The following is a 72,089-nucleotide window of genomic DNA, read 5'->3' on the forward strand; positions in this document are numbered from 1 at the left end:
AAATTTTCTGGTGCAAGCAAGCAACTACAAAAGAAATTTCAAAGCTTTAATACATGAAATAATGCTGTTGAACAAAAAATAACTCTTTTATTTGTTTGCCAATGATTTTAGTGCACATGAAAATAAAAGTATTTTACCAAGACATGAAAGATCACATAATGCATCAATTTAAAAAACTTGAGTTGAAGTGATTAAACTGAGACTGAAAGATCACCTATCATTTCAAACATAGCAGTTGTCATTTTATGGTATAAATATGATTTCTAGATACGAATTATATTGTTTGTCTTGTATTTTTGGAGCCTTAAAATACCAAGTTTGAAATTAAAGTTATGACACTAAGGCAAACGAATATATGACAAAAACGAATTTCTGGATGCTTTTCCAAAATAATGATATTATCGAGAAAATATTCCATGCTTATAAATGGCAAATAAAACACTCATCTCCATTCAGTTAATATTCATGCGTTACCACTTTATATCATACATGTATCCGATTTTTCTGATTATGTTTAGTTTTGATCAATTTAAAAAAATACCTTTATTCAAATTTCGAAGCAAAAAACTAAATAATCAGTGGGAAATATTTATTAATTTAAAAAAAAATAATGTCAAAGTTTCTTTAAGAATATTCCATTAACGAATGATAATTTAGTTACTATAATATTAGCTTCAAAATTATATCCCTCATATAAAGTTTTCGTTAATTTTTTTTTATAAAAAACTGCTCTTTCAACAAGCCAAAAAACATTTTTAATTAAGTTTTAGTTTTTATATTAAACAAAATTAAACATTTTTTTTGTTTTAATCGGTTAAATATTCAAATAATAATCTTAAAGGAATTCTACATTCAATTAAATCTTTAATTTCAACTCATAATTTCACATTCAGCAATCAAGACTCTATGCAACATTGTTTCACTGTCAAATAAATTCACTACAATTTCAAAAATTTCAGAAATTACTAAAAAGTATGCTGGGTTTCAATTCTCTTCGCCTTCTCTCATATCCGGAATCTAAAGAAAAACCTCAATCCGATTGAGAATGTTAGAGAGAAGTCCCCGGGCAACGAAAAAATGACTTTTTATGTAGGTCACAAAAGAAATCAAAAAAGCATTTGTATTCCCTCATAAGAATTGACATTGGCTCGAGATTGATCTATGTCTCTCTTCAAATAGCCATGATACGTGTTAGAAAGTTTAGTAGATAAACGAATAATGTTTGGATCATTCAATCAGAAGTTATGATGGAATGGAATCCACCTTTGACTCCAATTGGCGGAAGCAATGCTGAGTGATATATTTCTGGTCCGATATATGATAAATTTGGCGTTTTGATATAAATTAGATTTTTAAAAAATCGCCAAATTTTGAAATGGAAGAATTACATGTGCAATAGGTCAATGTTGGTTCTTATATTATATCTAAACATCTGCCACAATTTTGCTGAAAATATTTACCTCAATGATTTTAGTTTTTAATAAAACTAAAAGAAATTTATTAATGTCTGAGATAGAACTTTTGTTAACTAATGACACTTTTCTTTATTTATCTTAAAACGTAAGACTGTGTTTTTATTTTTAAAAAAAGTTTTCTTTTTATCTTCTTGGATTTTTTTTCTAGTATTTGTTAAAATTCTATGTAACTTTATTGTATTTGAAATGGGAAAAAAGATTGTGGTATGATAAAATTTCAAATTTTCTTCTATTTCTTAATTTTATAGAGTAATGATGACTGACCACAAAGATAAATCGTATACTTCTCATCCGGCAAATACTACAAATTAAAAAAAAATCATGTTGATAAAAATACTCCCCTATGTGATATCATATTTTTATAGCTGTTTACACGTAGCATCACTATTCAAAGATAATAAATAGCATGGGCTAAGCTGAAGAAATAAAACAGAAATACAAAAAACCCAACACTTAATGTATGGCTTTTGAAAATTCTAGAATGCCTTGACTTATTCCTATACACTAAAATGTGTAGGATAGACAAATGTATAATCTGAATCAACATTATAAATTAAAATGATACAAGCAATTTAAATCCGAAATTAAAAATTTATACATTTTGCTTCATTTTATCTAGAAGCTAATCAAAATCTATAAATAAATTTCCCGTTTGAAGTTTTTGAGAATAAATTTAACGAGAATATTCAGATTAGATTAGAAGTGAAAACAAACAATAATAATATATTTAAAAGGCATGAAACGTTAGCATTTTTTCTTGTAAAACATGCCTACAAGAACAAACGGACATAAAATGGGCATTTCTAATGTGGAATATAAGGAGATAAAGATATTTCTACAATCAATATGAAAATCTTCTAGACAAAAGCAGCAATAGAATGCTTCATATTTGAAGATGCCTTTCTTTATTATAAAGTTTTCTACGTGAGCTATATATTCCTAATAAAAAGTCAGTGTTAATCTTTCATTATTTAAATGGCAAATGATGAAACAGAATTATTATTTATCTCTAGTTTAATAACTTTGAATATTTTGGAAAAAAATTAAAAATTACAGATATGCTGATGAAATTAGACCAATTCATCAGCACATAATTAAAATGATATAAGGATAAAATTACACTACAATGCATACTTATATTTCTGTTTATATTTAATTTATGTAAATCTAATTAATTTCATAATTTATATACAGTGGTGACTAAAATTGTTGGCACTTTTGAAAATTTCTATGTTTTCTAACTTTCCACGCTTATAGAAAATGTTATGCTTCACAAAATGCAAAGTCTTGCATATCATTTTAAAGAGGATTTAATACCGATTTAAATACAAAAACAAAATTCAAATATTTGCAATACAAAAATGTTAAGCGGCAATAATTATTTAGATACATTATATGCTGATGACTGCAGTGAGTTATCAGTACTTTATAGAGTAGCCTTTATTTTTTATTACAGCTTCTTTTTTATTACAGCTTCTTACATGATTCTTTCATTGAGCTGACGATATTTTTAAGATCTTCCTTCGTTATTACACGATGACAGGAAACAATTATAGCCTCAATTAGTTATCTTTTATGTGATGGGCGCCTCATTCGCACAAGAGTTTTTAAACAGTGACATAAGATCTCAATAGGATTGAGGTCAGAACAATTACTTGGCCCTGATAACAATTAAATGTTGTTTGTACTGAGCCAGTCTTTCGATATTTTTGCTATGGGCAAGGAGCTCAATCCTGCTGAAAAATAAATTATGAGTTGTTGGGAAAGAGAACAGTGATGGAAAATATACGTTTTGGTTCTAGGATAGTGTGAATGTATTTTCTTGCACTTAGTGTCCGATCGATAACATGATGGCGACCAATACCTCATTCTGACATGCATGACCAAATCATAACACTAAGTGAATTCTTCAAAGTTGCCTGAATGCAGTTAGGATGTAGCTCTTTGCTTATTATTTTTTCGCATTATTTGCCTAATTTTTGCTGTCAATTATTCACATTTGATTGCTTCCCGAAACAAGAACAGTGATTTGTTAGAAAATCTAGAAATTATAATCCATTTCATCACTGTGTTTATTTTTCGAATTAAAGTAAATGTAACTTTTTTGTATTAAAAATATTTTAATTTTGCATTTTGTATTGAAATCAGCATTAAATTATCCTTAAAATGATAAAGTGTCCACAATTTTGGCGGCCACTGTAATTAAATAAATAGCAATCAAGTTATTTATATATAAATTATTTATAAAATGTGCAAATAGAAAAGATATGTTTTCTAGTTGCCTATTTCCAAAACTCATTTCTGATAATGTGATGCTATACTTATGGGGATAATTTTTAAGAAAATATATTCAGTAGAATATATTCAATATAATATACAAATGTGTGAGAAAGAAGTTTATTTGAATTTTAATTAAAAAAATTAAAATTGCAATTTTTTTTTTCAAAATAATTAATATTGTTTTAAAAAACGAATATCTATTAACCTACTTTTTCTTAGTGAATTAATTGTTCTGAGCATTATTTAGAATCAGTTTAAAATATTTATTGTAGTCTTCAGTTTGATATAAATTCCTTATTTCAAGAGTGAAATTGCACTTTTTGTTTGGATGATATTTTATGTTAGCGAATATCGTTTGACTCATAAAATTTTATGAATTAGGTTCAAAAACGTTAATGAATTGTGAGCATTGTTTAAAGCCATTTAAAAATATTTATTGCACTGAACATTTCGTTTATATATATATATATATATATATATATATATATATATATATATATATATATATATATATATATATATATATATATATATATATATATATATATATATATATATATATTGCATTCAAAATATTTTATTCCTCAAAAGTACATAGAAAAGGGTAAAAGGATAACACCGAACCCTATATTATGACACAAGCGAAAACTATTAACATTTTCACTAGATTCAAATCTAAAATATTTGACACTGAAATTCCAATACCAGGCCTATGCCATTCATAGTCTGCAGTTCTTTAGTCTATACATAGTAATAAATTGGTCCTGCATCATATTCAAGGAAAAAAAACATCATATGTATCAGACATAGTATTATGACGAGATTTGCAGTTAAATTGGAAGTTAAGATTAGTCAGTTCGAGAATGTCACCTCCGCACAACCATGAAGGTATCAAAATTATTATTTTACCCCCAATTTGGCATCCATCCTTTTGTCGAAAGGCATATCCACTGCATACACTTTCGATTCATTGCAATATGCAAGTTATTACAGGGCAGACGTTCGAAGCATTTGCCTTGTCTAATAGACTTAGGCGAGTGTGAAGTGATTTGAAGCCCTGAGGTCAGAATGTAATAACTTGACTCAGTCCACGGATATATCTTCACTCCAGGCGTGGTCAATGCAATCCGTTGCTCACAGGAAATGCTTTAGGAGATTGTTATGTGGCGAGATTTCTCGAGATCATTGGCGACATTGGTGAAACTCAGAAGTGGAACATTCCTTTGCAAATTATTTTATTCATAGTGTGACGAAGGTAAAAATTTTTTAACGATAATATCTATGAATATAATTCAACAAATTATATATAGAAAATCAAATTGCATATCCATAATTCAATTGATCTACTGTTGTTGAAAACTGATGCAAAATAATTTTTTTTTCTTCTTAATTTCGGAGTTTCATTTTTTTTTTTTTTTGTAAGATCAAAAAGTTGTAGTATTGTAAAATATTTAACATTTAAATTTTGTTTTAGGAAGTAATTTTAAATATTTAAATAATCACAGAAGAAAAATAATATATATCATAACTTTGCATTTGCAATTCCAAAAATAATTACATTTTTCAAAAACATTTAAGAAAAATACATCAAAACATTTTCAGACAATAAAAATTAAACAAATTATTTAGTTTAAAATGATATTCAAGTTTCTTAATCTTTTTTTACATAAAATTTATGAATACTATACATTATATCATTGAAAATTTCGTATCCAGTGACATATTGAACATATTTTATAAAATTCATGTATTTAAAAAATAAGGTTGCTAAGAAAGTGAATTCCATTTGATTTCAATGTCCAACTAGCTTTAAATTTCCACATAAATAAAGGCACTTCGATGACAAACAACGATGAATGAAAGACTAACAATAAGCGTATAATTAAGGCAAAAAGATCATTTTGTATATTTATGTGGATATGGTCATGTACAGATTTATAGACGAACTCAGCATAAAAATCAATATATATATATATATATATATATATATATATATATATATATATATATATATATATATATATATATATATATATATATATATATATATATATATATATATATATATATATAAACTTTTTTATCATTGTTTTAATTTATCTACATTGCTTATTTTGAAGTATAGGAAAAATTCTGTAATGAATTTATATAAAAGAAAAAAAAAGATTTACATTCTTTTAAGATACGAATCCTTATAATTTATATCGTTGAAAGTGGTGAAACTAGTAATTATTTAAATTATTTTATTAAATGTTCGCATAAAATACGTTTCTGATAAGGCTGAGTGCCTATCAGAACATTCAAGAGATAGGGAAAAAACAAAGTAATGCAAGATAAGTGAATAATGTTTGATTTAAACAGCCTATCTCTTTTAATTTTTAAATGATAATTTATATGAAAAAACTGGAGAGAAGACATTTATACGATAATCGAGTTAAAAGACAATTAATGATAGAGTAACATTAATTATACAAGCTTGAGAAGATAAGACGATTAATTATTTTGCAATAGGGAAAAGGAAATTAAGACATTACAATCGATAAGCTTGCAATACACGAATATAATTATATTGTTATTATATGAAATTAAATTTCTATTCCAGCACTGAGTTACATATATAAAATGAATTTCCAGAATATAGTATCGTCCAATTTAAAATTTTCTTGATCGTAATCCAATAATTTAATAGGAATTCGATCATGATATGGAAAAGTAAATTTCTTAGTTTCTAATTACTAATGATCTGTTTCATAAACTTCAGATAACATTGATGACTACTCATATTATTAATCATTTACCCCCATTCATTCATTCATTGCATTCACAACTTATTAAAAGTTTCAGAGCTTTTGAATGTAGATGCCAATTTTTACAGTTTTCATGAAATCCTATGGAATAACTTGCTGCTATACAAAATGGACTATACTTACAATGAATTATTTTATATAGTTTATAAATTATTATTAATAAATACTATAAATTTACAAGATAATACTCTTCAAGATTATGGGTTGTTATGACGTGATTTGATCATAATCATGATTTAAGAAGTACATAATTTCTAATTACTAATTATCTGTTTCATAAGAACCAGGCAACATTTTTGACTACAAAAATTGATAATTCATTCAACTCACATTTTATTAAAAATTTCACGGCTTTTCAATACATCTGACTATTCTTAAAGTTTTCATAAAATCCTATGACGTAATTTGCTGCTATAGAAAATAAACTGCAAATGTAATTAATTATTTAATATTGCTTTTAATTCTTTTATTTAAATGTTCACAGAAAAAAAAACCGTCTAGATGATTCAAATTACAATAAGTTGAAAAAATGGCATACTCAAGTATGTCAATTTGTTACAACTTGATTTGATTTTATATAATAAGGTATAAGAGAATTAAAATCCTACTTGACCATGTATATATAAAAAGAAAAGTTCACTTTCTGCCATCTTTGTACCCAGTAACGTATATACATACGATTAAGTTTAAGAGAAACTGGAGAAGAAAAACCGATGCAAATTGCATTGTAAAGTTAGCTATGCTCCTTCTTTGTTGAATCCACCAATGATTGGGGAAGGGATGCTTATAAAGGGATATACATACATGCCATCCTTCAGAGGTATTTACGACGAGGTATCTCATCAAATATAAATTTAATCAATCATTTAATACTTTTTTTATATTTGATATTCATGAAATGGGAGAAATTACATGAGAAACAAAATATAAAGAACATGTGAGTTTCGCATTCAACTATAGCAAAAATGTGCCATAAGTACATGAATTGTTCTATAATCTAGGTCAGGGATGGCGAACCAGTGGCACGCGTGCCATCGATTTTTTTTGTTTACATTTTACGATTTGTAAAACGGCTTCCATGTGACTTCATTTGATTGACTGAATTTGTCCCAATTCGATTAGTTGGAAATTGGAGAATTTGAAATGCAACTGATTGATTTCCAGTCTAGCTCAATGTAGATTCCAAAATTTATTGAAACCAGCAAAAAAAAAAAAAAATGGAATTTATTAAAAGAGAAACGTTAACAAGCAACACAAGTAAAAATGCCAGTAACGATATTTTGGAAACATGGAATTCTATTCAAACATTTAACTGTTTAAAGAAGCTGGCTCATTTTATTTTAAGCATATTTCCATCTATGCCTGCGAGTCATTTTCAGAGAGGAATAACATTAAAGACTCTCTTAGAAACCGTTTAGCAGATGACCCCAATTGAGCGTGCATTCTGAACATCTTACAATCCTAATATAAATTATTGGTCATCTAATCTGCAACAACAGAAGTCACGTGAATGCTACTTTAATTTGAATTACACGTATAACTAAAACATTTACTACTATACAGAACAAAATGTATTGTTTCGTAGTAAATAAAGAGTTTTGAATTGTTAGTATTTAGTTTTATTATCTTCCCAAAAATCACAGGCCAAAATTATTTGACCGCATGTCTATACCTCATTAGACATTTCTTTAGAAAAAATGTCACGCTGATCCATAAAGGTTCTCCACCCCTGATCTAGGCTTTATAACATCATGGCCTCCATAAAAACACCAGCGGATAAGTAACATTTTCTGGAATAGGTGTTGAACGCTGTGTGAGTTAATATTAGAATTCAAGGCTTGAAGTTTTGTTAGAATTCACACCAGAACTGCTGTAAGAGCTGATAGATCACTTTTGAGAGTTCCGCGACAGAAAAATTTCTATTGTGGCCGAACCGACAACACTTAGGGAGAATGATTAATGACCAAATACAAATATGTTGGCAGACAACACCAAGGATGAATGTTTGATGGCTAAATACAAATATTTGACCAAGAACACAGGAAGTGAATAATTGGTGACTAAATACAAATAGTTTGACCGACAAAAAAGAGGATAATAATTGATCACCAAATACAAATATTTTGATCAGCAACACTAGCATTGAATAATTGATGACCGAATACAGATATTTTGACCGATAACACCGAAGCTGAATAATTAATGAATAATACAATAACACTAGCGGTGAATAATTGATGACCGAATACAAATATTTGACTGAGAACGCAGGAGGTGAATAATTGGGGACTGAATGCAAATAATAATTGATTATTGCATTCAGTCCCAATAACAGTCATTATTGATTCAGTGGATAATAATTGATCACCAAATACAAATATTTTGATTGACAACACTAGCGGTGAATAATTAATGACCGAATACAAATATTTTAACCGACAACACCGAAGCTGAATAATTAATGAATAAATACCAATATTTTCACAGAAAACACAGAGGTTGAATAATCGTTGACTGAATACAAATATTTGACCGATAACACTGGAAAGTGAGTAATTGATGACTAAATACAAATATTATAGCTTGACAAGAGGCGTTTCCAACTACATTGGGAGGATGGGAGAATTCGAGCATATAACACATACATGGGGATCCCACTTCCTTTTAGTTTGTAATGGTTATAAAACCTTTCAATTGGAAACGATACCAATCATTAGAATGTCTTCAATACGTTATGACTAGTCAATGATATTGTTTATGTTATGTAAATTCTCTCATATAGTGGATTCTTGTTGGGGAAGGGGATGTTTCCAATAAAACATTGGGCCTTCAAGCAAGTGAAAGAGTTTCAATATATGCACGAGAATTCAATTCATAAATTTGCCCCTCCCTTCTAAAGTACTCAGATTTGAAAGTGATCAAACATAATTGAAATACCATATAATGAGCAATCGAGTTTAGAAATTCAAAATCTCGAAGTACATTGGAATAGCCTAATTATCAACAAATATAAGTTCATTGTTTATGAATATTTCCAAAAGCACATGGAATCTATGGTCTGATGTATTTTTGCAGGAGCTTTGATCACATGGAAGTTCGGTAGTAAAAGTCTCGCAATCAGTATAATAGTAAATATTTTTTAGCAATAATTTCTTTTCCATTTCCATCATTCATCCTTACTTAGATGCCATTCATCCAATAAAATTTAATCAACAAATGCCCTTAATCATTTAAAATAAACAAATTCAATAAAGTTTTAAATAACAAACATCCTTAAGCATTTAAAACAAACTAATTCAATAAATTTCAATAATAAATGTCCTTAACGATTTAAAATAAATTAATTCAATAAAACTTTAATCAGAAAATGACCTTAATCATTTAAAATAAACTTAGGAAGATGATTGTAGATATTTTTCAAATAATCTACAGTTCTATAATCTCTTTTTATTTCTCTAATAATTTTTTTTCATTTTGAAAGCACAAATTAAAAATTAATTAAGAATTAATTACCTATTCTTAAGAAACATGAATTGGCCTTTGAGAATATTTTATCTTTTAATTAGAACAAATGACTTGATGAAGATAATATGCAGAAGAATAACATGAAGATAAATTTTACGAGAAATTAACTTCAATTCAATACACGCCAAAGTTTCAAAAATTTTTACATCGTCACATATTTGATATTAAACATTTATGTACAAAAAAAACTGCCAAATTTCCAAAAAAAAATTACATTTTTTTTTTTTGAACTTTTGCAGATTTCAATCTCTCAAGCTAGAAATGTGTATTTTATGATTCAAAGCGTTGCTAACAGAAAATATTTGTATTTGTTAAAAACTATTTATGTTACGTGCTTTTCCTTTTTTTCTCCGTTCTGCAACAACATTCAATGAAAAAAGTATTGAAACAGAAAAAAAAATCCTAAACGAAAAAAAAAATCTTCTATTTCACAGAATTTGCATGTCTTTTAAAACTAAACACTAACAATAACTCCAAAAAATAAATATGAAGAAAAAATAAACAAGAAAGCACACATCTTACGTAAAAAAAAAAAAAAAAAAAAAAAAAAAAAAAAAAAAAAAAATTACTCACCCAAATTGCAAATCCTCAAAATGCATAAATACCTTGTCTAAATCACCATCATGAAGGCGTTGATAAAAATCATCATCATACATAAAAAGAAAAAAATCTAAATATATCCAAATGCATTTTTTTTGCATTCAACGACGACTAAAGAAATCTAAAATTTCACCGCATCTTCCGAGGCTTAGGCAGTCGTTTCAATACGAATATTCAACCCTATAACTGAAAAGAGCAAAATGGATGCATAGGACTTTCAACGTATTTACACCTTTAAAAATATTCCTCGGAAAAATGCTATTATGTTTTTGCTGTTTGGATTTCTTTTACAAAAACATTTTGTTGAAGTAAAGGGGAAAATATTAAAATATTTTTAAATTTTTTTTCTTGAAATTGAAAATGCAAATAAACGAGATTTGAAGTGAATTACAAAATGTGCACACCTTTCGTGCCATAGACGAAATGTATCAGCAGCTTCAATTCCAAATTTCCGTGTGCTTCATGGTAACTATTAAACATTTCATCTATGGAAGATATATCTTTATGTAATTATTTGTAAAATTATCCAAGAAAGACTATTGATATAGATATAAACCTTTCATTGCTTTTGCTTTCGATATCAAAAATCTAGATTTATTATTTCTGTTTTATAACATACTGCAATTCTAAAATTTTTAATTTCTAAAATTAAAATTAATCTATTACAAACAGTTGTATTAGAATGCTTCAAATGTATAGAATGCTTATGGCCCTTTAATTTAGATTAGTAATTAATAGACTCTTTTTTTATGATGATTAAGCCTTAAATTGCTGTATCTGAATTATTAAACTAAGTTTCAATTTTTGTCTAAACTGAATTAGAATATTTTTAAAAACATGAAGTAGGTTAGTTTTCCAAAATCATGATCTATCGTAAAAATATTGTCGTTGCTACTTAATGGTTTCTCTTTTATATAATACTTTGTTTTAGATCAAGACATTTGGAATATCTCTTAAGCTGGAGATTCCACGTTCTTCTAATTTTAATTTTACACTTATTATCGTTATACAACGTATACGAGAAAGTAAAAAAATCTAGAGTTCATCAGAATAGATATCTGTTTTCTATTGATGATAATCCAATACTGACTTGACGATGTTTCATAGCCAAGTCCCAAGCCATATAGTATAAACATAGCTTAATGAATCTCCTTCATAACAAGTAGAAAAGATCAAAACATACTACCAAACTAGGTTTGTAAGAAATTCTCACGTCATCATGAACAAGGACGGTTATTTCTCATATAAGGTTTCAGACATCTTCCTTGTCTATGTCTAGAAGAATTAGGAGAATTTCGTTGCTATTAAAGTTAGAAAGAGTTCAGCATGACTAGTATGCTTATAATATTTTGATCACTAAAGGTATTTTTTTTCGTGTGACTATTTAAGCCAAATTTCGCACAGCAGCTTCTGATTGTAAAGACCCCTGAGGGTAGAAGTCTGACTTCTAGCTCAAATGAGGATAGCACACACACACTCGTTTGCACAACCCCCTTTTACAGGGACGGGGGGCTCATTCACGCACCTCACAGAGAGAACAACAACGCCCGAACCGAACCCAGGACGCCCAGGTCAAGAGAAGACGAGCTACCCCTATGCCAGAACGCCGGCTACTAAGGGTATGTCTATAGTATAAATAAAAAAAAATCGAATAATTTGTAAAACTAATATTTAAAATCGGAAAAAATTTCATGGCAATATTTTGTATAAGAGTCAAAATAATAATTAGTTTTTTTCTTAATTTCATTAAAAAAATCTAATAAATATATAATTTCCATAGTAAATATTTCAGCAAAACAAATTATTATCATTTAAGAATTTCTTTTAAAAGACATTTACAATGATATTTTGTACAGTTTTATTTAATTTAATCGATTTCATATTTCTAAAAATTGAATTGTTATTTAACACTTTTTTAATATAATAGAATTTTGAAATTTTGTGCACGTATTTGTTCTCGATGAAAATACACTATATTAATATTTTAAGAGATCAAATATTACTTTGCCAATAAAGATAATCAAAAATTTATTTCATACCAGTAACGCAAGTTCACGTAGTAATGAATTTGAGGAAAAGCTGTGTTTATAAAATTTAAGATGAAGTTATTAATGTAATGAAATGCTTAAATGTAAAATACCGAAAAGGATTAAAATTTTTTAAAAAATGAATAAATTAAAAACTACTCTAATATTCTAAATCAATTTACTATCATATATTTTATTTTCTGATTCAATTCAACGATTTTCTCTAATAACCAAATGACATGTCAAGTTTTGATGACATTGAAATCAAAATGTCATCTGAACCGATAAATGGTGATGGCTGAATATTTGCGCTTAGGAACGGAAATTCAGATATTGCGTTTTTGACTGGCATTAAAATATTTCATGTACTTCTTTTTAATATATTTTTAAAAATATAAGTTTAGTAATTGAATAAAGTTATAAAATTCAGGCTAAATTTCAAAGGATGCAAAGATTTAACTTAAATTTTACAGCAGTATACCATATTTTTTTTATATAATCTATTAGTTACATTTAGAAATAATATGTTAGGAAACGATACATTTTATTCAAGTTGCATAGATTTGAAATGCTCATTATTTATTAATCATTTCTTAAAAGCAACGAAATTTCATATCTATTTGAATCAAATTCAAAGAAAATTTGAATATATAAATACCGCTGGATGATAAAGATTGAAAAAATTAAGTTTGATCGAATTTTAATAAAAATATATTTCCTTAATTGATAAATAAGTTGCATGAATTTTTCAAAGGCCCTAAAAATTGCCTAGAAAATGTTCTAAAATAAAATCAGAATCATAATTTAAGTTACAGCAAGATATGAATTTTTTTTTTCATCGAAATATCTACCATAAGTATGATGAGGTTTTTCAGAATGAATAGTTAAAGTAATTACATTAATAAGAACAAATTTCCCATAATTATATATTTAATTTTATTCACACATTTTTATTTATTGAATAAATAATATTTAATTAAAAGATTTAAATAAAGACTTATGTATCAAATAAAAAAGAAATATAAATTTGTGAATAAAATTATTTTCATTAACGAGCTTTACCTTCTAGTGAAATTAAGGTTCATTATGAGAATTTAAAGAATAATTTTCCAAGTATTCACCTAAATTCATATTTTAATAAATGTTAAATAATATGTTGGCTCATGCATTTTGATATTTCCCTATGAATTTCCTCGATCCATGGGTGAAATCATGAAATGGTGAAATCATGATGGGTGAAATCATGAGATAATTTTTTTAAATATTTTTTTAACTTTTATTTTTGATAAAAAAATCAATTTTATTCAATTTTTTTATATATATTATATAATTTTTTTTAAAATATATAAATCAATTTCTCTTCAAAAGTATATGAATCCATGAGTCAAAAATGTGCAAATCCTTACATTTTTTATAATTTTATTAATAACAACAAAGCTTTAAATTTCACATTATTAATCTTTCATAGCAATAAAATTTCATATTTTTTTTTTCAGAACAGTTATTTTCACTATGATGAAACATTTGCAAAAATTTCTTTAAATTAAAGATATAATAAAACGGCATCACTTACAAATGAAAAAAATATCGAAGGCTATAAGATATACAGATAGGAATAAGAGTAACTCATCCACAAATATATGAAGGCATAGTCCAAACCTGCATCTTCAAATTTAAGGACGAACAATGTAAAAATAAAAGAAGTGAAGAAATAAAGTAGAATAAACACTGAAGTTGCTTTCCTTTACGAATAATAGAAATCTATAAATTCGTCGCACCTTTAAAGTTTCCAGATTTACTTCGGCCCGAATATTCACATTGGTGCTTGAAAGCACTAACAAAAAATAACCAAAAATAGTACTTTAAAACGTCTGATGGGTCCAAGACTTTCCTCGAAACTACCCCCAGCGCCCTGTATTGTTATCGCCTAAGAATGTAATACTTACTTTCTGAAACGCAAAGAAAAAATGATAGTCTTTCAACTTCTTTTAAGGAAAAAAATGACAAACATTAAGAGCAAACTGATATAAAATGCACATTTGTTGTCTGATGAAGTAAAATGTTCTTCAATGAAAAAAATGAAAATTTCTTACATACTGAAAATGATAAATAATATCATGTACGAGGAAGATACTGGTAAATAATATTATGACGTTTTTTTAAGAGAAAACCGTTCTTTGAAAGATTGATATATAATTATAAGCATTTGGATTTTTCTTTTATTGGTTAAATTGCGATTGAAAAAAAATTTTTATAGATTCTGATTTACAGCACTGACTACATTCCCTCGAGATTGATCTATGTCTCTCTTCAAATAGCCATGATACGTGTTAGAAAGTTTAGTAGATAAACGAATAATGTTTGGATCATTCAATCAGAAGTTATGATGGAATGGAATCCACTTTTGACTCCAATTGGCGGAAGCAATGCTGAGTGATATATTTCTTGTCCGATATATGATAAAATTGGCTTTTTGATATAAATTAGATTTTAAAAAAATCGCCAAATTTTGAAATGGAAGAATTACATGTGCAATAGAATTTGTTTAGAGGTCAATGTTGGTACTTATATTATATATAAACATCTGTCATAGTTTTGATGAAATATTTACCTCAATGATTTTAGTTTTTAATAAAATTAAAAGAAATTTATTAATGTCTGAGATAGAGCTCATTTATCTTAAGATGTAAGACTGTTTTTATAAAATAAATGTTTTTTCTTTTCCTTCTTGAATTTTTTGGAGTATTTGTTAAAATTCTATGTAACTTTATTGCATTTGAAATTTGAAAAATGATTGTGGTATGAGTAAAATTTCAATTACTCTTCTATTTCTTAATTTGATAGAGTCATAATGACTGACCACAAAGATAAATCGTATACTTCTCATCTGCCAAATACTACAAATTAAAAAAAAATATGTTGATAAAAAATTCCCTTATGGGATATCATATTTTCATAACGGTTTACACGTAGCATCACTTTTCAAAGATAATAAATAGCATGGGCTAAGCCGAAGAAACAAAACAGAAATACAAAAAACCCAACACTTAATGTATGGCTTTTGAAAATTCTAGAATGCCTTGACTTATTCCTATACGCTAAATTGTGTAGGATAGGCAAATGTATAATCTGAATCAACATTATAAATTAAAATGATACAAGCAATTTAAATCCGAAATTAAAAATTTATACATTTGCTTCATTTTATCTAGAGACTAATCGAAATCTATAAATAAATTTCCTCTTTGAAGTTTTTGAGAATAAATTTAACGAGAATATTCAAATTAGATTAGAAGTGAAAACAAACAATAATAATATATTTAAAAGGCTTGAAACGTTCGTATTTTTTTCTTGTAAAAATATGTGACTTCACACGTACTGCATTGCACTCTTATCTAAGCAGAATCAACTTACTTTTGTACTAAAGGAAATTACCTAATATATTTCCAATTTCGTTCTTCAACATTGAGACATACCTACGAGAACAAACGAACATAAAATGTGCATTTCTAATGTGGAATATAATTAGATAAAGATATTTCTACAATCAATATGAAAATCTTCTAGACTAAAGCAGCAATAGAATGCTTCATATTTGAAGATGCCATTCTTTATTATAAAGTTTTCTATGTGAGCTATATATTCCTAATAAAAAGACAATGCTCATCTTTCATTATTTAAATTGCAAGTGATGAAACAGAATTATTATTTTTTATTCTCCTATTTCTAGTTTAATAACTTTGAATTATTTTGGAAAAAACATTAAAAATTACAGATATGTTGATGAAATTAAATCAATTCATCAGCATATAATTAAAAATGATATAAAGAGGAAATTTCACTACAATGCATACTTATATTTATGTTTATATTTAATTTATGTAAATCTAATTAATTTCAGAATTTATATACAGTTCTGACCAAAATTGTGGGCCCTTTTGAAAATTTTTATGTTTTCTAACTTTTTATGCTTATATAAAATGTTATGTTTCACAAAACGCAAAGTCTTGCATATGATTTTAAAGAGAATTTAATACCGATTTCAACACGAAAACAAAATTCAAATATTTGTAACACAAAAATGTTAAGCGGCAATAATTATTTAGATACATTATATGCTGATGACTGCAGTGAGTTATCAGTACTTAGTAGGGTAGCCTTTATTTTTTATTACAGCTTCACATCGATGTTTCATTGAGCTGACGATATTTTTAAGATCTTGCTTCGTTATTACACGATGACAGGAAACAATTATAGCCTCAATTAGTTCTCTCATTCACACAAGAGTTTTCAAACGGTGACATAATAGGATTGAGGTCAGAACAATTACTTGGCCCTGATAACAATTAAATGTTGTTTGTACTGAGCCAGTCTTTCGATATTTTGGCTATGGGCAAGGAGCTCAATCCTGCTGAAAAATAAATGATGAGTTGTTGGGAAAGAGAACAGTGATGGAAAATATACGTTTTGGCTCTAGGATAGTGTCAATGTATTTTCTTGCACTTAGTGTCCGATCGATAACATGATGGCAACCTATACCGCATTCTGACATGCATGACCAAATCATAACACTAAGTGGATTCTTCAAAGTTGCCTGAATGCAGTTAGGATGTAGCTCTTCGCCTATTATTTTTTCGCATTATTTGCCTAATTTTTGCTGTCAATTATTCACATTTGATTGCTTCCCGAAACAAGAACAGTGATTTGTTAGAAAATCTAGAAATTATAATCCACTTCATCACTGTGTTTATTTTTCGAATTAAAGTAAATGTAACTTTTTTTGTATTAAAAATATTTTAATTTTGCATTTTGTATTGAAATCAGTATTAAATTCTCCTTAAAATGATAAAGTGTCCACAATTTTGGCGGCCACTGTAATTAAATAAATAGCAATCAAGTTATTAATATATAAATTATTTATAAAATAAGCAAATAGAAAATATATGCTTTCTAGTTGCCTATTTCCAAAACTCATTTCTGATAATGTAATGCTATACTTATGGGGATAATTTTTAAGAAAATATATTCAGTAGAATATATTCAATATAATATACAAATGTGTAAGAAAGAAGTTTATTTGAATTTTAATTAAAAAAATTAAAATTGCAATTTTTTTTCAAAATAATTAATATTGTTTTATAAAACGAATATCTATTAACCTACTTTTTCTTAGTGAATTAAATGTTCTGAGCATTATTTAGAATCAGTTTAAAATATTTATTGTAGTCTTCAGTTTGATAGAAATTCCTTATTTCAAGAGTGAAATTGCACTTTTTGTTTGGATGATATTTTATGTTAGCGAATATCGTTTGACTCATAAAATTTTATGAATTATTTGTAAAAACGTTAATGAATTGTGAGCATTGTTTAAAGCCATTTAAAAATATTTATTGCACTAAACATTTCGTTTATATATATATATATATATATATATATATATATATATTGCATTCAAAATATTTTATTCCTCAAAAGTACATAGAAAAGGGTAAAAGGATAACACCGAACCCTATATTATGACACAAGCGAAAACTATTAACATTTTCACTAGATTCAAATCTAAAATATTTGACACTGAAATTCCAATACCAGGCCTATGCCATTCATAGTCTGCAGTTCTTTAGTCTATATACAGTAATAAATTGGCCATACATCATATTCAAGGAAAAAAAAAACATCATATGTATCAAACATAGTATTATGACGAGATTTGCAGTTAAATTGGAAGTTAAGATTAGTCAGTTCGAAAATGTCACCTCCGCACAACCATGAAGGTATCAAAATTATTATTTTACCCCCAATTTGGCATCCCTCCTTTTGTCGAAAGGCATATCCACTGCATACACTTTCGATTCATTGCAATATGCAAGTTATTACAGGGCAGACGTTCGAAGCATTTGCCTTGCCTAATAGACTTAGGCGAGTGTGGAGTGATTTGAGGCACTGAGGTCAGAAAGTAATAACTTGACTCAGTCCACGGATATATCTTCACTCCAGGAGTGGTCAATGCAATCCGTTGCTCACAGGAAATGCTTTGGGAGATTGTTATGTGGCGAGATTTCTCGAGATCATTGGCGAGATTGGTGAAACTCAGAAGTAGAACATTCCTTTGCAAATTTTATTATTCATAGTGTGACGAAGGTAAAAAAAAAATTAACGATAATATCTATGAATATAATTCAAAAAATTATATATATAATATCAAATTGCATATCCATCATTCAATTTTATAACGATAATATCTATGGATATAATTCAACAAATTATGTATATAATATCAAATTGCATATCCATAATTCAATTGATTTACTGTTGTTGAAAACTGATGCAAAATAATTTTTTTTCTTAATTTAGGAGTTTCATTTTTTTTTTTTGTAAGATCAAAAATTTGTAGTATTGTAATATATTTAACCTTTTAATTTTGTTTTGGGAAGTAATTTTAAATATTTAAATAATCACAGAAGATAAATAATATGTATCATAACTTTGCATTGCAATTCCAAAAATAATTACATTTTTCAAAAACATTTAAGAAAAATACATCAAAACATTTTCAGACAATAAAAATTAAACAAATTATTTAGTTTAAAATGATATTCAAGTTTCTAAATCTTTTTTTACATAAAATTTATGAATATATCATTATATCATTGAATTATATCATTGAAAATTTCGTATCCAGTGACATATTGAACATATTTTATAAAATTCATGTATTAAAAAAAATAAGGTTGCTAAGAAAGTGAATTCCATTTGATTTCAATGTCCAACTAGCTTTAAATTTCCACATAAATAAAGGCACTTCGATGACAAACAACGATGAATGAAAGACTAACAATAAGCGTATAATTAAGGCAAAAAGATCATTTTGTATATTTACGTGGATATGGGCATGTACAGATTTATAGACGAACTCAGCATAAAAATCAATATATATATATATATATATATATATATATATATATATATATATATATATATATATATATATATATATATATATATATATATATATATATATATATATATATATATATATATATATATATATATATATATAAACTTTTAATCAATGTTTTAATTTATCTACATTGCTTATTTTGAAGTATAGGAAAAATTCTGTAATGAATTTATATAAAAGAAAAAAAGATTTACATTCTTTTAAGATACGAATCCTTATAATTTATATCGTTGAAAATGGTGAAGCTAGTAATTATTTAAAGTATTTTATTAACTGTTCGCATAAAATACGTTTCTGATAAGGCTGAGTGCCTATCAGAACATTCAAGAGATAGGGAAAAAACAAAGTAATGCAAGATAAGTGAATAAGGTTTGATTTAAATAGCCTATCTCTTTTAATTTTTAAATGATGATTTATATGAAAAAACTGGAGAGAAGACATTTATACGATAATCGAGTTAAAAGACAATTAATGATAGAGTAACATTAATTATACAAGCTTGAGAAGATAAGACGATTAATTATTTTGCAATAGGGAAAAGGACAATAAGACATTAAAATCGATAAGCTTGCAATACACGAATATAATTATATAGTTATTATATGAAATTAAATTTCTATTCCAGCACTGAATAACATATATAAAATGAATTTCCAGAATATAGTATCGTCCAATTTAAAATTTTCTTGATTGTAATCCAATAATTTAATAGGAAATCGATCATGATTTGAAAAAGTAAGTTTCATAATTCTAATTACTAATTGTCTGTTTCATAAACTTCAGATAACATTGATGACTACTCATATTATTAATTCATTGCATTCACAACTTATTAAAAGTTTCAGAGCTTTTGAATGTAGTTGCTACTTTTTACAGTTTTCATTAAATCCTATGGCATACCTTGCTGCTATACAAAATGGACTATACTTACAATGAATTATTTTATATAGTTTATAAATTATTATTAATAAATACTATAAATTTACAAGATAATACTCTTCAAGATTATGGGTTGTTATGACGTGATTTGATCATAATCATGATTTAAGAAGTACATAATTTCTAATTACTAATTATCTGTTTCATAAGAACCAGGCAACATTTTTGACTACAAAAATTGATAATTCATTCAACTCACATTTTATTAAAAATTTCACGGCTTTTCAATACATCTGACTATTCTTAAAGTTTTCATAAAATCCTATGACGTAATTTGCTGCTATAGAAAATGAACTGCAAATGTAATTAATTATTTAATATTGCTTTTAATTCTTTTATTTAAATGTTCACAGAAAAAAAACGTCTAGATGATTCAAATTACAATAAGTTGAAAAAATGGCATACTTCAGTATGCCAATTTGTTACAACTTGATTTGATTTTATATAATAAGGTATAAGAGAATTAAAATCCTACTTGGCCACGTATATATTAAAAGAAAAGTTCACTTTCTGCCATCTTTGTACCCAGTAACGTATATACATACGATTAAGCTTAAGAGAAACTGGAGAAGAAAAACCGATGCAAATTGCATTGTAAAGTTAGCTATGCTCCTTCTTTGTTGAATCCACCAATGATTGGGGAAGGGATGCTTATAAAGGGATATACATACATGCCATCCTTCAGAGGTATTTACGACGAGGTATCTCATCAAATATAAATTTAATCAATCATTTAATACTTTTTTTATATTTGATATTCATGAAATGGGAGAAATTACATGAGAAACAAAATATAAAGAACACGTGAGTTTCGCATTCAACTATAGCAAAAATGTGCCATAAGTACATGAATTGTTCTATAATCTAGGTCAGGGATGGCGAACCAGTGGCACGCGTGCCATCGATTTTTTTTGTTTACATTTTACGATTTGTAAAACGGCTTCCATGTGACTTCATTTGATTGACTGAATTTGTCCCAATTCGATTAGTTGGAAATTGGAGAATTTGAAATGCAACTGATTGATTTCCAGTCTAGCTCAATGTAGATTCCAAAATTTATTGAAACCAGCAAAAAAAAAAAAAAATGGAATTTATTAAAAGAGAAACGTTAACAAGCAACACAAGTAAAAATGCCAGTAACGATATTTTGGAAACATGGAATTCTATTCAAACATTTAACTGTTTAAAGAAGCTGGCTCATTTTATTTTAAGCATATTTCCATCTATGCCTGCGAGTCATTTTCAGAGAGGAATAACATTAAAGACTCTCTTAGAAACCGTTTAGCAGATGACCCCAATTGAGCGTGCATTCTGAACATCTTACAATCCTAATATAAATTATTGGTCATCTAATCTGCAACAACAGAAGTCACATGAATGCTACTTTAATTTGAATTACACGTATAACTAAAACATTTACTACTATACAGAACAAAATGTATTGTTTCGTAGTAAATAAAGAGTTTTGAATTGTTAGTATTTAGTTTTATTATCTTCCCAAAAATCACAGGCCAAAATTATTTGACCGCATGTCTATACCTCATTAGACATTTGTTTAGAAAAAATGTCACGCTGATCCATAAAGGTTCTCCACCCCTGATCTAGGCTTTATAACATCATGGCCTCCATAAAAACACCAGCGGATAAGTAACATTTTCTGGAATAGGTGTTGAACGCTGTGTGAGTTAATATTAGAATTCAAGGCTTGAAGTTTTGTTAGAATTCACACCAGAACTGCTGTAAGAGCTGATAGATCACTTTTGAGAGTTCCGCGACAGAAAAATTTCTATTGTGGCCGAACCGACAACACTTAGGGAGAATGATTAATGACCAAATACAAATATGTTGGCAGACAACACCAAGGATGAATGTTTGATGGCTAAATACAAATATTTGACCAAGAACACAGGAAGTGAATAATTGGTGACTAAATACAAATAGTTTGACCGACAAAAAAGAGGATAATAATTGATCACCAAATACAAATATTTTGATCAGCAACACTAGCGTTGAATAATTGATGACCGAATACAGATATTTTGACCGATAACACCGAAGCTGAATAATTAATGAATAATGCAATAACACTAGCGGTGAATAATTGATGACCCAATACAAATATTTGACTGAGAACGCAGGAGATGAATAATTGGGGACTGAATGCAAATAATAATTGATTATTGCATTCAGTCCCAATAACAGTCATTATTGATTCAGTGGATAATAATTGATCACCAAATACAAATATTTTGATTGACAACACTAGTGGTGAATAATTAATGACCGAATACAAATATTTTGACCGACAACACCGAAGCTGAATAATTATTGAATAAATACCAATATTTTCACAGAAAACACAGAGGTTGAATAATCTTTGACTGAATACAAATATTTGACCGATAACACTGGAAAGTGAGTAATTGATGACTAAATACAAATATTATAGCTTGACAAGAGGCGTTTCCAACTAGATTGGGAGGATGGGAGAATTCGAGCATATAACACATACATGGGGATCCCACTTCCTTTTAGTTTGTAATGGTTATAAAACCTTGCAATTGGAAACGATACCAATCATTAGAATGTCTTCATTACGTTATGACTAGTCAATGATATTGTTTATGTTAAGTAAATTCTCTCATATAGTGGATTCTTGTTGGGGAAGGGGATGTTTCCAATAAAACATTGGGCCTTCAAGCAAGTGAAAGAGTTTCAATATATGCACGAGCATTCAATTCATAAATTTGCCCCTCCCTTCTAAAGTACTCAGATTTGAAAGTGATCAAACATATTTGAAATACCATATAATGAGCAATCGAGTTTAGAAATTCAAAATCTCGAAGTACATTGGAATAGCCTAATTATCAACAAATATAAGTTCATTGTTTATGAATATTTCCAAAAGCACATGGAATCTATGGTCTGATGTATTTTTGTAAACGCTTTGCTCCCATGGTGAGTTCGGTAGTAAAGATCTCGCAATCAGTATAGTAATAAATATTTTTTACCAATCATTTCCTTTCCATTTCCATCATTCATCCTTAATTAGATGTCATAATCCAATAAAACTTTAATCAACAAATGCCCTTAATCATTTAAAATAAACTAATTCAGTAAATTTTAATGAATAAATGTCCTTAATGATTTAAAATAAATTAATTCAATAAGACTTTAATCAGCAAATGTCCTTAATCATTTAAAATAAACGTAATAAGATGACTGTAGATATTTTTTAAATAATCTACAGTTCTATAATCTCTTTTTATTTCTCTAATAATTTTTTTTTCATTTTAAAAGCACAAATTAAGAATTAGTTATTTATTCTTAAGAAACATGAATCGGTCTTTGAGAATATTTTATCTTTTAATTAGAACAAATGACTTGATGAAGATAATATGCAGAAGAATAACATGAAGATAAATTTTACGAGAAATTAACTTCAATTCAATACACGCCAAAGTTTCATACATCTTTACATCTTCACATATTTGATATTAAACATTTATGTACAAAAAAAACTGCCAAATTTCCAAAAAAAGTTACATTTTTTTTTTTTTTTTTTGAACTTTTGCAGATTTCAATCTCTCACGCTAGAAATCTGTATTTTATGATTCAAAGCGTTGCTAACAGAAAATATTTGTATTTGTTAAAAATTATTTTGGTTTTTTCGTCCTTTTTTTTTCTCCGTTTTGCAACAACAATGAATGAAAAAAAAATATTGAAACAGTAAAAAAAAAATCCTAAACGAATATATATATATATATATATATATATATATATATATATATATATATATATATATATATATATATATATATATATATATATATATATATATATATATATATATATATATATATATATATATATATATATATATATATATATATATACATTCTTCTATTTCACAGAGTTTGCATGTCTTTTAAAACTAAACACTAACAATAACTCCAAAAAATAAATACGAAGAAAAAATGCTGAATAAAAGAAAAAATAAACAAGAAAGTACACATCTTACGTGAAAAAAAAAATCACCCAACTTGCAAATCCTCAAAATGCATAAATACCTTGTCTAAATCTCCATCATGAAGGCGTTGATAAAAATCATCATCATACATAAAAAGAAAAAAATCTAAAAATAACCAAATGCATTTTTTTTGCATTCAACGACGAATAAAAGAAATCTAAAATTTCACCGCATCTTCCGAGGCTTAGATAGTCGTTTCAATACGAATATTCAACCCTATAACTGAAAAGAGCAAAATGGATGCATAGGACTTTCAACGTATTTACACCTTTAAAAATATTCCTCGGAAAAATGCTATTATGTTTTTGCTGTTTGGATTTCTTTTACAAAAACATTTTGTTGAAGAAAAGGGGAAAATATTAAAATATTTTTAAATTTTTTTTCTTGAAATTGAAATGCAAATAAACGAGATTTGAAGTGAATTACAAAATGTGCACACCTTTTGTGCCATAGAAGAAATGTATCAGCAGCTTCAATTCCAAATTTCTGTGTGCTTCATAGTAGCTATTAAACATTTCATCTATGGAAGATATATCTTTATGTAATTATTGGTAAAATTATCCAAGAAAGACTATTGCTATAGATATAAACCTTTCATTGCTTTTGCTTTCGATATCAAAAATCCAAACATATTATTTAAGTTTTATAACATACTGCAATTCTAAAATTTTTAATTTCTAAAAGACTCGTGTCTATTATAAACAGTCGTATTAGAATGCTTCAAATGTATAGAAGGCTTATGGCATTTTAATTTAAATTAGTAATAAATAGCCTCTTATTTTTTTGATGATTAAGCCTTAAATTGCTGTATTTTCAATTCTAAAATTCTAAGTTTCAATTTTTGCCTAAACTAAATTTAAATATTTTTAAAAATATTGAAGTAAGTTAGTTTTCCAAAATCATGAACTATCGTAAAAATATTGTCGTTGCTACTTAATGGTTTCTCTCTTATATAATATTTTTGTTTTAGATCAAGACATTTGGAATATCTCTTAAGCTGGAGTTCCACGTTCTTCTAATTTTCATTTTACACTTATTTTCTTTATACAACGTATACGAGAAAGTAAAAAAATCTAGAGTTCATCAGAATAGATATCTGTTTTCTATTGATCATAATCCAATACTGACTTGACGATGTTTCATAGCCAAGTCCCAAGCCATATAGTATAAACCTAGTTTAATGAATCTCCTTCATAACAAGTAGAAAAGATCAAAACATTATACAAAACTGGGTTTGTAAGAAATTCTCACGTCATCATGAACAAGTACGGTTATTTCTCATGTAAGGTTTCAGACATCTTCCTTGTCTATGTCTAGAAGATTAGGAGAATTTTGTTCCTATTAAAGTTAGAAAGAGCTCAGCATGACTAGTTTGCTTATAATATTTTGGTTACTAAGGGTATTTTTTTTTCGTGTGACTATTTAAGCCAAATTTTGCACAGCAGCTTCTGATTGTAAAGACCCCTGAGGGCAGAAGTCTGACTTCTAGCTCAAATGAGGATAGCACACACACACTCGTTTGCACAACCCCTTTTTACAGGGAGGGGGGGGGCTCATTCACGCACCTCACAGAGAGAACAACAACGCCCGAACCGAACCCAAGACGCCCAGGTCAAGAGAAGACGAGCTACCCCTATGCCAGAACGCCGGCTATTACGGGTATGTCTATAGTATAAATAAAAAAATCGAATAACTTGTAATATTTAAAATCGGAAAAAAATTCATGGCAATATTTTTTATTAGAGTCAAAATAATAATTAGTTTTTTTCTTAATTTCATTAATAAAAATCTAATAAATATCATTTCCATAGTAAATATTTCACGAAAACAAATTATTATCATTTCCGAATTTCTTTTAAAAGACATTTACAATGATATTTTGTACACTTTTATTTAATTTAATCGATTTCATATTTCTAAAAATTGAATTGTTATTTAACACTTTTTTAATATAATAGAATTTTGAAATTTTGTGCACGTATTTGTTCTCGATGAAAATACACTATATTAATATTTTAAGAGATCAAATATTACTTTGCCAATAAAGATAATCAAAAATTTATTTCATGCCAGTAACGCAAGTTCACGTAGTCATGAATTTGAGGAAAAGCTGTGTTTATAAAATTTATGATGAAGTTATTAATGTAATGAAATGCTTAAATGTAAAATACCGAAAAGGATTAATTTTTTTAAAAAAAATGAATAAATTAAAAACTACTCTAATATTCTAAATCAATTTACTATCATATATTTTATTTTCTGATTCAATTCAACGATTTTCTCTAATAACCAAATGACATGTCAAGTTTTGATGACATTGAAATCAAAATGTCATCTGAACCGATAAATGGTGATGGCTGAATATTTGCGCTTAGGAACGGAAATTCAGATATTGCGTTTTTGACTGGCATTAAAATATTTCAAGTACTTCTTTTTAATATATTTTTAAAAATATAAGTTTAGTAATTGAATAAAGTTATAAAATTCAGGCTAAATTTCAAAGGATGCAAAGATTTAACTTACATTTTACAGCAGTATACCATATTTTTTTTATATAATCTATTAGTTACATTTAGAAATAATATGTTAGGAAACGATACATTTTATTCAAGTTGCATAGATTTGAAATGCTCATTATTTATTAATCATTTCTTAAAAGCAACGAAATTTCATATCTATTTGAATCAAATTCAAAGAAAATTTGAATATATAAATACCGCTGGATGATAAAGATTGAAAAAATTAAGTTTGATCGAATTTTAATAAAAATATATTTCCTTAATTGATAAATAAGTTGCATGAATTTTTCAAAGGCCCTAAAAATTGCCTAGAAAATGTTCTAAAATAAAATCAGAATCATAATTTAAGTTACAGCAAGATATGAATTTTTTTTTTCATCGAAATATCTACCATAAGTATGATGAGGTTTTTCAGAATGAATAGTTAAAGTAATTACATTAATAAGAACAAATTTCCCATAATTATATATTTAATTTTATTCACACACTTTTATTTATTGAATAAATAATATTTAATTAAAAGATTTAAATAAAGACTTATGTATCAAATAAAAAAGAAATATAAATTTGTGAATAAAATTATTTTCATTAACGAGCTTTACCTTCTAGTGAAATTAAGGTTCATTATGAGAATTTAAAGAATAATTTTCCAAGTATTCACCTAAATTCATATTTTAATAAATGTTAAATAATATGTTGGCTCATGCATTTCGATATTTCCCTATGAATTTCCTCGATCCATGGGTGAAATCATGAAATGGTGAAATCATGATGGGTGAAATCATGAGATAATTTTTTTAAATATTTTTTTAACTTTTATTTTTGATAAAAAAATCAATTTTATTCAATTTTTTTATATATATTATATAATTTTTTTTAAAATATATAAATCAATTTCTCTTCAAAAGTATATGAATCCATGAGTCAAAAATGTGCAAATCCTTACATTTTTTATAATTTTATTAATAACAATAAAACTTTAAATTTCACATCATTAATCTTTCATAGCAATAAAATTTCATATAATTTTTTTTCAGAACAGTTATTTTCACTATGATGAAACATTTGCAAAAATTTCTTTAAATTAAAGATATAATAAAACGGCATCACTTACAAATGAAAAAAATATCGAAGGCTATAAGATATACAGACAGGAATAAGAGTAACTCATCCACAAATATATGAAGGCATAGTCCAAACCTGCATCTTCAAATTTAAGGACGAACAATGTAAAAATAAAAGAAGGGAAGAAATAAAGTAGAATAAACACTGAAGTTGCTTTCCTTTACGAATAATAGAAATCTATAAATTCGTCGCACCTTTAAAGTTTCCAGATTTACTTCGGCCCGAATATTCACATTGGTGCTTGAAAGCACTAACAAAAAATAACCAAAAATAGTACTTTAAAACGTCTGATGGGTCCAAGACTTTCCTCGAAACTACCCCCAGCGTCCTGTATTGTTATTGCCTAAGAATGTAATACTTACTTTCTGAAACGCAAAGAAAAAATGATAGTCTTTCAACTTCCTTTAAGGAAAAAATGACAAACATTAAGCGCAAACTGATATAAAATGCACATTTGTTGTCTGATGAAGCAAAATGTTCTTCAATGAAAAAAATGAAAATTTCTTACATACTGAGAATGATAAGTAATATCATGTACTACGAGGAAGATACTGGTAAATAATATTATGACGTTTTTTTAAGAGAAAACCGTTCTTTGAAAGATTGACATATAATTATAAGCATTTGGATTTTTCTTTTATTGGTTAAATTTCGATTGAAAAAAAAAATGTTTATAGATTCTGATTTACAGCAATGACTATATTCCCTTGTGCAGAATCAAATTCTGAAGGCGAATCGTTGATTAAATGTTATTTATTTTTGGATTCGTCGTGAATGTTATTATTTAATAAGAACCGGTTTTTTTTTTATTTCATCTCATTTACTTTTTTGATTTCGTCTCATTCTTCATTCTTATTTTCATCTAACCTTATGTAAATTACTCTTTATAATATTTTAAACGAGTTTATTTACATAATATTTTTTATTACGCCTTTTATAAGTCCAATCCTTCGCCATTTCTGTACAAACACTAGCAGCGAGAACCAACCACTATGACTGAAGCACTTTCATCCTCATATCAGCCCCCTTTGAGAGTGTTCTATATATATCTATATCTATATCTATATCTATCTATCTATCTATCTATCTATCTATATATATATATATATATATATATATATATATATATATATATATATATATATATATATATATATATATATATATATATATATATATGTGTGTGTGTGTGTGTGTGTGTGTGTGTGTGTGTGTACGGTTTTGAAACTATGAAAAATAAATTATATTTTTTGCTGTCCTGTTAAAATTTATTTACTAAAATATTCATATTTCCTCAATTGCTTATAAACTTCACTTTATACTCCAATATAATGATTTAATATTTCTTTTATATTATTTCTGTTTAGTTCCCGGTGATTTAGGTAAAACATCTGCAATTTATTAGCAAAAGTACTTGCGTGAAAACTTGAGTTTGTTTTTTAAAAAATCTTTTATATTATTATATTGAATCTCAATTTACTTTATTATATCGAATCTGCTCACATCTAAGAACACCATTTTTAAAGTTAACAATTATTTCCTGCTCTCTGTGGAATGATATGAGCCGAAATCCATTTTTTTTCCTTAACAATTACTAATTGGTTCCGAAAATATTTCCATTGTCCAAAGTTCTCTATAGAATTTGTATTAAAGATATTTATTACGTAGTTGAAGTTCAATGGTAATTCAACCTTTCTTCTGAAGATATTCGAAAAATACATCATTCCAAAAGTATCTAGATATTTTTTATTATATCGTCGTGTTGCCGATGTTTGAATCGTTCTATTAGATTAAATTTCAAGAAACAATGCATTTAAGGTTAACAGATTATAAAGTCATCGTATTGTCATTTCAGAACTAAGTTAAAATATATACCTGTTGATATCTCAATCATGTAAACTGTATGAATTTGATGAAAGGATATATTGCAAAAATGAATTGATAATGTGCTAGAATAAACTGCGTAAGAAAATAAAATAAAAATGCAAATGATGCTGCAGCATAGCTGAACAATTATGAACTCTTCCAGATTTAAAAGCACAGAGAGTTAGTCAGAAGGTAAAATTTACATTGGAAGCATACTAACACATACTTTTTACATATTCAATAGTTTTTCGAAGTAAACAGTGATCGTCTAACCTCTGATAACTTATAGTTATTATTTGCATTCAGAATAACATACTTACGATTTCTTTATTTTAAAGTATGCACCTAAACTGTGAGGTTATTTCAAAAACATATTAATATGATTCAAAATGCAAATCTTTTAGCAGAAAATAATGGTCTAAAACATGACGGACGAAAATATGTTTCCTTCAGAATAAATATTTTTGCATGAAACTGATAAGTAATCAACAATCATTACGACTTACATATCAATCACAGTATACAGAGTACAAATCTCGTATTTCAGTTTTTATGATAGTACTGTGATTTCCACTTTACACTTAATGAGACTAGGCCGTTTGAGGCATCCCAACTATAATTATTTGAAAATGAGTAAATAATTGCATCACAGTTTTAGTTATATTAACGTCCCGTTACATTAGGGCGATTTTGGGACGGTTATTGTAACTTTTAATCGGAACCATATGACGAGAACAACACCTGAGCAGGCATCCCCTCCCCAAACTTCCACACCACACCAGTAGGAGGACCTTTGGTCCCGAAGGATTTGATGTGCCCCAGACGATGGTTCTATGGTGAAATCGTGTCTCGAAACTGATGCCCTCCGGTTCCAAGGCCGATATCTTACTACCAGGCCACCTCGGCCAACATATATCATAGATAAAAAAATAATAAGTGATATGTATTAAATCTCATATATTATATTGATCTGAATTTAAATTTCAATTCCATTTGAACTTCCTCCTGATGAAAGTTGCATTATGGCAAGTTAAACCTATTTGATGGAATTCAGGGTACTAAGCTAATTTTTTCACTTCATTTTCAATGAACAGCGAACACATGGGTTGCTGTTCCAATTTTTTTTAAATATTTCATCTGATGTAAACATTCATCTATGAGAGAAATCTCGTAGTTTTATTGTCTGAACTAATGAGATTTGAATCGCAATAATTTTATCATATAATTTTAATAATATTTGTGTTTTTGAAAGTAGTTTGTATTGAAGGGATTCATACGATCACGCAAAACATGGACTTAGGAACTTGAATTACGTTGAATTAAATACAAAAGAACGTTGATCTATTATTTTAGAGGAAACTGTTGCCATTTTATGGAGAGATTATTATGTTGAAATCGAAATTATACAGTATATCTTTAAATATTTGTGCTACAAAATATGTTATTAAAATCGATAACAATTTTAATTAAGGATTCTTCCAATTAATCAGTAAAAATAAGGTTCATAAGGGGAAAAATGTCTATGGAAGTTTTTATGAAAGATAATATTATTGAAATATTCATGTTCATTAACCTGTCAGTAAACGCACGGGATATTTGTGGTCCCATGCTTTGTCTTTTTATTTTATAAATTCTAGAAATTTATTAAAGTTTAATGCTTGTTACTTCCTGCATTTTCATGGAAGAGTTTGAAGAAGAAGATTAGAACAACAGAAATCAATGAAATAATATATTTAATTTTTTACAAGAAGACTGGCATCAAACTGATCGATGCATGTGCTAGCTTTACAGATTCTTTTCTTGTTATGAGTTTGTCAGTTAACAACAAAGACTCACAGATCTTCTTGCAAGTCTTCCTACTTACAGCCAGAAAGGTGACAGCTCAGATTCGTCATATATGCATAAACATTTTGAAAATGCGCATGATACAGAGCCGAAACAAAACGTAGATTCTGAATAGAACAGAAAATCTGATCGAATCCTATCCTGCTCGTAAAGAAATGCAACAAACAATTATATAAAATGCATTCTTTTTTGACATGAATATATTATCTTGAAATTTAATCTAAAAATCTCTTTTAATATGAATGAGATATAATAAAAGCAATTTTTGAGCACCTGTATAAAAATGAAAGACAAAAGATTTGTATTTTCAAAGTGGTATGTTTAAGCTTCTTATTCTAAAAGATTTTAAAAGTAAACTATATACAAAATGTCGATTCTGTTGTTTTTAAATCTTTTTATAGGAAAAATATTCTTATATTGAAGGTAATAAGTTTTATATAAGTGGGGAAAGTGCAATGGGGAAAATGGAAATAAATACAAAAAAAATATGGAAAAAAAGGCCCCGAGTTCAATTTTGTTATTAGTATTATTATTAAAAATAGTATTTGTATCTATGTAAGAACCTATTTCCAAGGAAAATCATTTACATATTCTGAACATATTTCGTTTTTATACAAATAGCCAATATGATAATAAGTAAATGCCTGGCAATTGGGTCAAAATGACCCAGCGTTTATGCTAATATTCAAAAACAATTGGTGCCTTTGCTGTAGGATTAAATAACTTCATTAAAACTCATATCGCTCCAACGTAATTCAGATAATATTTGAGTTTTATTATTTTCGTATAATTGATTGTATTTCTGATTTAAAGTATGTCTATAATTGAGACGAACTTTGAAAATATTAAGCAAGTGAAGATAAAGACATACAGGCTAAACATGAAATATTTCAGAAAAAGGAACATGAATACTGGAGATCATTATCCTTAATAAAATTCAAATGATAATTAAATGACTATATTCACAAAATCGAAATAAATCTTACTAGATAATAACTTAATTCATTTTTATAGGAACATGGAGTCTTCAAATCAATCGATAAAGAAAATAAATTTTAATTTAATAATATTTAACAATTTTAGGTAGATATTCAAACAATATAATAATACATTCAACGAATTTTACTGCTATTTAAATAGTTTCACTTCATCTCGTAATTTCACTCTTCATAATCAATCTTGAATAAAATGCTCGTTCAAGCCCAAATGCAATTTTGAAAATTTTTGAATTTTAAAAAATATATACTGGTTTTCATTCCTCTTCACCTTCTGCTTTATCTGGAAGCTTGAAACATAAATCAGATTGTGAATGCTAGAGAAAAATTCCCAAACATAGAAACAAAAATGTCTTTTTATGTAGGTCACAAAAGAAATGATAAAAGCATTTGTACCACCTCGAAAGAATTGATATTGGTTCGAAATTGATCTATGTCTCTCTTCAAACAGTCGTAATACGTGTTAGAAAGTTTAGTAGATAAAAGAACAATGTTAGAATCATTCTATCAGAAGTCACGAATGAATGGAATTCTTTTGGAGTCAAAATGGTGGAAACATTGCTGTGTCAGATTTTTTTTCCGGTATACGATATGATAAAATCAACAATTTGATAACATTTAGACTTCAAAAAGTTACCAGATTTTCTATTGATGGATTGCATAGGGAAGAGGATTTGTTTTTGAAGTCATTTTTATTATTTATATTATCTTCGAAATATTTGCTGAAATTATGTTACTCAATGAATTTAATGTGTAATGAAACAGACAAAAAAAAAAAAAAAACATAAAATGTAGCTTTCGGATAGTAGCAGCCGAATACGGATTTTTAATTATATATTCCTTTACATGTTGTTGTTGTTGTTACGTATGTACTTGTCAGAAACAAGCGCCTGACGAAATCAGTAACTTAATCAGTGACTTAAGCCGAGTTTGTGCAGCAGCTTCTGAGGGTAAAGGCCCCAGAAGCCCCGGAGGGCAGAAGTTTGACTTCTAGCTCATATCAAAATGACACTTACATAATAGCTTGCACAACCCCTTTTTACAAGGGGGGGATGGCTCTTTCACACACCACTCATGTAGAACTCAGGGGGAAGAACAACCATGCAAGAACCGAGACCCGAACTCAACACACCCAGATCACAGGGAAGACCCGCTAACCCTGGGCCAAGACGCCGGCTCCTCGGACCTGAATGTAAGATAATTAGAGTCACTTGTCTGTGTGTATATCTTAGCAGTAGTATTTGCTTTAACAATATATATTTTTTCAAAAACCATTTTGTTAAAATAAAATTACTTTTAGTTGATGATGTGTCTGCCATAACTCATTAACAAACAGAAACCACGGTGCCGCCGAAAATTTTAGAACTTCCATCTAGGTTACTAATTTCTACATATGTTTGAGGATATATATATATATATATATATATATATTGTTACGAATACATTTTTTTTTAATTTTTAGAAAATATAAGAATTTTTGAATAAATAATGAATGAATAAATATTAATTTAAGAATGAATAAATAATGAATAATTTTTCGCAGTATGTGTCAAAGTCAATAAGAATCATTTAGTAGATCTGAAACAGAAAAATTATTGTTATGTGAGGGAAACTTCAAATCCCTTTCTTAATAGATAGAGACGTGCTGTTCTGAACTATATAATTTTTTGAGATAAAATGAAGTTTGATTCAATATTTCCAAATAACGTGGCAAGGTTTAAGAAAATAACCAGACACTTATTACTCTATATCTCCTAACCATAAACCTTTTAAAATACAGAGTGAGTACAAATGATGGACCCGGTTTTAAAAAATCATATTTTCAAAACTAATGCACATATTACAATAACTGGTACATGAATTTAAAGACAAATATAGCAAGTTTTTTTTTCGGTTACAAATGTCCAATGTGTGACCTTTTTGTTATACAGCATGCGTCCCATCTATAATCTAATTCGTTCCAAACACTTTATAGCATTTTGTTTTGTCTGTTATCTTTGACATAACCCCACAAAAAGAATTCATTGAGACAAGACATTGTTTATGTGCCACCAATGTCAAAAACACTACCAGAACATAAAGAATACGTTGTACAGCATTCAGAACGATTGACAGCATGATATTACAAAAAATTTGGAACGAACTGGATTACGGATTGGACGTATGCCATGTAACAAGAGGGTCACACATTGAATATTTGTACTTAAAAATAATTTGGTATATTTCTCTTTAAATTCATGTATCACTTACTGTAATCTTACTGTATCACTTACTGCAGTAGTTCCGAAAATATAATATTTTAAAATCGGACCCATCATTTTTACTCGCCCTTTATATTAACGCAATACTGGTTTTATAATGCTAGTTTTGTGAAGGTCTCACCTTTGGAACAGAATACCTAGCGCATGAAATAGCCTGCAAGCTCACTTGAGTGGATCCATTGCAAATGGTAGAAGACATTATTATGGAATTTTATTCAGTACTTCTAGAATTTAATTGACATTCCTATTGCCACATTTGTGGAAGAATGGAAAAGACTGCCTCCAAATTTATTGCATATTCATTTATATATTCCCTGCCAGAGTGAATTTCATAAAAAATGTATTCTAATTTTCTTCACAATGTTTAACGGAGATTCTCTTAGAAAACGATCAGAAATCCTGCTTACTAGCAACGCCATCTACAATGTCTGGCAAGCATTTCCGCCCCACAATTGTAATGATAATTAGAGTCGTCTGGCTGTATTCAACTCCAGCTCGAATTTTGTAGTCCTGGTACAAAGACACTGTGTACAAGACATTATGTATATATAAAAAGATAGATGTCCATTTGCTTGTTTGAATCTTATAGAATTCCTGCGCGGGTTCTGATAAAATTTTAGGCTTATGTTTCTAAACACATTCAAAAATTAACAACACCATTGGATTTTTTATATCAATCTAAAAGGCATAAAAGTGGCATTAGAGTGATTTATTCTTTTCCATAAATATTTCGAGAAATATCATTGAACAAAAATTATTTTTTATATTATCTTAAAATTATCCAAGTATCTCAGCAACATAAACTTCATTTCATTGCATTATTCTTTTAATTTAAATAATTTTTAAAATCAATTTCAACATACTTTATAACTAACATTTTTTTATAGTGAAATATTAGGTTTACTGTACTGTTAATTTTTTTTTTATCCGCCATGGATTTTTTTAGGTATTGTTATGTTAAAATTACTTTCTGCGAACAATTATTTCAGTTTTGCTTTTATTACTTAAAGCATTCTAATACAGAATTCTGCAATTTACATTTAAATTCTGTTCTTTAAAATTGTTGAAATTCATTTGAGGGCTTGCTTAATTTTGTCCCTAGCTTAACATGCTCATATCTTCAGTGTCTAATAAATAAAAATATTTTTTCTCTCGCACACACACATAATATATATATATATATATATATATGCTTGTCTTACAAAAACCTAATAATTTCTAGATTCTAGATTAAGTCTACTACATCTAATTTAAATATTTTAAATGACTTTGACCATAATATTGGAATTTATATGGCTTCACTACGACTCATCCTTAATACTTTTGTTTTATGGGGTTTTATTTTTGTAAAAACTAACAAAATTCTGAAGTTAGTTAATTAAATAAATGTTAAGTCATTTTATAATTAATTTATTCATGAAATATTTCACTAGGTAATTAACTTGGGGCATTTTCGAAAAATATTCCTTATAAAGTCTATTTTTAACTACTGTCTTTTTTTAATTATTTTTAAGCATTAATAATAAAACTGTTGAATAAGTGTGGGATTTTTTTAGATATAGACAATAAAATTATCTTGTTATTCCAGCAATTATTTTTATTAGAATGAAATTGATAAAATTATTTGAAAAAAATAGGCTTTTACATAAAGGACTATAGATGAAAAATGTGGTTAGAATTAATTAACTTTCATCTATTATTAGAAAAAAAAAGTTTAGAAGGATTTCTAAATCTATTTTTTTTCTATTTCTGTTTTATTTATAGATTTTAGTAATAATTGAATTTGAGGATATTAGTAATAGTTGAATTTAATGATTGATGTAAGTACAAATTTAGTCTAGTTTCATCCAGGAAAGTCTCCGATTCGGGTTTCATTTTAATTACTATTTTTCCAATTTATTTCATTTTTCCTTTATTTTTAGAGAAATTTCTTATTTCAGATTCTAAATACGAAAGAAAAAGTGCAATTTCTTTTAATATTTCTTATCATTGTACATATCATTTTGATCTACATATTCTTTTTCTTGAGGCGTCAAGATTCTGAGCAATATACAGAACAAATTCTAAATATTATTGTAAGGATGGATAATTAAATTATAAACATTCGTTTATTAATGCTTTTCTCACTCGAAATTTTTCTCTTGAATATTATAGAATTGAAATCTACTTAAAATACCTTCGAAAACAATTTAATATTCTCATTGAATTCACCGGTAAATTTATTATCTCTGAAGCTTTAATATTGGATCCAAAATCAATTTTACCATTACCATTCTGGTTCTATTCCCAATTAAATGATCACGTGCTTTGTACTAAAGGTAGACCAAATAAATTGTATCAAGTACAGCATTCTGCCGAAATTAACAGGTTAATCTCAACCCGTGAGTAATCAATGCTAGAATGACACCTGTAAACAGTCATTAAGGTTTCAAAATTATTTAGTTACCACCGACACATACTTGGCGTACCTGCAGATGGCGAAAAGCATTTCCGTTGAATACATTTTCGATTAATAGCCTTGCACAAGTAATTATGCGACAGACGTTCGAAACATGTGCCTTACCTAGTAAACTTAGGTGAGTGCGGAGTCATTTCAGTTATTGACCTCAGATTGTAATAACTTGATACAGTTCTCAGATACATCTTGATTTCAGTGATCGTTGACATAATCGTTTGCTCGCAAGAAATGCTTTGTGAGATTGTGATCTAGCGAGATTTCTCGAGGTTCTTGCTGGGATTGTTAAAAATTGCAATTACCTTATTGAATGGTTTTTCGTAATGTAGCGTTAATAACAGTTTTACCACAAGGAACTATATCAATAATTATTGAAATACATAATCATATGTTAATGAATACTTTTTTAATTCATGTATTAATAAAAAACATATTTATGTCAGAAAAGTTAACTATATGTGATTTAAACTATCAACTGCTTTTAAATTAGGACTTAAGCAAAGGCATTTACACTATGTTGTTATTACTGCTTATCGCAACTTGACACACAACTTGCCGATGTAAGCCGAGATATAGTGTCTCTTGTTTCAGTAGCGCCATCTAGATCCAGGAGCACATCTATGCTACTCATGCGTAACAGCCTTTTTTATGACTTCATTTGTACATTTTCTTCATCCATTCACAGAACGTAATTTAGATCTGAATCAGAGAATGATCACCCCTGATCCATTTACTGTACTGCAAAGAACTGTAATTTTTGAAGAAATAATAAAAAAAGTTGCCATTTTTTTTCATCCTTATGTCTACAAATTTTCACTTCTCGTGCAAAAATGTTTTGATTTTGTGATACAATCAAATGTTTCAGTAAAATATTATTTCCATTTGTTAAAAATGCTTCGCGTTTGTTCCATTCTTTTTTCTCCTTTCCTTAAAATTTAGAAAAAAAATCCAAAAACAAAAAACAAAAAAAACACCTAAGCGGGAAATATTATGAAATTTTTCTTACATTTCTCAAAAAATTACTAGTGTTTCAAAACTAAACACTAGAAAAATCCGTTAAAACAAACACGTAAGTAAAATCACTGAATATAAGAAAAAGAAAAGTAGGAAGGCACACATCGTAAATACAAAAATACTCACCCAGTTTGGAAATCCAGAAAATACATAAATACGTATGCTAAATTTCCATCATCAATGAATGCAAAAAATTAACATAATGCATAAAAAAAACTAAAAAAAACATGAAAAGGATTTTTCAGCTTTCAATGGCAAAAAAATTGAAATCTAAAATCGTCACATCTTCCAAATTTTATGCAGTCGTTTCAATACAAATATTCAATCCGATGAATAAAGAAAGATGTAAACAAATAAATATTAAAATTTTCAAAATGCATACGTCTTTAAGAATTCTCCTAAGAAAAATACTATGACATTTCTAATGGAAGGTTAGAAAAAAAACTAATTCTAACCTTCCATTTCTAATGGAAGGTTAGAAAAGTTGAAAAATTAAAAGGCCATGCATTTTTCTTTTTCTTTCAAATGCAAGTGACAAATGCACTAGAGCAAACCGATATTCAAAATGTGTGCATCTGTTGTGCCAAAGAAAAATTTCCGAAGTTGCTTTAAAAAGAAATGTCTATGTACATAGTAACTATTGAAAATTTCATTTTTGGAAATGCAAAAAGTCATTTGTAAACCTATTGAAGCTTATTGTAAACTTATAGAAAGTGTATGAAAAAGTAAAGCTAATTGTAAACTTATGGAAACTTATTGTAAACTTATGGAAACTTATTGTAAACTTATGGAAACTTATTGTAAACTTATGGAAGGTTATTGTAAACTCATGGAAAGCTTATTGTAAACTTATGGAAAGAGTTTTGTAAACTTATGGAAAGCTTATTGTAAACTTATGGAAAGCGTATGAAAAACAAAAGCTAATTGTAAACTTATGGAAGCTTATTGTAAACTTATGGAAGCTTATTGTAAACTTATGGAATTTAAGAAAGATCAATATTATATACATATCCATTTCATTCTTTTATTATCTTGAAAAATTACAAACTTGATTATTTCTTTCCTACTTCTTGATTATTTTATTCAGTAAATTTTTTGAAAAAAAGGAAGCGTATGTTTTCGCATTTCTTCAGAGCGTATATATATATATATATGTATATAATTTTTAAATTAAATACTAGCAAAATTCTTTGGAAATAAATAACAAATGCAATAGTTTAATTAAATAGTTGCAATTAGAAAATCATCCCAAAGGTGATAATGGTATAAATCCGTATCATAAACTTCATAGGCAAGAAACGTAAAAATAGAAAAGTCACTTCTCTTTCAAGTTATGAACAATCGGAATCTATAAATTCGTGGCACCTTTATAGATTTCGAGACTTACTTCGGCACGAACATCCATAATGGTACTTGAGAACAGCAACAAAAACAAACAACAACAACACTTTAAAATGTATGATAGGTTCAAGACTTTCCGCAAAAAGTACTCCAGCTTTCAGTATTGTTATTGTCTATGAAAGTACTACTCACTTTTGAAATAAAAAGAAAAAAATCATAGTATTTTAGTTTTATTTTAGGAAAAAATAGGAAGCATTAAGAAGAAAGAGAAATAAAATACATATTTCTTGTGTGATACATTAAACGATATCTCAGACTCTAATATATGTTTCTTCAAGGGAGATATTGCTAATTAATATTGCAGTTAGAGATAAATTTGTTGTAGGGTAAAATAGTCCTTCAGAAATTAATTTCTAACTTTGGTCATCGTTCTGTTATTGGAACGAATGGAGAAATTTGAACTATAGATTCCATAATATTTTAACCATATTTTATAATGTTAACTATATTTTTCGCTGTTTAGTCGAAAATGGCTTTTGTGCCAGTAAACTCCATTTAATCAATCAATCCATCTATTTTCCTTTGCAAAATCAAATTTTGAAAATAAATGTCTGAAAGTTATTGTTTGCCTTCAAATGAGCGAATATTATTTTGTTTTCTTTCATTTTTGACTATTCTTTTGTAAATTACACTCAATAAATGGATTGATATGAAACAGTATCCGCCTTTTGTTTGATTTGAATTATTATTCAAAAGTCTTAATAAATAATTTGATTTAAAATATTTAGCATATATACGAAAACTAGCTTTAAATTATATAGGATAAATACATCAAAGATTTATTATTTCAAGTCGGTATCAGCAGAAAATATCAAAAACCTCCTTTCGGAAACTATAATAAAAACTATCATGTGGCCACTTGGTAAGGTATGGGCTCGTCGATTAGGGTGAAGTTAATTCTTAGCAGGACACAGTTAAGACGGAGAACTGTTCGATTGTAACTACAAACAAATTAAGTTAGGGTTCAGTTCAGTTCAGTTATATATTAACGTCCCGTTTTAAAGCAACACTAGGGGTATTTTGGGACTGACCTCGTATTTTTGAACCTCTGTCAGATGACAAGGACGACACCTGAGCTTGCACCCCCCTCTCCACACCAGCGGGAGGGCATTTAGTCATGACGAATTTAACGTGCAACAGACCCCCTTACACGATGGTTCTTCGATGGAATCGGGACACGAACCTCAAACCCACCGGTTCTGAAGCCGAGACCTTACCACCAGGCCACCGCGGCCCAGTTAAGTTAGGGATAAGAAGATTTAATTTTTTTAAAATTATACCAAAAGGAAGGAAATGCATAAAGCAAGGAACAGAATGGTGTAAGACTTCTAAAATGGTATGAGTTATATAGAAAACAAAATTCGAAGTTTAGAAATATTTATCTGTGGAAATATTTGCCCATTACACACTTACATTAAATATTTAATTATAATTTTTAGAAATAACTCATCTCCGTGAACCAACTAGTCGTTAGTAATGACTAGTTATTTTCATAGAAAAATAAATCAGTTTTTTTACAATTGCATTTTAATACAACCTTCCCACTTTCATTTAGAAAATCTATAGTCTGGCGTGTGTGCTTATTTCACATCCTTTCCTAATCCATTGGACCGAATTTCATAAAATTCTACACTCTTATTCCACAGGATTTGAGAAAAATGCTGTCAACTTTTCAATGTAGAACGATTAATCAAATATTTAATTAATTAAGAACTAGAGAAACTTTTTTTACGCTTCAAACTTCTTTACAACTATTTTTTAGATTTCTCTTTTATTTTAATGCATATTTTGACAATTTCTTTTATATGTAAGAAAGTTGGAAGTGAGGGGACAAGCTTAAGGTAATTCCTATAACTCAAACGACATCAAAATTTCTAATTCTTCTTTCAGCATTTATGAACAAATTTGCAGTATTAATATAACAGATATTAATAACTTCTGGAAAAAATTCGATATCAATAGCCTTTTGAAACTTTTCTGGATCTATTTACATATTTATTTTAATTAAAAAAAAGCTTCAAACGATACAAGAATTTTGTATAATATCATATTTTATGTAAAATATAGGTTTTAAGTTAAAACGCTTATATAAGGGTTGTCCAAATGAAAAGTGGGCATTTGTGATTGCGTCAGGGGTGCACTGCATACGGCATTAAACTTTGAAAGCTGATCGTGATATTAGAAATTGATAGAAGGTGAAGTCGTGCCATTCATGGATGCGTCTAGATCGGAACAATGAGCGGTAGTATGGTTTCTGATTCTTCGATTGCCGTGGACCACCCTTCATTTATTTCCTGCTCCAAAGAAGCACTATAAGTTCAACATATTACTGCAGTACTCTGATGAAACTACGGAAAGCAATCAAAAGCAAACAGTTAGGCCTTCTCACACAACAAGTGATTCTTCTCCATGATAATAACCACTCACATATCCCCCGTGAAACACAGAGGACCTTAGAAAAATTATGTTGGGAAGTGTTGGGACACCCGCAGTATAGTCCGGATTTGTCACCTTGTGACTTTCATATCTTTGGGCCCCTTAATGGAGCCTTACAGGAGAAATGTTTCCATTCGGACAGCGAAAGGAAGGAAGCAGTGCAGGACTTCCTTAAGGATCAACCATCTTTCTAGAACAAAGGCTGCTACCAAATACGATGAGACCTGTTTTGCAACGCCCTGTTATGTCTTGATCTAGACTGATCAAATAACGAAGCAGAATTTCCAGACAATTCTTTATTTTACAGCCCTATATATACAAAGTTCTAATCTTGGCTAAATAAATAATTATTTACACCTGTAGTAAGAGATACAATAATCAAAGTCGAAGGCGTTCTTGAAACTCAGTTGGTTCTCGGACTCCGAACTCGTGTGCGTAGTCCAACAGTCTCCTGCAATTCGTTTCTTCTATCCTCCTAAAAAAAAGTCTCCGCACTTTATTTCGGCGACACTCTCTGCCTCTTAATTTACATTGGTCATTTCAGCTCTCTTTCGGCAAATCGGGGTTTAGCAATATGCTCTCTCAGTGGCGCCAGTGGGTCGTGGGAAGGTCCTTTCACAAAGAGAAACATCTAACCTCCAGATGTTTGGACACCTCTTTCTCTTTTAAGGTAATATCAATGCCTCTTGGATGAGAAATCCCTTCATGTGGTCTTTCACTGTAGTCACTAATGAACAGATGCGATACCACCCAGGTGAAAAGGTCCACCATCTGGCTATCTCGAGGAGTTTAGTAAGTAACAGCGATGACACAGCTGGCTGTAAATGTCTTATCAGTACTGGGAAACGGGGAAAGTTACAGCTCATGGCGATTTCTTTTGATTTCTAATACAGATATTTTTTCATTCAACTTGTTCACTTTAGGGTAATCCTTATGCATGATTAGATTTTAATCCTGAACAATACAGAGTACATCCATTGGTTTATCATAAATGGGTGGATCAACCCTAACATTTCCTGAAGTGTACAAAAATACGCCCGAGAATCAGTTATTTCACATTTAATAAAACAATTTATCATTATATTTTTTTCTATGGCTTCCAAATTGAATTTGTAAAATAAATTAAGATATTTCAATTCTAGAATTAAAAAATGTACCTCGGACAAAATAAAAAAAATCATGTTTACTTGTTTATTTAATTTAATACCAATTCTACAGTTAAGTAACATTTTACAGTATTCAATAAACAGTTTATTATGAAAACTCGGGACAGCCACTGCGATATTGTGTGTCAAACATAATTATATCAGAAACAAATCATCCCCTTAATATATTTCATAAAAATTGAAAACTAGATTACCTCGAATAAATCTAATCAGAGCATTAATATACACGTATTAAAGAAAAGAAATAAATAATGCTTCTATCATTCTGTACCAACTAGAATTCCCTTCCATCGTGACTTCTGGTACAATTGTCAAAACAATGTTGTTTTATCTACTATTTGCTTATTTAATTTAATATCAATTCTACAGTTAAGTAACATTTTACAGTATTCAATAAACAGTTTATTATGAAAACTCGGGACAGCCACTGCGATATTGTGTGTCAAACATAATTATATCAGAAACAAATCATTCCCTTAATATATTTCATAAAAATCGAAAACTAGATTACCTCGAATAAATCTAATCAGAGCATTAATATATACGTATTAAAGAAAAGAAATAAATGACGCTTCTATCATTCTGTACCAACTAGAATTCCCTTCCATCGTGACTTCTGGTGCAATTGTCAAAACAATGTTGTTTTATCTACTAAGCTTTCGGACACGTATCATGGCTATTTGGAGATACACATAGATCAATTTCGAACGAATACCGTTCCTATTGAGGATATTTTGATTTCTTTCCTAACCTACATAAAATGTCCTTTTTTTCTCTCCTCAGCCCCAGGGTTTTTCCTCCTAAAATCCTTGATTGGATTTACTTCGAACCTCCCGGCGAATGTCAGAGAGGAAAAGAAACCAATATGCTGTTTCGAAAGTTCAAAAATTTTCGAAATTGTGTTTGAATGAGAAGCAATATAAGTTAGGAAATTTCGCTTTTTTTGTTGGGGGGGAGGGGGGGATTTTTATTTGAAGCAGAAGAATTTAGATTATTGTTAAAGTCGTTGAAATAAAATCAAATGTTCGGTGCATTTATTTAATTTTCAGTTTTGATTTGTAAGATGTCCAACATTCTTTTCTTTTCTTTTTTTTATTTGAAAATCTCATTTGAAGGAAATGAATAAAATAGTTTAAGAAAGTTATCTAAAGAAATGAAATGAAAAAAAACTTGTTTTAGATTTTGTACATTAATTATATACTCACCGTGTTCACTTAATGATATTTTACAACTTCATACACTTTCTATCAAAGTGTTAAATAGCACTAAAAATCCCTATAGCTGCTCTATTTTGCCAATCATACTTACAATTGCATGATGTGTATAATTGGTTAACTCCTTTGAAAATAACTGGCACTTCGAGGCCGCAGGGACCTGGTGGCAAGATCTCGGCTACAGAACCAGAGGGGTTTAGGTTCGAAACCAGGAGGGCTATTGTGTAAGTGGGTCTAGTGCACGTTAAATCCCTCGGGATCAAACTACTTCCCGGTAAGGTGGTGTGGAATTTAGGAAAGGATTGCCTGCTGTGGAGTCCAAAATCCGTCCCAAAATAGGTTTAGCGTTGCTTTAAAGAATTAATTTAATGAAACTGAACTAAACTAGATCTAACACTTCGAAAGGATATCAGGTATATTGTAAAAACAAACTGATAAAGCGTGATTTGTCCATCATATCAGTCTTTCTTCATTCTCTTTCCTTATGTAGTTTGTAAATTTAATGACTAGATTTGAGATCTAAGTTTCGGTGAAAATTCATTAGTGAGTTTCAATAAAGAAAACCTTAATTTATGTTCATGTAACTCAAAATCCTTTATCTTAATGCTATTTTTAGGGTACAGTGGATATTAAAATAATCATATATATATATATATATATATATATATATATATGGAAGGATCTTTTTACTGTTTAGTCACTGAAATGTACGCTTGTATTCAACTGAGGTTTAATTATAAAATGTATTGTTCATTAAAAGGAATATTTAAGGAACTAATATTCTAGAACTAATTGGATTAATTATTTTAATAACCTTTTCCTAAAATATGTTCTAATTAACTTTAAGTAAATTTAAAATGTTCCTGGTGTCTTAAATTTCGAGGAAATTGCATAAAATTGATAAGGAAGGTATTCGTTAAGCATTGTACTGTGTAAAAGAAAACGGTGTACACATTTTATGTTGGGATCTCATTTAGTTAGTTAAAAGCCAATTTTAGTTCAGAAAAATGCAAAATTCGTATGAAATGTCTATGCGTTTGCCTAAAAGTATTTCTAAAAATTTAGCTTTTAATTGCAATTACAAAAACATACACAGTTCTGTTCCAAATAAATTCATATAGGACAATAATGAAAAAATAATAGAAAGCTAAAGAACTAAGAGTACTGGAATATTTTAAAATGTTTGAAAATTATCTATACATTTTTTACTTATAGTAATGATATATTTCATTTTAAAAAGTGTTTTATAAAATTATTTGAATACATATGCATAATAAACTCCGTTTTTTTTAAATGAATAATTCACAAAAATGACTATTAGAGTGAATCATCCCCTTAAGTGTTCCAATATATATATTAAACATTATCACTAAGAAGTCACTGCCGCTATTTCGTAATAGATGTATGATCTTCATGCATGTCGCCTGACGTTTCATCCATATCAAGATCATCAACTTAAACTGGTTAACTAACAAATAAGACATTTGGATATTCTTTTTTATTCATAACTACTTAGGGAAATATACTTTTCCCACTTAATACTTTTATACGTTTTATACATGTTAATCTACCAAAGTAAACAAAGGCTTCTACATTCTCCACTCGGGATGACTGAAGTAAGTGGAAAACTTTGTCATCTTGATTCAAGTCTTTTTATTGTTTTCTGTTTAGCGATTATAAGTATTTTTATACTTATTTTTGTTATTTTCTTGAACTACAAACTACTTAATATAGCACTAGAAGCCCTTTAGACCTACATATTATATTTTATGAATTCAATATTTCAACAATGTCTTATTTTCAACGAAAAACGTAAATTTGAATAGAAGCAACAATGAGAAAAGCTTCGAGGTGCGAAAAAAGCTGATGCGAAGAAACTGATTTTTTTTCTTCTAGAAGAAGTAAACTTAAAAATTCAGTAGTCATGGCAACAACTGGAACTTGGAAGTACAATGCAGCTCATACAATATTGCGATTTACCTTGCCTTTCTCTTAGGAAACTAAGTTTGAATGTTTCAAAAACTATGCATGAACAAAAAGGATGCTCAAACTTTGAAGAAGAAAATTGGGTGTTTAATTTTCGATTTTCAGTTATATTAATTTACTCTCAGCTAGTATTTAAACCGAAATGGCATTTTTAAAGCATAATATTCATTAAAAATTTATTAATTTTTTTAATTCTTTAGAGCATTTTCTTATATCTTCTAAGAATAAAATGAAATCAGTTTTTATCAGGATTGTCATATAGTCCCTGAACAATGCAAGATGACAATTAAGCAATTATATTTTTAAAATGGAAAAATTATATTTATTATGGTAAAATAAAAAATTACCCATCTAGGTACAGTATAAGAAAAGTCCATTTAAATGATATATGATAAGAAAACCAGTTCATTACAAAAACTGGATTTATTATAACTGGTCGACTTTTAACCTCGTTAACTTTCCCGCATTCTCCATTGTTGACGAACAGTATATAGCAGTCATATAGCTCTTTCATATAGCTGTCATTTTTTATCATATTTTCCTAATGGGATTTAGATTTATTTTATAATACCTCTTACAATTCATACATTATGTATCGCACTGTATATTGAAATGATATATCATATATCAACTATTCACTGAAAAATATATTTTTTTACTTCTACAATTTTCAAACAATTTTGCAGTTATTTATGCATAAAATGAACCTAACTAAAATATAAATTGAAATTAGTGGATATCAGAAACGACGAATTTCTATTTTCTCTAGTTGTACTTCCACTGTACTCCATATGAAATTCTTGTATTAATTACAGGTTTAGTAATAGTTCCGTAAATATCTATGTTGATATAAAGATACTATTTTACAGTAAATTTTCAAATATAAAACAATTTTTTGTTTGAAAATTTTATTTTCATTAAAATTTTGACACTTTTTAACCTCTAAGTAAATGTACATATTAAAATAGCTAAATCTTTAAATTACAGTTGAAATCTTAAATTGTTTTTAATGATATTCATTATTATACAATTAATTTAAAAATTACTAATAATTATTAATGTAAATTTAATAATTTAAAAATATAATTTATTTAACATCTATTTAATTTATTAAATAATTTTGGATAATTTTATCAATTTAAATTTTGTTTTATTATTATTATTTGTTTTTATTTTTTAATGTTACAGTATTAAGTCCATACATAGTATTTTTTTTTTACCTTCGCGCTTCATTAAAACAATGTAAGGTTTAAGTTTATTTTAATTATTAAAATGCGTGAAAAAGACAAAATTGTTTGCATATTTCATTTCCTTCAAACCCGAAACAAAATTCAAAATAATGAATCATTTTCTTAGAAAAAGATTTTTTTTTTTTTAAATCCCTAGCTTTCTGATTTGGAAAAACAATTTAATATATTATAGGTTCAATAAAATACAAGCGAATTATTTCATCTCTTTAAATTTTTTGAAGGGTGGTAAACTTTCATAGTAACTGATCTCGATAAATATACAAGTTCATATTAAATTAGCATAGTTTATTTTTACAATTTTATAGTTTTTAAATCATAAAATAAAATCCTAGCTTTTGCAAATGAATTGATTAACTTCGACCTTTTATAAAATCTTTAAAAACTCTGTAAGTTTAAAAAAGTCTGACTTGATTCTGTCCAAAAAACCAATATATTATATTTAATAAATTATTTTTTATCTTTTCATGCTGTAAAAATTCTGCATCATTTTATTGCGTTAATGTTAAGTATAAAATGTTTTGCCTTAGTTAAATATATGCAGAAAAAAGTTTAGGATTGTGTTAAAGAGAATTATTAGGAAATTACTACTAATATATAAAACTAAATGTTAACTTCAGTTGATCAAAGAATTTTAGTGGAAAAAATCTTATGTTTTTATTTAGATATACTCATTGCAATTATATTTATTTAACTAAAATTTTATGATTTTGTATAATTTTATTTTATTTATGTTAGGATTTTTGTCAAAAATCACGAAATACATTGACACTTTTAAACTTTGCAACAATTACCTGTAATAATTTGATACAAAATAAAAAATTTTAATATTTTGTAACTTTGAAATGTATTTAAAATCATTTTTAATTTTTTGTTTGTTTTTTCTAATGTTTTTGCATAATTTTTAGCAGCATTTTATTTACTCTCTTGCCGATATGCAATAAAAATGAATTTGAAGCCTTTTTTCCCTCCAGTGTAAATCAATATTTCTTTTTCTTCCTGTAGACCTTACAAAACTTAATAATGAATGTTAATAACTTCTATCGGGTAAATGGCTGTACAATTTTCATAATCTGTTGTTTTAAAAAACTCATGACATTGCTTGAAAAGAAAATGCAATTAATTAACTAACTTAGAATTAATTTTCTGATATCAACAGTAAATGTTTTACTATTTTTAACAATGCTCGACTGTTATGTATTAGCGCATGGCTCCGGAACAGTTTCTACTAAATAGGTACTCTATAATCTTGTTTAGAGCATATATGTATATATATATATATATATATATATATATATATATATATATATATATATATATATATATATATATATATATATATATATATATATATATATATATATATATATATATATATATATATATATATATATATATATATATATATATATTATATATATATATATATATATATATATATAAATTGTAAAATCCAATCATTGTTGTTGCACTCAAGGCAATTTCCTCAAATTTTTAATATCTTTATATTTTTATAAATCTATTATTATGTAAATTGAAGAATAAATATTATTTTGTGTTTTTATATAAAATAATATAAAAGATTTCTTAGTCCAAATATATGTATGAAATGCTCCTTATATATTTCCTATCATTTAATAAAAATCCGTCATACCTTTTAGAAATTTTATAACCTCCAAACAAGACTACGAAGCTGATAATGAGCAACTAATATTCCATATCCAGGTGCTGCTATAAAATGTTGCAGTAAAAGTTATCTAAGCAATAGTATCTGGCTCTACGGCTTTTAGCTACATTGTTAGCTACACAGAAAAATGTGAAAATATGCTAACATAAATTCATTTTACAGCTATCAATACAACACGGTTGACAATTTCCTCCATAAGACATTAATTTAATATTCTAAGAGAAACCATCAGCAATGGTTTCCCCGAAACCGTTACGTATACTCCACAGTGATATTTTATCACCCCCTCTTCCAACATTAAACTGTAGACCTTGGGTAACGCCATGATCTACTTGCCTGATATCGGCGAATGTTAGTTACGAAATACAGCTTTACTGAATCAGTATTTTTCGGCATATATCACGAGAATATGTATTTTCGATAACTTTTTACTTCGAAGGTACACTAAAACCTAACAGGAAACTATAGTGAAGTCATAAGATAATATACAGAAATTCATTCACTTATATCGATTCGTTTATGAATTATTGTGATTAAATGCCCTTGAAAGTACAGGCCGAAGGACTGTCAACGGTTTGAAAGATTTAATTCGATAAGAATTTACATTTTAGATGATAAACATGTATATCAAATTTTAACTACCTAGCTGTTTACGTTTTGTAAGTAATCGAATTCATTTGTCCTCACACAGCTAGCCAACAAGATTTCGTATGAATGAATTTCGTAAAAAAAATTCATAGATATGTACAAATTTCCTCTTAGGTCCACATACCAAATTTCATCTGTCAGTCTCGATGAGTTATCGTGTTCATAGACAAACACACACTATATCAAAAATGTGCTTTTCGGATTCAGAGACGTCTGAAACGTAAAGATTCGTCAAAGTCTCGAGTTCAAATTTTTTGGACGATTAAAATACTTTCTCTGTAGTTCGTATACGAGAAAGCGAAAAAGAATATTATTTACGAATTCTTCAATAGAGAAAAAGAAGTATGTTCTTCTATAAAATGCATAATGATTCTTCTTAATTCTTAGCAGAAAACCGCGATTCCTTCTTAAAATGTGCAATTTAAATTAGAAAATATTTATTTAGTTATACATTTTAGATTATTTCAATAAATGAAATAACTGTTATTCTTTTTCTTGTTTCTAAGCTAAAGTTTCTAACTCTTTTTAATCATACGTCAACAATTGCAATTCATTAATTTAAAAATTGTTTTAAGATTGAAGTCGTTCATTTGAATCTTTGGTCATAGAAAAATAAAAGAATCTTTTTTGTTGGCTTCTTTGAACTTCCTTGCCATCAGTGACTTCTTATTTTTAAAGAAAAAAAAAGTGATTTTTTTAAAACGTTTCTAGCGGTTTTTGACACAAGATTATGGTTTTTTTTAAAGTGGAAAGTTTTTAAGTAAAACATTCTAAATTCACTACAAATTATTCATGTTACCTTTCACTTGTTTGCGTCTTCTCTATCTAGGTGTAATAAATGATCATGAAAATAAAGAAAAATCGGAGGAAAAGAGCTGAAACCCTTAAAAAAAAATATGTTTACAAAAACTCAGCAGATGCAAATACAGTAATTTATGAAAGGTTTCTTTAAAATATAGGGTTTAAAATTTTCTTTAACAAGAATAAAAAGAATTGTCACAGTGCATGACACTCGAGTCAAACAGTGGCAAGAATACCAACGCCACAGATGAAAAAGGAAGGAAAAAAAATCACAAGGATATTTTTCCGAACATAGAAGTATTATGCAAATTCCCATAGTGAACTGAAGAGATACAAAATCTAAAAGAAAAAAGACTTTAAAATGAGGAAAGAAACAATGCATTTTTTACTTTCTCTTCAGCTGACAAATAATGGAAATCTATAAATTCATAGCACTTTTAAAGTCTTGGAAAGTCACTTCAACACGCATATTCACAGTGGCACTGGCACAGCATAGAGCAAAAACAAACAATCACAACACTTTTACGAGCGGTTTTTTCGAAGCAAAAAAAGGGGGGGGGAATGAAAAATAAAATACCCTTTACTCTGCACTGTATCGCTGCCTAAGGAATAACAAATACGTTGAAGCAAAGGGACTCTAATAGACTTTCAGTTTTTTTTCTCTTGAAAAATAAGTGACAAAAAAAAAGGGTTAGAGCAGACTGACATAAAATTTGTTTTTCATGTCAGACAATGAAAGAATGTCCGTGCGAACAAAACGTAAATCTCTTAGACCGAGGCAGCGATAAGAAATATCAAGGGTGGTGGTATTTATATTTCGTGAAGTTTACCATGTCAGACTTTTACATAATTAATAACATTCGTCGCTGTTGTTTCACTGACTAAGAAATGCTATTTTTTGAGTAAGTAAAAAAGACAAAGCATACTTACAAATTCAACTCTCTTTTTTAAAATCCATAAAACACCATGGATAACAAAAGGCAATAGAACTAAATATATAATCAATGCATAAAATGGTAACTATAGAAAAATTAATGTCAAGGTCCTAGAAACCAATATTTCAAATTCGTTTTGATGGTAATTTGCTCAGTTGCGTGGTTTGGATTAATATCGATTGCTTTAAATGAACAGATGTGATAACATATGTTACAGTTAATCAGCTAAATCGATTAATCAATTTTAACATTTATAATCAACCCTCGGGTGCGGGGGGGGGGGGCAACTCGAAATGAGGATGAGATGCTTCCGGCATGGTGGTTGCATCTCGCCACCCTGGAGGGTACACACATAGGTGGGGGATCTGACTCCTCTCATCGATGAAGGGACGTACTTCCTTCGGGGAGGCTTGTACCGTAGCCGGTGATGGCTCTTAGGGCTTAACTACAGTTCCCTCAAGTGTTGCTGTTGCGGCGTCCTGTCATTCAGTCTAAATGTTTAAATACGCGTGTCTTCGTGGCGGGTCGGAGAGTCAGTTGGTTGACTTACCATTTATAATCACCCCCCCCCCTCCAGTGGGGCCCTTCGAAATGGGGATGAGATTCATCCAGTATGGTAATTGGTCGGAGAGTCAGTGATATGACTTACCATTTATAATCAATCCCTCCTCGAAATAAGAATGGGAAGCTTTCGTCATGGTAGTTTGTTCTCACCACCCTAGAGGATACACAAAAAGATGGGGGGGGGGTTGGTTCCTCTCATCGATGATAGGACGTACTTCCTTACGGAAGGGCTGTACCGGGGTCCGTGATGGCCCTTAGGACGCAATCCTAGTTCCCGCCAGTGTTGCTGTTACGGCGGTCCGATCATTCAATTTTATTCTTCCGTGTGCTTTCGGGTGGGTCGGAGAGTCAGTGATATGACTTACCATTTATAATCAATAACAACCTGTTAATTATATTAAAAATATTTATGTTGAAACATAAATCTTCCAAAGAAGATCTGGGTTTATAATATTTTATAAGAAGCAAGAAATAAAAATTTTTTGATAATTTTATGCAGAAAAAGGGTCACTATACATTTTACACACTTATTAAAAATTAAATATTAATTTTAAAGTCTTAGTTATATTTTTAGGAATTCTTTGTATAATGAGAAATTAGATTATTTTGTAAAGCCGAAGAAGGTATTTCGAAAAGAAATATGTACATTACGTTTATTTAGTTTTCATAATTTTGTATTTAGGGATTTTTTTAATCAAATGTTTTGTTTGAGATATAAAACACCCTTAGACAGATTTTAACTCAAACAAAGTGTAGATCCTATCAGATATATTTCATGGAAAAACTAAAATCAAATACTAAACTTAATTTATAGATAAATTTTAAAACTAATAAAATAAACCTTTTACAAAATATAAAAACATTTGGTAAGTTTATGATGATATTTCGTATTTATGTTATCAGCAATGATGATGAAAATCGAAATCCTTAACTTATTATTATTTTATCATTATTCATTTGCATTATCCCATCATTAGAAGTAATCATTTTTTTTTCGAATCGATAATTACTGAAAAATATTCAGGGTTGAAAAAATTGGACCATTTTTATTGAAGAGCTATCGCAAAGAACTTTAATCTTTTCCATTAATTATAGAAGATAATATGGCGTCTCTTTCTTCTTACTGTGGTACTCATAATATGGTATGATATGTTTCCAAAATGTCGGTTTTTTCTAAAACGTACAGTTAATAAATGTTACATTAGAGATTCGACATAAAAATATTATTTTAATGAAAATGTTAAGAAATTAGTAATTTGTGATTAACATAGCTCAAAATTTGATTCAAATATAATCTCTTCATTCTTAAAATTAATTCTATCTTGAAGCATTTCTTAAGTCTTTTTCAAAGACTGACAAATACGACTAACTTTTTGAAGGATTATTAAATATAAGTAAAAAAGAAATAAAGAAGAAAAAAAAGGCATTATTACTTTATTATGTTGTCTCCTCTTCTGATTTTTTTTCCCTGGAGAAAAGATAAATAATTTTTTCTGAATGTTTGTTTTATTATTAAATAGTTGGAAGAGCACAAGAACGTAAAAAGCATATATTTGCATAGATGTCGTCTAAATTTTAGAATTTATCCATAATTTGGAATTTCAGACCTAATATGGAATTTTATTCTTCATAACAGACTTAAACAATTGTAATTTAACTTTTTCGGTGTTGGATGGAGCTAAAAGAATGCAGGAAAAGCTGTAACGTAAAGATAAAATAAAATACGAAATTTCGACATTCAGACGATTGCAATAAATTTAGAAATTGGAAAATGAAGAAAAAAAAACTTTTGTAATATTATACCTACTTATAAGTATATTACATTCCTCAAAGAGAATGTAGTTATTGATTCTTTTTGCTGGATCTATACATTTTGTTCTGAGTATATAATAGAATATTTCTCTTTGATATGTTTTGAGAATTTATATTTCTTAATCTCTCCAGATTTTATTCAAAATCAGAACTTCTAATGAAAGGTTTTTAATAATACAGAAATTGCTGAAAGTACCTTTTATCAGATTTTCTGAAATTAATAACTGTCGAAAAAAATAATTTTGAATGTAAATTTTTTTTTAGTCTATCTTTGGTAGATATTAAATTAATATTTTATTCTTTACTAATAATATCTTAATTTCCACGTATTTCATTTAATTAATTCACACTTAATCTCCATTGCTCAAATCTGTAAGTAAAAACTAATAAAAAAAATATGAATTTAATTTTTTTTAAAGTATCGATGATAAAATTTAAATTAATATTTTATTTCTTGCTAAAATGTCTTAATTTAATTTCTTAGATTTTTTAAAATACCATCATATAAAAAACAATATTCAGTAAAGGTTTAAAACTCAGTTTTGTTAGTGCTGTGCTCTTCATAATACTTTAAATGTCTAACGTGAAGAAAATTTGCTCTAAAACTCACTGTAAATGTACAATATTAGAAAATTTGGGAGGAAAGAAAATCATTTTATTGTCAATTTTTTTTCAATAAGTAGACAATGAGTAGGGAAATATCTTTTAAAGAACTTCCCAGTTCATCTGAATACTCATGAAAATAATTATTTTTGTTATAGGCTCATTGGAAAAAACAGAATAATAAAGCGTATAGCAAATCACCATGATTTTCTTGGGAAAATTTGAACAAAGGGGAATAACAGGAAAAATTATCTCAAGTAACCACTTTTCCTTTGCTTATTTTTTGCCTGAAGATGAAAGGATCGAATTTCGAATGATGGATTTAAATGTAACATGAAAAGTATAATAAAATTTGAACTGACGCTTTGGAAATGTAGTGAAGAAAAGGTGCTAAAATTACAACTAATGCTATAAAGAATACTGCTATAAGGAAAGCTTGTTTTTATTCCAACCAACGCTAAAAGGAAAGACTGCTTTAAGACTGCTATAATCCCAACCAATGCTATAAAGAAAAAGTGCTTTAAGACTGATATAATTCCAACCAGTGCTATAAGGAAGAATTGCTTTTATTCCAACCAATGCTATAAGGAAGGACTATTTTTACTCCAACCAGTGCTATAAAAATACTGCTATAGGGAAGGACTATTTTTACTCCAACCAGTGCTATAAGGAATATTGATATAAGGAAGTACTGATTTTATTCCATCCAATGCTATAAGGAAGGACTATTTTTATTCCAATCAATCCTATAAAGAATATTGCTATAAGGAAGAACTGCTTTTATTCCAACCAATGCTATAAGTAAGTAATACTGCTTTAAGACTGCTATAATCCCAACCAATGCTATAAGGAAGAATTACTTTTATTTCAACCAATGTTATAAGAATGGACTATTTTTACACCAAACAATGCTATAAAAAAACTGCTTTATGACTGCTATAATTCCAACCAATGCTATAAAGAAAAAGTGCTTTAAGACTGATATAATTCCAACCAGTGCTATAAGGAAGAATTGCTTTTATTCCAACCAATGCTATAAGGAAGGACTATTTTTACTCCAACCAGTGCTATAAAAAATACTGCTATAGGGAAGGACTATTTTTACTCCAACCAGTGCTATAAGGAATACTGATATAAGGAAGTACTGATTTTATTCCATCCAATGCTATAAGGAAGGACTATTTTTATTCCAATCAATGCTATATAGAATATTGCTATAAGGAAGAACTGCTTTTATTCCAACCAATGCTATAAGAAATACTGCTATAAGACTGCAATAATTTCAATCATTGCTTTAAGGAATACTTCTATAAGGACGGATGGCTTTTTTTCCAAGCAATTATCTCATGTACATAAAAGAGCAGCCTCTAATTTCATTACGAATCATTTCATTAACTAATTTCCTTTTATGCATTGCATATAAAGGAAAATGACTTAATTAATCGTGAATAGGATATATCTGCTATCTCTCTAGCCACTGAAGTTATTACAACGGGAAAAATGTATATCTTGAAAAATGGCTACCAAGAAAACAAAATGCATTTTGGTATCGGTTTTTTAAGCATACTCCTATTTTAAAATTAGTAGTTAGTTAGTATACTTTAACTAAATCTTAAAAGAAGTTTATTTATTCATTTTGTTGATATTACTTATTATAAGGAAAACAAATGATTTAGTAGTTTCTGGCTTATTAACATATTTTGCTAATGAATTATTATAATCAAAACGTTATCATTTGTAAAGCATTCAACAAATTATTCAGAAGAAGAATTTAACTGACATTTCTCTATAAGTATAAGCAGTAACTTAATAATGACATGAAAGATAATTCTTACAGCAGTAACAAAATCCCGTTTCTTATGTAATCATTAAAAGTCAAAACGTGGCGATATTTTCAAAGAATAAATTGAAATGAAGAGGATACATCTACTCTCTCTCTCTAGCCATTGAATATATCTGTAGTATATTTTGTGAATATGCATGGACAAGAATCATGAAAATATACAGCCAATGGTGTAAATCGCATCTAAAAGAAGCTGAAATTCTTTCATTCGTGACTTCCCGCTGAATGATTAAAATATTCTTTTATCTATTAAAACATTCAACTCGAATCATTGCAATATGGAGACATACATATGTCAATTTCTAACCAATGGCATTGCTATGAAGGATTTTCTATATCATTGTGACCTACATAAAATGTCATTTTTTTCGTAGCTTGAAGACATTTTTCTTAAAATTCTAGATCTGATTCAAGTTCCAACTTTTACTAGAAAGAGGAAATTGAGTCGAAAAGAAACCAATATGTGTCTTCGAAATCTCAAAAATTTCTACATTCCATTTAAGCGCGAAGCATATTGTCAATATTTTATTTGTGGAAATTGAAGCTATTATTTCAAACAGAAAAATTTGATTCTTGTGAAAGTCATTCAAATAAAAGATTCAGATTCAGATTTATTTATTTATTAGTGTTTAGGTTTATTTTATTTCTCTTGCAAATTATTGTTAAAAATATGTTTCTTTACTTATATACAAATTTCGGTCAAATGAATAATATTTGTCTTAAAGATATCGACGTGATGATTGGAGTAAGTTACATTTGATAGTAAATTGATAAAAGCGTACTTTAATGTTTAAGCATAAAACATGTTAAAATAGTTCTGGTTACAATATTTTTTTAGTTATTCATTTCATTAATTTTCTTGCGTTCTCTTATATTGAAAATTGAAACTTAAATATCAAAACATCAGATTTGAAATTATTTTTGAAAATTTTATTACATCTTGGAAAGTACACATATTTAATAAGTATGTTTAGTTTTCTCTTTATTAATTATATTAAATATTCAAAATTATGAAACAGAAAGCTTATTATATAGATAATAGTTATACATTCAGATTTTGATCGGATTAAAGCTTCATGTATTAATTTATGCATAAAATATATTTTATCATTTTAGTACTAGTTGTTTGGTAGCAGTTGGTGAATCAAGTAAATTTTTGAACACTGTGAAAGTTTTAAAACTAATGAAATATATATATATATATATATATATATATATAAAATAAATTATTTTCAGATATTTTTTGTTACTTCTCTGTTCAATATAATTTTTTTTTTAGCTAAAGATTTTTTTTCGCAAATCATCTAATTTAATTTCCAGTTACCAGGAAAAAGACGAGATTTAAATGATAGAATTTAATATGGTTTTAGAAAATTCCAAAATTACTGAAATTGCTTTCAAGTACGAAGCAATATTATTTTGACATTTCATTTTGGATTTATTCTAAAATGAAAGAATTTGAATTAGTAAAAAAAATATTTTCTTTGCCGAAAAAAGAAATTTCTTTTAAAATTTTCTAACTAATTTAAATTTCTTTCAGCCAGAAAAAAATATGAGGTTTTAATGATAAAAATAATAGGTTTTAGAATTTTTGAAATTCTTTGAAATTGCTTTCAAATGATAAGTAATAAGTTTTCATATTTCCTTTTCACATTTGGTATTTTTCTGAAATTAAAGAATCAAAATTCTTATTAATTTTATTCCATTGAAATCAAATATGCCAGAAAAAAATATTTTTCAATTCTGGAATTTAATATAAAAGAAACAAACAGTATATTAAAAATATAAAGGAATTCGAAATTTTTTGCGGAATAATTTATTAGGGTATGTAAAAAACACGAATATTTTGCTTCGTTTAATAATCAGAATTCTTCAATTATTTTGTATTCTTCGCATATTATAATTATATTATCGCATATTTCGCATATTATAAAGCTGAATATTTTAATGTCTTTTTTATACAAACGCATTCAGTTTTATTTGTAAAAAATTTATTTAACTGCCATTTTTTTAATTTAAAAGAATGGAATATGAAAAATGTTCAAGTAAATTTAATTTTTATTGATTATTTCCAGAAATCATTGATTATTTCCAGACTTACTGCAACGAAATTCGATAGTATTACGAATGTTTAATATTGCTTTCTTGCAATATTGATGTCATAATTGAAAAAAAAATGTAAAAATATTCATAATGGATGCTAAAGCAACGCCAATCCAGTTACCATTTCAAACTAGTATTCAATAATTAATATTAAATATAACAAAATTGATCATAAGTTTTCCAAGTATTATGCATAGTTAAATATTCTTGTTTATTATCTTGCTTTAGGGAAAAATTCAATAATCAATAGTCTCAATCATGATTTCATTAAAATAAAGACATTAAGTATTTTTCTACAATAATATTCAAGTAAATTTCATTTTCGATTGATTATCTCTAGAAGGCACAGGAGAGATTGCAACGAAATTCGATAGCGTTACCGAAATTGTAAGATTGCTTTCTTGCAATATTGGTGTCCTCGTTGAAAAGAGAGATGTAAAGATATTCATAATGGATGCTAAATCGATACTAAACTAATGACCTCAGGCTTTGGCGACCATTTAGTGATAAATTTTCATAATTGGCGACAAAAAAAAAAGAGATTTTAGAAAATGAAAGACTTTAAACAGTATCTCTATTACGATTCGAGATATGAAGATTCCGTGCTTTGTCAGAAAACCTATATAAAGTCGAGAAATTAAGAGCAAGGCAGTCAAGTCGATTGTTTGTTCGGAGTAATATTAAAAGAACGAGCTTTCTAGTTGCGTTGCGAATTGATATTATCATTAAATTAGAATAATTAGAAATACCCTCCATAGTCTTTAAGTTATTCTTAATGGATTCTTTAAGATACATTGGACGTAAACCTATCTTTTTCATTGTGACAACATAGCCAAATATTTCGTCAATAAATACTAGAAAATAAAGAAAATTACATTTACATAGTAGACTCTTCTTTATGCCAAGAATTTGTTGCTTAACCGTAAGCCTAATTAAGTCTATTCCTTTTCACCAGTTTAATATTAATAATACTGCTACTTCATAAATAAGCAAAATAAATATAAGTAATAAAATATATGCCAGGGTTGATGGATTTAATCTTTGTAAACATTTTCGGTACATGAAAAAATTGCAAAAAAGGAATTTATCCTTATATCCTTAATATTTGAAATATACATTTTTATGGATTTAATAATCCTTAGAAAAAATTAGTCTCTTGTACATTTTCTAAGAAAATAAATTAGATAATATTGTTTAATCTTATATTTTCTTCAAGGATTATCGGTTTTGTTACAACTTTTAAATTCTCAGCTGTAGGGCCGCTATCGATATGCTGCCAATTATGTGGTAATTTCAGCACATAACAAATTATTTCTGAAAATTAAATGAAAAAGAAAATATTTTGATACTACATTATATTTAACCGTTGCTAACTTTATATTAAAAAAAGAATTATACAGAAAAATTGCTTTAAGGCACTATGCATATTTTGGTAAAATCTCTTTAAATTTTATAACAGAAATATCTAGATAGTGTAATTTAATTATTTCGGATAATAAAATCGTGAATTTACAGTGAAGAGTTGAAGAAAAATTTATGAAACTCTTCACAAATTTAAATAAATGGAAGTATGTCGAAAAATAAAATTTTGACGATAATTGATTTACTCAAAAATAATGAAAGAGTTTACAAAAATCTAGCATTTTTTTTTGAAAAAAAGAGCTATTTGAAAAAAAAAACACTGTATTATGAAAATATTTATTAGGTTAACTACTTTTAATAGGTTTTTGAAATAAATATCGAATATGTCTCTAATTATTTTCTTAAAATTTTCACTAAATAAAATTCTTAATAAATTTTCATTAAATATAGCGCACGTATAAATCTGTCGTGGCCACAAAGTCCTGCATGTCAAGAATAATACCCCTGGGGGTACTGGTTCAGAGGGGATCGTTCTCTGATTCAGGTCTAAATGACGATCTGCGGATGAGTGAAGGAAATGCACGAATGAAGTCCGGCCTCTAAAAAGGTTTGTGACACGTGAATAGCTAAGTCATACTCCTGACCCTAGTTGGTGCTACTGAAAAAACAAGAGACGCTCACTCGGCTACAATAGCTGACAGATAACTGTCATCGAACTTGTAAAGTTCCATAAATCACAACAACAAAAAATAATTTGGAACATTATTATGGAATAGCACGTAAATGCTTGTCCATAGAAACCTCTGATATCTTAGAAGCACCTCATAAAACTCATGATGGAAAACTGAGCAAATCAATAGGAAAAATAAAATATAATAATAATAATTTAATTTATCATAGATTCTGAGGATTCATGATTTTCACGCAATAATCATAATATAAATATTTGTTTATATATTACTTAGGTTTTAGTGGTAAGCATCAAGCGAAATAACTATTGTTTATGAATAAAATGTAAAATACATAATTGTTATTGTGAATGATTTAATGTTTTGACTATAAGCTAGTTTTATATTTGATAAAATCGAGGATATTCGTTTTATTAACTCACATGATAAAACTCTTATTAGTGTAAATCATCATCAGTTGCTGTTTAATCTTTATTCCAAGTATTGCCACAACTTCAACTATGCACTAACATAAATCAATGACTCTGCTCTGTAATCATTTCATCGCAGACCCCAGTCTGTAGGCAGACGCTACACTTTATTACTATGAGTGTCTGCATTCCGAGGAGATTCCAGAAATTAATCCGAAGCTATGAGAAGGACACCTGTGTGCAATCATGGACATATCAAAATAACAGCATTACCACCATCACATATTTAGCGTATCCCTGGATGAGGAAAGACATTTCTACCGAATACGCTTTCGATCCCCACCAATAAGTAATTACGGCAAAGATGCTCTTGGCATTTGTCTCCCGTGATTGCCCATGGCCGATGTAAAGCGATTTCAAACATTGATTCAGCATCTCGGAGTGCAATAATTTGATATTGTCTATGGATAAATCTTGATTTCTACCACGAATAGCCAACGACTGTTTGTTTGCAGCAAAGGTATGCAGAGATTCGATCTAGGGAGATATCTGAATAATGTTGAAGTGTTTGAGTCAATTTGCTGCATGGATTGCTATTAAAATAGTGCGTTGAATTATCAGAGTATTATCAGTAAATATTCAGTTTATATTATATCTTATATCAGTTTATGTTGTTTATATTTCAGTTTATATTGTTTATCTTGGGAGATCTCTGAATAATGTAAAAGTATGTGGGTCAATTTGCTCCATGGATTGCTATTTAAATTGTGTGTTGAATTATCATGGATTGCTATTTAAATTCTGTATTGAATTATCGTGGATTGCTGTTTAAATTATGTGTTGAATTATCGTGGATTGCTATTTAAAGCAAAACGAAATATGCGAAACTTGGATAAAATGGTACTATACAAACTATGATTTCTAAGATAAAGCATTCCTGAGACTTCAAAGTCTATTTTTATCTCAATGTCTTTTGATGGAAAGTACAATTTTTTTAATAATCCGAATAATGTGTAGCATAAAATAATCCCTTTATAGAAAACTAAAGAAAAATGCTGTTAAACATTATGTAATTTGAAAAAAATATCGAAGTTATTTTAATTAATTCCATAAATATCCATCGATTGTGTAACAAAATATTTATTATCTCATTAAATTAAAAACTGTTCAGTTTATTTTAAATATTTTCAATTCTTGAAGACATACAAATAATTAGCGGAAGAAAAATGCATTTAACTTAGAAGAGATGCCAAAATTTTATACATTGTTTAATTTCGAAAATTATACTATGCAAAACCAGAATTTTTACTTAATATAAATCCATTTGATTAGCTTTTGTTGGCATCACACTCTTGCAGAGCATGGAATAAAATAATAAATTTTGACTTTTCATTTTTTGAAAATTCTCTGCAAAAGTTATCATTTTAAAAATTTAGAATGTGCCTAGAACTAAGAATGTTTTATTCTTAAAAGTATTTTCCAACATTTTCACCCTTTTAAATCTCTGTTTTCAAAAAAAGGAAGCAAGGAAGGAGAAGAAAACGGCTTTAAAAAAGCAAAAAGATCTGCCTGACACACATAAACTTCAAAAGTTGGACTTTCCTTAAAATAAAATCTTAACGCCATGTGTTAACTAAATTAGTAACAAAACACGCAATGGCATTGAAAAATACAAGCACTGAAATGCGCATTGTTTCTAATGTAAAATGTTATAAGCTGTAAATTATCAAATATAAATATTCACACACTGATTTTAAATCATACACGGATAGGATTCATAAATAAAAGAAAAAATGCAGTATAAATATCATTAAAAACGTCGCTTTTTACTTCAAATGAAAAAATGAATATTTATAAATCAGTTACATTTTTAAACTCTGAAAGATACGTTTCAATGCGAATATATTAACATTTGGAAACAGAAGTAAAGAAACTAATAAATACAAAACATATAACACATTTCAAGTTTCATAAGTGTGTATTTTTTTCCGTTAGAAGCAAAGTTTCTTGCATTTAGTCCATCATCTAAGAAGAAGATATTTGCAGTAAAACAAAGGGAAAATTCAATATATATTTTCTCAAGTTAAATAATGAATCTATTGGTATCTTAATAGTTCTAATGGTATTTGTGACTCAACTATGCATAACCAGCCACTCAAAAGGAAAAAAAAATTTTATTAATTTTAAAAAAATGTCATGACTTTATGTTGAGTTTTCATGTCTTGAAATTACTTTTCAGGAATTCATAAAAACTAATTTCAATGTTATGGCATCTCTCCACATCTGATAAAATTACCATATATTTTACGAACATCTAAAAATATATTAATTATCTAATTATTTTACATTTAGTTATAGAAATAAAAAATATTAAAAAAATGAAATTTTCATATTATGCACATCTAAGTATACCATCTCCGTCATAATCCTTTTTAACAAAATCTTACGCTACAAGAAAAACTTAAGAACAAAGGCTTACATAACTAATAAACATTTACGAATTTCAGTGGGTTTTTTTTTTTTTTTTTGGACAGAAGAGATACGAACATTTTGCTGAATTCCAAATTAAGTAAAAACTAGTTGATTCTGTGAATATGTTAAAGTTTTCTGTGATTTATTCTTTCTAGCAATTATTTTTTCAATTGATAATAAAAATTAGAAATTATTTGCTAGAACTTTTAAATCTTTATTCTTTTTCCGTAAATGAAATCAATCTGTGAACTGACAAAAGTAAGTAGGTGTGAAGAACATATATTTTATTTCATTAAATGTATTAATACATCGTCTGTATCAACAATATAAACTGAAATGAAGAGCATGAAGAAAAGAACATACTCACATGCTCCCTTCATTCCAAAAGCCAAATAATGGAAATCTATGAATTCATTGCAACTTTAATTTCAGTGATGGCCGATTTAACTTCAACACACACTCACACTTGCAAGGAAAAGCAAAAATAAAATTAAAAAAATAAAAGCAATTACAAGTCTCCAACATTTGGAAAGTACTCCTACGTTCTGTATTGTTATTTCAGTTACAAAAAGTAAGACTCACTTCCAAATAAAGAGAGAAACTAATAAATTTTCTATTTTCTTAGAAATAAACTGACAAACATAAGGAGTAAAATGATATAAAATATTCATTTCTTATGTGGTGAAACAAAAAGTTAAGATTTGTCTGCGACTAAAATTAGACTTTCTCAGATAAAAGTAAATATAAAATTATTATGAATCGAATTAAATATGTTTTACAGTAGTACTTTGCATGTGAGACTTACGTATAATTGATAACTAGACATGCCTTTTTTTCAATGGCTAAATTGCAAAAGAGCATACTAAAATATTCCGTTTCTATTAATTTTTGTTTACATAATCGTACCATTTATTTATGAATAAAAAGAAGAAGAGATGAATTTAATTACTTCCAAAGAATAAATATAATCCACAATTTTGAGATAATTTTAGATCAAAACTTCCTATGTCTTCTGAGTAAAGTTTGAATAATGAGTTCTGAAGAAAAAAAAGCAAACACAATAAAGCATAATCTGCAGTGTAACCATAAACGCTTTAAGACTTTATGACTACATAAAGTTTGAAAGATATTACTTGAATGATAGATTCTTAAATGATATTATAAAAAGGACCATAGAATATACTACTGTAAGATTTTTTATAATGGAATAATCATGTTCTTAAATATGGTTTAGTCTAATAAACAGAGCAACTAACGCAGAAATACTGATTATAGATTTGATCGTTATCCAAATAGCACCAACGATGGAAAACATTTAATGTGATCTTTGGTTTTTTGAGTTTAAATCAGCTGTCACTGTTCAATGCTGGTGTTAGTGTCACATAAAAGACAGAATGAAATGCCAATTCAAAGTTGCAATCCCAGTTATTCCAAAGTTGCAAAGTTGTAATCACAATTGTTACAAACGAAAATAGTGGACAATGTTTGACTAGATTTGGAATGTCGCTTTGAAATTCTTTAAAAAACTAAGGTAAGTTTCACTCACACTGAAGTTTAAGGTAATTAAAATTTACTGACGTACATTATTTAATATAAATACTTTTCGGAACTATCATATGCCAAATTATTATAGTATCATTTACAATATTTATTTTTAATCAGAGGAAGACTACGTGAACATCCGATAGAAATTATTAAGTATTTGATTATATTAACCTCTTGCCTGCCCCTGGAGTATATATATATATATACGTATATATATATATACTCCATATATATACTATATATACGTATATATATATATATATATATATATATATATATATATATATATATATATATATATATATATATATATATATATATATATATATATATATATATATATATATACACGCCAGGGCAACAAAAAATGAGAATAATATTTTTAAATAATCATTTTATTTTAATCATGTTATATTTGACTCTTTACATTTTGAATTATAAACTGCATATATGTTTGTGCATTCGCTTACAATAAGAATAGACGTATCAAGAAAATGTAGAGTTTCGATGAGGTTCTTTTACTTTCTTTTCTTTTACTTTTATTATATCTTGATCATTTCGCCTCAGTTGAAGCATTTATGTAAGGGAAAATTTGAAAAAAAAATGAATTTTTAATTTCTAAACAGCCCTTTTTACATTACCTATCAAAAGAATAATGTATTCTGTTTTTTAAAAAATATTCTTTTGTATTTTTACTTAAAACCATACGGTATATTTTGTCCAACAAGCTCAGTAAATGACAAAAAGGCTTTCTTCTATACGAAAAATCGATAAAAAAACCACAGACAAAGTGCATACAAAACAACACTTCCAGAAATCCATAATACATAAGCAGCTAATCGTTATTAAATAGGGAGTGAAAATTGAAGCTAACACTCCGAAACTTCTAGAAGAATATCGTATCTTTGCTCATAATCGATATATTGCTAAAATTACATTAGTTTCAGGAAAGTTGCCAAAGTGTTTCTATTGTTCTCGTCAAGGTCCAGTTACCGTTGCTAAATATTTCAATATCTAATGAATGGATGACAATCCATTCAGCAATCATTAAACCATTTATAAAATTCTCTTCCTTAACATTACAATTTACTGCGCAGGGAAACAATATTACAATTTCGTATTAGTATTTCATTTTAATTATTCTTCAAATTTTAGACTTTCTTAACTATTTAAAGACTGGATAAGTTTTCTTTTTGTTTATAAACGAATAATAAAATGGCAGCATTTATTTGTAAAAAATAATAAAATTAGTCTTGTAATTAAAAAAAAATTGCGTTATTACAAAGGAAAGCTTTATAAAAAAAAAATCCCATTGCGTACCTTAGCATTCAAACAGAAAAATTTAGGAAACCAAAAAGAAAAGTAGATTTTTTTATAATATATTCATTGAACAGCTTGTAAATCTTTCAAAAGAAAATAAAAACATTTATGGTAATAGGTAAGTAAATGTTTAAATTATAATTTTCAAATAAATTGTACCTTTTTCGACATTTAAAGAATATCATTATACACATATTAATCTCCTTGCTTATTATTTTTCAATGTAAAAACCATAATTGATTTTCTCAGTTTCATTAAATTCTTAAAAGTGACAGAAATAATTTCATTTAAGTTGTATGTACACATTAGAAGATTTTTTTTAAATTTTAACTTTAAAAATCCAGTTTTTTCACAGTACTTTATTAATATGTGTTTAAACTCATTTCAGTGAGAAAGAACCATATTACACTAATTATTAATTAATTAAGTAATATTTAATCAGCTAATTAGCATATTTTTTGAAACAGGATATCTTAAATTCTAATTTCTACAGACACACCATTCTAGTTGGAAATTATGCTTAATATTAGTCTTTATGTTTTCTGCCTCAATCAAGTTATAAAAATATATAGATTTTTTTAACAATTTTTTCATCAACGGTGAATAGAAAAAGCGATATTTTTTCAGTTATTTTAACTTTTAAATAGCTATTAAAATTTATTTCTACAAATATAACTTTTATTAAGGCACAAAACATCCACTGTTTCATACTGATTATTTTGATATATAAATAATTGTATTTGGTTCATTTCTTATTGAGTTATGATTGTTTGAATGAAGCAACATAGTGGAAAAATATCATTCTTCATAAAAAGAGTTAAAAAAAACTGAAACTGGAGTTTTTAGTGAAAGTAACTGAAGAAAAATAATTATAACTCGAGAAATATTCCGAATATTGACAACATCTTGGTATCGTTTGAAAACTAAAGGATCAGACAATATTTTGAAGCAATAAAAAAAACATTCGATATTTTGAACGATTTTCGAAGTATCAAGTGTGTACGCACACCTTAAATTTTCAGTATAATGTAAATAACAACGCTGCTCTATAAAACAAATGTTCAGTCTCGTGTTCTGCATTGGAGCGAAAATCTAGTAATTTTTTTCCAAGAATAAATTTAATCAAAGCGATGATATGTACCTATCACAGCGCAGAAAAAAAATGAAAGCAGTCACGTTTCTATCGTTGTAAGTCAATGGGAATTCCATTCCTTCGTGACTTCTGCTAGAATGGCCAAAACAATGTTCTCTTATCTACTAAACCTTCCAACACGTATCATAACCATTTGGAGACACATATAGATCAATTTCGAACCAATACCAGTTCTAGGCGAATCTTGTTTCCTTTTTGACCTACATAAAAAGTCATTTTTTGATAACTTGAGGACCTGATTTATGTTTTTAGATATCGGCAAAAAAAAAGAGTATTGAGTCCAAAGAAAGTAAACATGTATGTAGGTAAAATTTTTAATTGATTTTGTGCTAGAAATTGCTCTTAAAATTCTGAAAGTTTGTGAGGTCAGTTATTTGAAATAATTTTTACAAGTCACTGCATTTTTCCAATTTTATAGTATATTTCAAGCGATTAAAAACAGAAAAAAAATTCTTTTTTAAAGTTTCAAAAATGATAATAGTTTTTATTTGAAGGAATGATTAGGTCACATAAAATGTAGTTTACTCTTATTTCAGTATCAAAGCATCGATCAATTTCGAAGCAATGTCAGCTCTAGATGAATATTGTTTCCTCTTTGACTTACATAAAAGTAATTTTTTTGATAACTTGAGGAATAGGTTTATATTTTTAGATATATTTTTTTTATTTATAGATAAATAAAATCTTTAATTGTAGATAAATAAAATTAAAAAATTGATACGTTGAGAGGTCAATTATTTGAAATCATTTGTTACTAAGCACTATATTTTTATAGTATATTTCACATAATTAAACAAAAGGCGGATATGACAATTCTTTTCAATTACGAGTGATTCTAAGTCATAATATTTATTTATTTTTTATTTGAAGAAATTAAAAGAAGTAATTTACACTTACTGCAATATCAAAACATAAATCAATTTCGAACCAATACGAGTTCTAAGTTCTTATTTTTAATTGATGTATTAGAAATTGCCACTAACTTGTTTTTGTGCAGAAATCAATGTTATTTTTAAAATTTATGGGGCAATAAAGTAAGAATTTTTAAACTTTAAGAAGTCAATTATTTGGAATCATTTGTTACTAAGTACTATATTTTTCCAATTTTATAGTATATTTCACGAGATTAAATAAAGGGGAAAAACGATTGGGTCATTTAAAAAAAGTAATTTACACTTATTTCAATATCAAAACATAGATCAATTTCGAACCAATACGAGTTTTAAGTGAATCCTGTCATTTTTTTTATAATTCGATGACCTGATTTCCTTTAGTTTTTGAAAAAAAATATTGAAACCAAAAAAAAAAAAAAAAAGGAAAGGCATATCTACGTAAAACGATAAATTGATTTTGCTTCAGAAATTATTCATAATTTTTATTGAATTGTTTTTATTCGAGAATCATTATATTTCCAAAATTTACGGAGAAAGCAAGTAAGAATTTTATTACGTTGATTAAATGAAATCATTTGCTTATAATCACTATTGAAATTTTATAATATATTTCACGTGATTAAACAAAGGAAAAAAATGACATTTTTCAATCGTGAGTGATTCCAAATGATAAGAGTTTTTATTTGAAGGAATGCTTAGGTCATTTAAAAAAGCTATTTACTGTTATTTCAAAATCAAAACGTCTTACCCATTATTGCATGAAACTAAAATCTTACATTCCGGCTTCCAAAACCATTTCTTATTCTTGAAAGTTTGTAAAAATAACATTCAGCAGCTTTTATATGTTAACTCTGTCTGACAAATAAGCATATATTTGTCTATGGATAAGCTCATATAAAATCTACAAGTAATTTATTAGTATTTGAATTTAAATCTGAAATAATTTACATTTCAAAGGTAGAGTAAGATATTTCGTATGGATACTTTGTAATATTTACAACTTGGAAAAGTGCATTGCACGCTTATTAGTAACGATTCACCAAATTTTCAAAACATACATATATCAAAATTTTCTAAAAAAATAATTTACTCATACGTTTCAGGTAATTTTAAATTTTTCTCTTCAATTATTATTTTTTTTCTTTGAAGGGCATATTTTTCTTTCCTGTTCTTTAGAAATGCCTTTCATTCATACTTTCTTTCGTATAAGCTGATTCATTAAGCACAGAATTTTTTTTCGCTTCTTAGGAACACGAATGATAAATCTTAAGAATTTATTACAGAACGTTTGAATAAATGACACATGTTGTTCTTTGATTCTCAAATGCACTTCGTTGCATATAATGAGGTTGAAATCTTCATTTCTGAAAACTGCTTTAAAAATCTGCTGCGTAATAAATTTAACATCGCATATAAAATTTAAATATTTGTTTATTTAGAGAGACTAAGGCTATCATTTTTCCCCTTTTTTATTTTAAAGAAAGTGAAACATGCTTCTTAGAGACATCATTTTATATTAGATTTTGATCAAACTATGTATCCCAACTCAAATTAATAAATTATTTTGCAAAAAAACGAAGCTTAAATCCCCTCTCAATTGACGAATTTACGGAGACTCTGTTTACGAATCTCAAATTATTACACTGCATTTCTAATGCAAGAAAAATATTTTCTTCTCATCTTTTCTTTAGAGATTTTTCTAGTCGTGTAATTCCTTTAATCAGTAAATATTATGAGAAAATATTAAATTATGGTAATTTTTATAAACATTCTAGTTATTTTTATGGTTTACTTTCGATAAAAAATTAGTTTTGCAAAATGAAACTCAATCTTTGGATTAAATTTTTAAATTAATGGAATATTCAACGCATCATTTTCTTTCCTTCTAATATTTTAATTGAAAAACTAGTGCGTGTTTTTAAATGTTATTTTTAAAGCTATTAAAAAGGAATACGTATTTCTTTTTATGAAAAAGAATAAAATTATGTTGCTTTTAATAAGACTACATCTTTGCGAAAAGATTCTTCACGAGAATCAATGTCGTATTCATATTAAAATTAATTTTGATGTGAATAGAAGAAAAATCGTAGATTTAATAACTTTCAATTTTTCATATAATTTTATTTTTTGTAATTTCGTCACTTTGTAAAAACTTTCGTTCAAAATGCAATGCAAATTTCAGAATGTCAATTAATTTCGCTAAGAAAAAAAAATTAGAAACATATACATAATGCATTTTCATACACAAAATAATTGATGTGAAAAATTTAAATTTAAATTAAATTAATTAAATTTATAATTAAAAATATTTTTAACCCTCATAAAATATTCATAATATCATAATAATATTTGTAACATATATAATATTCATTAAACAGACTTTTTAAAAACATGTTCATTAATTATTTCAAATATAAAGATTAATACGTGGTTTAATTCTTAAATTACTAAAACTTTATTTCAATTAATATTAAACTGGTAAATAAGCTGTTTGTGCTGAAATTATAATATTAAATTTATTTATTATTTAAATTCAATAATTATGTGAATTTACCTGCTAAGCATTTGATATATTGCGTCTTAAATTATTGTTTATTAATAAAATATGAAAAGGAAAAAAAAAACATGAACATTCTTCGTGTTTAAATTTATTCCTTTATACGTGACATATATTTAAACTAATTAATTTATTTTATACAGATTATTTGAATAAGAATATTTATTAATTATTCATTTGGGTTTAGATCATCTTTAGGTTAAAACATCATCAAACATTCTTCAGGAAAAATTAAAAGCAAAAAGGCTGATAAACAAGATGATATGTTTATCAAAAATATGCTACGAAATTAAAAAGGAAGAATTTTTTTATTCAGGTTATTTATACGTACATTAATATAGGAAAGAATATAAAGGCATTATGCATATTAAAAGAATTCTTAACTACTTTTCTTCTTATCCTTAAATCCTTATCCTTAATATCTTTTAAAAAATCCTTAATTCTTCTTATATCTTAGCTAAGCGAAGTGTTTAATTCAATGCAACTGTAAAAAGTTCCATGAAGTAGTCTAAAATTCG

Source organism: Argiope bruennichi, chromosome 2 (assembly GCF_947563725.1).
Source record: "Argiope bruennichi chromosome 2, qqArgBrue1.1, whole genome shotgun sequence".
Taxonomy (NCBI): domain Eukaryota; kingdom Metazoa; phylum Arthropoda; class Arachnida; order Araneae; family Araneidae; genus Argiope; species Argiope bruennichi.